This window comes from Arachis ipaensis, chromosome B4 (genome assembly GCF_059453495.1).
Source record: "Arachis ipaensis isolate K30076 ecotype BB chromosome B4, ASM5945349v1, whole genome shotgun sequence".
Classification (NCBI taxonomy): Eukaryota; Viridiplantae; Streptophyta; class Magnoliopsida; order Fabales; family Fabaceae; genus Arachis; species Arachis ipaensis.
The window spans coordinates 28,890,295-28,962,383 of NC_142439.1; the positions used below are offsets into that span (position 1 = coordinate 28,890,295).

Genomic DNA, 72,089 nt, shown 5'->3' on the forward strand with positions numbered 1-72,089 from the left:
CCTCATGCTAAGCTCAAGAGAAGCTATAAAGGAGGTGAAGAGGAATGTTGGAATTTATGAAATGCAACCTATCTATATGAATGCAACTACATGCAAAAGGCTTTTACCTACTTGGTTAAAAGTAAATAAATCTCTCAAGAACAAATATGAACTGGATCTCACTAATTCAAATCATAAAATGAAGTACAAATAGACTTGTAAGAAGAAAGCTCGTGAAAGCCAGGAACAAAGAATCGAGTATCGAACCCTCACTGGAAGTGTATACACTCTAATCACTCAAGTGTTTAAGGATCGATTATCTCAATTCTCTACTAACCTTGCTTTCTAAGGCTTGCTCTTCATCTACCAATCAACAAAAATTTAATGCACAACTACACATATCAAGAGGTCTTTTAAGGGTTGTAATGGGGTTAGGGTCAAGGTAGGATTGTATTTGGTCAAGTGGACTAAAATCTGAATCCTTGAGTAACCTAAACTTTCCACCTAATTTAAGACAATCTATGTAATCAACATATAAAATCTAACTACCCATTAACTATGTTTAACACATATTCATGCATCCGAATTTGAGAACTCATATGCATTACTATCACCATTTACTTTGGGCCATTTTGTCCCCTTTTATTATTTGCTCTTTTTCTTTTTTTTCTCTTTTTTTTTATTTTTCTTTTTTTTTTTTCTCAATGCATATGATTAAGGTATTGAATGCATGAACATGTCCTCAACATTCTCTTCACATTTTTACAAAAAGTATAACATACTCAATTCCCAAACCAAATATTTCCAAACCCAACTTCCCCACACTTAAATCATGAACACTTTCACTAGTCTAAGCTAACCAAGGATTCAAATTAAGGACATTATTATTTTTCGCTTATAGTTAATGATGTGCTAAAGTAAAGAATATATGGGGTTAAAAAGGCTCAAAATTGGTTTGCAAAGGGTAATGAAAGGGTAAGGCCATATGGGTATGTGAGCTATAGTGAAACAAAGGCTTCAATCACATAAGTGCATGCATACATCAAACAATGGAAATATAGAATCAAGCAAGACAAAGATCACAATCTTAAAGAGAACAACACACACCAAAATAAAACATTGGTTGATAAGATGCAACCAATCAAATAGGTTTAAAATCTCACTGGTTTTGTGTATTCGAGCTCTAAAATCATGTTCCAAAATAAATTTCTTGAAGCAAGTTCAACAAAAATTTTAAGTCAAATTAGTGAAATGCTCTAAAACAGTTTCTTGGAAGAGAATTCATCACTTCAACCAAGTAGTACATACATGCAAGCAACTAACTACACATGCAATCTATTATGCAATGCAACAACTAATATAACAAAAAAGATTAAGAATTGGTGTTGGAAAGGGAAGTAGTTACCCACGGAGATCGGTATCGACCTCCCCACGCTTAATGATTGCACCGTCCTCGGTGCATGCAAAGTTGTGAAAGTGGACGGGTTGCTACAACTAATGTGTTTTCTCAAAAAATTGGGCGATGGGACTTGTTTGCTCGCCCTATTTAGAAGTGTTCCGTTTCCCCTCTTGGTGGCCATCCTGAAAGAAGCGAAAAAGGAAGAAGAATAAACCACAAACAAAGATATGCAAACAAATACAGTCAAGGTAGGCTAATGCAAAAAAATAATGAGGTTCTCAACTACATGGTAGCTACAACATATAAGTGGGAAGACAATGTAAGCTGAGGGTATATCAACTAAATACCAAGCAAGTCAAGAAGCACCCAAAACAATGCAAGAAATATGCAACAGTTGAGTAAGAAAATTTAACACCAATGTTAAAACAACAAATATAGAAAAGAAAAGAAGAAGAAACAACAAATTAAAAATGCAATTAATGCGAGTATGCAAAGGTAATAAGTAGAAGAGAATAAAAGAGAATAAGGATGAGAAGTTAAAGAAATGAAGAAGAAGGAAGTAAGAAAGTGGGAAGAAAGAAGAAAGAAATGAGAAAGGAGAAGAGAAACGATGCGTAAGCGTCGTCCACGCGCATGTGTGGATTGCAGAATGAGGAGGCGACGCATATGTGTCGGTCACGCTCATGCGTGAGAAGCATAAATTAGAAGGTGACGTGTACGTGTAAGTCACGCGTACGCGTGGAGGTGAATTGTGCTCCTCGCACAACCCTCGCACAGTTCCCGCACAACTCTCAGGTTTTTATAGTGGAGGTGGCATCATTAACATACGATGCATGCGCGTCGGCCACGCTCATGCGTGGGAAGCCAAAATTGCAAATGACGTATACGCGTCGGCGACACGCACGCTTGGGTTGGGTTGTGCGCCTAGCCCCTCACCAGCGCGGTCCTGGCACAACTCTTTGTCCAGGCCGCGCTGTCGCGCCGTTCCAACACGGTTTGGGCACGGACCAAATTTGGGCATTGACGCGTACACGTTGGTCATGCGCACGCGTGACAGCCTCTCTTTTTTTTAAAATTAACAGGCTACCAAAGTAATGTCAAACATTAATAAGCAAGCGAAATCACAATGTAAACTAAATAAACCTAACTAAAAATAAAAATTTAACTTATTACCAATATAAATAAAAGAGGGAAAATGGAAGAATTTACCATGGTGGGGTGTCTCCCACCTAGCATTTTTAGTTAAAGTCCTTAAGTTGGACATTTGGTGACCTCCTTGTCATGGTGGCTTGCGCTTGAACTCATCTCAAAACTTCCACCAACGCTTGGACTTCCAATAAGCTCCAACATTTTCAAGTGAATTCACCAAGCCTTGATGAAGTTCTTCACAAGCTTTGAGCTCCCAAAGTTGATCATCTTGTATGCCAGGATCCCAAATCTTGTTTCTACACCCATCTTTAAGTGGATCATCAATGTTCCAACCGGGTGGCAAGCAATCCGAATTCTCAATGAAGTACCAAACTCTTCTCTTAGATCCAACCAATTGATCACTAGTCCAACCTTGCATCTTGCTCTTGTAATCTCAATCTTGATGAGTCTTGATTTGCAACTCCAACCACTAAACATCATTCTCTTATGCTTCATTCCACAAAGGCTCCTAAGTTGGCCATCTGTTTCAAGAATACCATACTCAAGTGGGACAGTAAAGCTAATAGAGATAAGTTTTACCCATTCAAATAAAGGAGTAGATGGCAACCTAGGTAGAGAAGTCTCCAACGATCTTGACAAAGTATATTCAACTCCCGTCCATCCTTGCCGAAGGACTTCCACCTTTTGAAAAGATTCTTCACTTTCAAGCTGTTCCTCACCAAGTTCATTCAACTCTTCTCCATCACTCAAATCATAAATATGAGGTTGAGAGGAATCTACCTTAATGTTGCTTCCAATTTCATCGGGAGAAGGTTCTTCAAACTCAAGGGGTTCACTTGTGGATGCAAATTTATTACTAGGATGGCTTGATTCATGATCATCATCACCAAGGAAACTTGTCTCTTGATATATTCCGTCCAATTCTTCATAGGGAATATGCATTGGAGGTTGTGCACTAGCCTCCTCAACATCAATTTCAAGCTTCTTGGAGGAATACTCTACAACTCTAGATTCCCATGGAGGTTCAGCATCTCCTAAGTCTTCAACCACTTCTTCCTTTTCAACAATTACGGCTTTCTCCAATTATTCCAATACAAAGTCACATTCCTCACTTTCCACTGGACTTCCTAGTTTCTCCTTCATGCTACGTTCCTTACTAGATTCTCCACATGCAGCCATGGAAGTTCCTTGAGTGTCCAGCCATTGGAAAGAAAATCGACTTACTAACTCGGTCAAGGCAGCCGCGAATTCTAGTGTCGCCCTTTTCATCTCGCTTTACCCTTGAAGTTGTGAAGTGAGAGAATCATCTATTGGGACTTGGGGTAGATAGGAGGGTTCATTATATGGGAGAAAGGGTTCATGATAGGAAGGTGGTTCATCTTGATAAGGGTATGGAGATGGTGTATATTGAGGTGGTATATGTGAGAATGGTGGTTCTTGGGAGTAATTGTGTTGGAATGTCGGTGGTTCTATGTATGGTTCATATGGTAGTTGGTGTGGTGGGTAAGGATTAGGATCATATGACGATGTTTGGTAAAACGGGACTTGTGAGTATGGTTGAAGGCTATGTTGTGGGGTATAAGAGTCATAGGTGTATGGTGGTGATTGTTGCTAGTCACAGGAAAGTCCACTATATCCATTGTCTTGGTATGCATAATGGAATGGCTCTTGCTCGTAGTACATTGGAGAGGGTTATTGCCATGGAGGTTGTCCATAAGCTTGAGGCTCCTCCCACCTTTGATTGTCTCATCCTTGATGCATGTTCTCATTGTAGCTTCCATTCCCTACAACATAATTTGAACCAAACTCATAGCCAAAGGGGTGAGAATTCATAAACAAGAGAAGATAAAAATAAAAACTAATAAAAAATAATGAAAATAAACTCCTAAAACTAGAAGCACTAACAAAGAAACGAAAAAGCAAACATATTCACAATAACCAGTAATAAGGCACACGTTTGCAATTCCCCAGCAACGGCGCCAAAAACTTGACGGAGGAAAAATGTCGGTAAAGATTTTCACAAAAATTATCGCTTTGCAAGTATAGTTCTAAACCGACAATTAAACCTCAATCAATGTTTCAATTGTTTGTCACTTAAGCAAACCCAATAAAATTAACTGAAGTATTTAAACCTCGGGTCGTCTCTCAAGAAATTGCAGGGAAGTATGTTTATTATTGGTTATGAGATTGTACCTTTTTGGATTTTGAGTTTAATAAGCAAGGAATGTAAATGACAAGAAAATAACGAACAACTAAGAAAAGTCCTAGCAAGGGTTGAGAGTCAGAATTCCTATCCTCATTATCAATGTCAATTGTCATGGTAATTGCAAATTGCTCTCACTTAGTTAACCTCTAACAATTGAAGGAAAGTCAAGTGAGTAATTCAACTTGAGTTCACAAGTCCTAATCAAAGACTAGAATTATGAAGCTCAAGCCAACTAGCAACTTTCAATCACCAACCAACAAGAGACTTTGACAACTCAAGAGTCTCCAAATTACTCAATCCAAGCTAAGAATACAAAAATCTAATTTAAAATCCAATCAAGTATTTTATCAAACACTTGGTAGGCGCAACATAAAAGCATAGATAAGTAATAAGAGAATGTAAAATCTAAGACCAACATTTGCAAGGAATCAATAATAACAAATGAAGAAAAAAGCAATCATAAACATGAAGACATAACTTGCATTAATATGGATTAAAGGAAATAAGAAGAATTCATAAACTAAATTGGCAACATAAAGGAATCAATGATAGAAGTAGATAACTAAAGTACTAGAACAAATAAAAGTAGAAGAAAACTAAATTAAAGTAAGATGAAAATCTGAATTGGAGAAGAAATAAACCTAAAAACCCCAAAACCTAGAGAGAGGAGAGAGCCTCTCTCTAGAAACCTACATCGAAAACCTAAAATTGTGTATGAATGAACGAGTGAATGATTCCCCCCTTCCAGCTTCACTCTGCAGCCTCTAATCTATATTTTCGGGTCTGAAACTAGGTCAAAAGCAGCCCAAAAATTTCCCCCAATGTTTTCTGTTTAATGAAGCACGTTACTCTCATCACGCGTATGCGTCAGCCACGCATACGCATAGCTGAACAAATTCCTAGTCACATGTACACGTCGCTTGCCTGCTGCACCGGTCACGCGTACGCGTTGCCCATGCGTGCGCATCGCTACCAGCTTTTGAAATTCTCAATTTCTTGTGTTCCTTCCATTTTTGCATGCTTCCTTTCCATCTTCTAAGCCATTCCTGCCCTATAAAATCTGAAAACACTTAACACACATATCACGACGCCGAATGGTAATAAGAGAGGATTAAAATTAGCAAATTTAATGCCAAAGAAGCATGTTTTCAATCATAACACAAAATTAAGAAGAAAAATATAAAACATGCGAATTATATGAATAAGTGCAAGAATAATGGATAAAATCCACTCAATTCAGCCTAAAATGTACCATGAAATAATGGTACATCACCGACACTTATCGACACTTATAAGTTAGAATTATTTCAAATAAATCGGCAATTATAAGTCGAAATCACTCCAAAAACATTGGCATTTATAAGTCAGAATCAGTCAAAGTAAGCCAACACCTATTAGTTGGGGTCAATCCAACAAACAATCAACTAATGAGCTCCTCCAAAAATACACTGATATATACAACACTTTTTCAAATGACAAACTTGACCAATTAACTTTATTTTCAAGATTATCAAATTGATCTTGGGGGCTAATCCTCATATCTTCGAATTATAACACAAACTGCATCTCTTTCATATCCTATAGAATTATAACTCGATTTTCATAAAAGCTTAACCTGCTTCTCTTAAAAATAAACTGGTCAAGCTTAGGGGTCATCATATTATCATTATTCATAATAACTCTTAGCTTTATTTTTATTTAATATATACTCTGCTCTCTAACATGACTAGTATTTTTCAAGTTGAGCTTGGGGCTACCACTTATTATTACAATGTCGATTTGTAGGTCAAAAATTTATCTAAAGCTCGATCTATCTTATTGCAAAATATCACAAGTCAAGTTTAGGGGCTATGATCTGTTACTAATATCTAGACCTACACTACCTATAAATCAGAACTATATAAATAAAATATGCTAAATCAAATGTACATGCTTTTCCTTTTTAACGGATTTTTTGGTATAAGCTCAAATAACATTCAAGAGTGGTTACCACAAAATCAAGCTTAACATCCCAACACCTCCGCAATAATAGGTCAACTTAGTAATTGCAATATAGCATGTTAGAATTCAAACACTCTATAAAAAAGAAAAACCAAAATAAGAAAGGTATGTTATTTATTCTGAATACACATTATACTCGTCTCACATTCTTTTTCATTTGAGCGTCGGAGTGCCTTTGCAGGTGCCTACCACTGCTAGTTCTTTAAGAGCCAACACATACCTCTTCCATTTTAGGAGAAGGAGAACTTAACCTCTGAATAGGATGAGTTATACCTACCACTAGGCTTACCACACAGGAATATAATTGAATTTAATCTTTAATTTAAATTATATTCATCTAAATTTTAAATTAAAAATTTTGTAATTTTAAAATTTAAATTATTTGAATAAAATTAGATGAAATAAAAAAATTAAAATCAAACCAACACTACACTATCTAGAACATTATATCGACGAATCAAATCCTGAATTAGTTTTGCACATATCTTGGACGCATTTAAAATTTTAAATGGTTAATTTTTTAATTTAAAAACTTTATTAGGGGTGTACACGGATTGGATCGGGTTGGATATGGCCAAAAATTCGATCCGATCTGCACAATCCCCATCGGATCGATACGATATCCGCGTTTTTTGTGTTGGATCGGTGATAAACCACTATTTTATGGTTTATATTGTGTTTAATTATGTGGTTTTATCATGATCCTTACCCACTTATTCATTAAATTAGCATGCATTCAGATTTCCTTCCTAAATTTATTACATGTTTGAAAACTGTTTCCTAGAGACTTTAATTATTTATTTTTAACTCTCCTTTATTCCATTCGGTGCCGTGATCTGTGTGTTGAGTGTTTCAGACTTTACAGGGCATAAATGAGTTGGAGATTGGGAAGAAAGCTAGCAAAAATGGAAGGAACACAAGAATTTGAGGAGATAACCAGCGAGAAGTGACGCGGTCGCATGACTCACGCGACCGCGCGAAGGAGAGCAAATCGCAGTGACGCGGCCGCATGACTCACGCGGCCGCGCGGATTGGAAAAGCTCAGGCGACGCGGTAGCGTGGACGACGCGAACGCGTGGCAAGGAAAAACAAGACTGACGTGTCTGCATGGATGACGCGATCGCGTGACATGTGCGATCTGCATAATCTGCAGAATTCGTTGGGGGCGATTTTGGACCTTAATTCGACCCAATTTTCGGCCCGGAACAGCAGACTAGAGTCAGAGAACATGCAGAAACAAATAACACATTCATTCAGAGATAGGGGATATCTAGTTTTACTCTCTTAGGTTTTTCTCTCTAGGTTTTTAGAATTTTAATTTTCAATTGGTCTTAGCATTGGAACATTGAGAAGAGTTATTTCCTTATCAAGACTTCATCATTCTAGTTTGTTTTCTTAACTTGGTTTCATTCTTCCATGTTCTTTGCTTTGTTCAATTTTGTCATTCAGATACTTTTATGATTATTTAATGCAAGGATTATTTCTTTTTAATTCAATTTCGATTCCAATAATCATGTCTTCTTTTAATTCCCTTTCATGTGCTATGGATTCTTTATTTACAATGCGTGAGTAGTTTCCTTACTTGATGGGGAGTTGATTAAAAGGAACTCTTGAGTTGGAAGGATTGAAAGAAAATTTGTAATTGGGTTAAATGTTGGATTGCTATCCTGTCACCGACGCCAATCCCTTTGAACTAAGTGGGTTGCAACTTGTGAACAGATCTGGCATTCCAACTTATTTGACTTTCCCTTACCTAGTAAAGGATAACCAAACAGAACAACCATTAATTATAAATTAATCTTACAATCACTCCATCAATAGTAGAAATTCCAACCAATCAACTCCCAGTCAAGGCTTTTATTCATATTATTTAATTTTTCTCAATTTACATTCCAATTTACTTAGCTCAACTTCTTGGAACATCTGATTAATAAGATAGCACACTTTTCTACAACTCGTTGAGAGACGACCTGGGACTTAAAACTCCCAGTAATTTTTAATTCAAACTCTCTGTGACATACTTTTAAATTGATAGGCAGATTTTCGGTGAGTTAAGAACTATACTTGCAACGTAACCATTCTAATAATTTTTAACTCACCAGCTTCTGCGTCTCATCAATTTTTGGCGCCGTTGCCGGGGAGTTGCAATAGAGTGCTAATTTTATTAATTGGAATTTATTTATTTGCATTTTATTTTATTTTGCTACTATGAGCTGCATGTTTCTTCCGTCAAATGATGCGCTCACTTCCTGATCCGCGCTTGCTAATATTCGATCCTGAAATTGAAAGGACAATTTCACGAATAAGGCGAGAACAGCGTCGGTTAGCCCGCTCTGAGGGTGGATCTGAAAGTGAATCTGAGGAAGAAACCAGCCCCCGTTCTACTGATTCGGTTGTTTCACGTGCAGAAAACATGGCAGCCAGGGGAGTTACCATCCAGGAGGAAGGAGCCCCTGATTTTACAATGCAACCGTTTCAAGCGCATCATCCGGCGGTAGCTACAGATTTTGAAATAGAGCCCGCACTGCTAAATTTGATGCCCAAGTTTCATGGCCTACCTGCTCAAGAGCCTATCAAGCACTTGAGAGATTTCCAGGCAGCCTGTTCTACTGTCAGGCGTGATGGCACTGATGAAACTTCAATTCTGCTGAAAGCTTTTCCGTTTTCTCTTGAGGAAAAAGCAAGAGAGTGGTACTACACTCAACCTCTAGCAAATGTATCCAACTGGGATACACTCAGAAAGGAGTTTCTGGAGAAATTCTTTCCATCTGAAGTTACTGATAAGCTAAGGAAGGATATCTCCACAATTGTTCAGGATGACAATGAGACTCTCTTTGAATACTGGGAGCGTTTCAATAATCTTCTGGAAGTATACCCCCACCACATGATTGACAAGATCGTGCTACTCAGCTATATTACACAGGGTATGAGGCCCCAAGATAAGACCATACTGGAAAGTGCCAGCAATGGGTCTATGAAGAAGTACAAGACTACTGATGAAGCTTGGCAATTGATCAGTGATTTAGCTGAATCCACTAGGAACCACAGACAAAAGCAAGGCCGTTCAAAAGCTGTTGCAGAAGTATCTTCTAGCAGAGAGACTGCTGCTCTAACTCAAAGCATCTATGAAATGACCAACTTGCTGAAATAAATGTAGTGGAATCAACAAGCTCAGCAAGCTCAACCTCCTCCACCACAGCAAAGCCAACAACTAGTCCCACAAAGAATTTGCGGAATCTGTGCTGATTATAGCCATTACACTGATGAATGCCCGCAGCTCTAACAAGAAGACAACATGGTGGCATCCACTCACAACTTCTATGACCGCCCAACCAAGGGTACAATCAAAGTGGAAATAATAACCATGGATGGCAGGACAATTCAAACCAGAATTGGAGGGACAACAATAACAGAGGAGGCAGAGATAATCAGGGAAATCAGAGGTGGAATAATAACAACAACAGGCAGCAAAATCAACCTTACAGAGCACTTCACCTGAGGCAGAACCAAGGACCACAGAACAATCAGCAGCAGACCTCTCAATTTACTCATTCTTCGTTATCTTCTAATGAAGATCTACTACAATCTTTTGAGAAAAGACAACAGACCATGGAAACCAACATCATGAATAGTATTAATGCTAGTCTGAATGGTCTCACCTTTACTATGCAAGCTTTTATGACACAGTTTGTACCAGCACAAAATTCCAGTAACCAACCTTCAAGCACCACTGGAATCCCCTCTCAACCATTACCCAACCCAAAGGGAGGCATTAATGCCATCACTCTGAGGTCCAGAACCACACTGCAGAAGAGGAATCAGGAGGAACCAAGCTCACCAGAATACGCCTCAGCTGAAGAGGTGGTAGAAATCGAAGATGTTGAAGAGGAAGAGGATATACAGGACATAGCTCAAGAAAAAATAGCTCAACCACAGGAGGAAGCACCAAAAGACGCAGACACCACAGACAACACTACTCCTATTCCATTTCCACAACTTGCAAGGAAGCCCAGGAAGCAGCTGGAACCCGATCCTAAAATGGTAGAAATATTCAAAAAGGTTGAGGTAACTGTTCCCCTTTTTTATGTTATTCAGCAGGTACCTAAATATGCAAAGTTTCTAAAAGACTTATGTATCCATAAAGACAAAATTAATGAATTAGAAACTATTCCTTTAGGTAGTTCTATATCTGCTTTAATGGGAGGATTACCTGAAAAATGTAGTGATCCAGGTCCTTGCATAGTTAGTTGTACTATTGGCGGTGTAGTAATTTATGATTGCATGTGTGATTTAGGAGCATGTGTCAGTATAATGTCTTTGTCTATATATAATGTTTTGAGGCTCCCTCCCTTAAAAAGGTCGGCAGCTCGTTTTGTGTTAGCAGATAAAAGCATTATTACAGTGGCTGGAGTTGCTGAAGATGTTTTGGTGAACATTAAAGGGCTCACATTTCCCACTGATTTTTATATCTTGGAGATGCCCCACAATGATTCAGATAAGCCATCATCAATCCTACTTGGAAGACCATTCCTGAAGACATCAAAATTCAAATTGGATGCTTTTTCAGGAACATACTCCTTTGAAATAGATGGCCGCATAGTAATCTTCAATCTGAATGGAGTCATTGACAACCCCCCAGAAAATCGTTCCATCTTCCAGTGTGATGTTATAGACGAAAGTGTGGCTGAAGTTCAAAAGGAAGAGTTTAAAGAGAGGCACACTGGACAAGGTCCAAGTGTGGGGACCCTCTTAACTGACAATGAGGGCACTTCGCCATTTTTACAAGCCCCAGATAATCCAGAGCCCGCCCATGATCAAAAGTTAGAATTGAAACCTCTCTCTCCACATCTCAAATATGCTTATCTTGAGGATGAGCAGAAGCTTCCGGTTATTATTGCAAGGGAACTGACTTCTCAACAAGAAGAGCAGTTGCTTGATGTACTGAGGAAGCATAAGAAGGCAATTGGGTGGAGTTTGGCAGACATAGTGGGAATCAACCCTCAAGTATGCGAGCACAGAATATTTTTAGAAGAGGGAGCAAGACCTGTCCGTCAACCCCAAAGAAGATTGAATCCCACCATCTTGGAAGTTGTCAAAAAGGAAGTGACCAGACTATTAGAAGCAGGTATCATATATCCCATTTCAGACAGTGAATGGGTAAGCCCAGTACAAGTGGTGCCCAAGAAATCTGGAGTCACTACAGTGAAGAGTGAGCATGGAGAGCTCATAGCAACTAGAGTTCAGAATGCTTGGAGAGTCTGCATTGATTACAAGCGTCTCAACCAAGCTACCCGTAAGGATCACTACCCACTTCCATTCATTGATCAAATGCTGGATCGCCTGTCAGGTAAATCACATTATTGCTTTTTAGATGGTTACACAGGTTATTTCCAGATTCATATAGCTCCTGAGGATCAGGAAAAGACTACTTTTACATGTCCTTTTGGGACCTATGCTTATAAGAGAATGCCCTTTGGCTTGTGCAATGCACCAGCTACCTTCCAAAGGTGCATGATGAGTCTTTTCTATGATCTTATTGAGGACTGTATGGAAGTTTTTATGGACGATTTTAGCATTTATGGTGATTCTTTTAGCCTTTGCTTAGATGGATTATCTAGAGTATTAGATAGATGTGTTAATACAAACCTTGTATTGAATTTCGAAAAATGCCACTTTATGGTAAAACAAGGGATTGTATTAGGACATGTGGTATCTAATAATGGCATTTCTGTAGACCCAGCAAAGGTGAATGTTATTTCTAGTTTACCTTACCCCTCTTCTGTGAGGGAAGTCCGTTTTTTCCTTGGCCATGCAGGTTTTGACAGGAGATTTATTAAGGACTTCAGTAAGGTAGCACTTCCCTTATCCAGATTACTGCAGAAGGATATTGAGTTCGAGTTCAGTGAGGATTGCAAACAAGCGTTTGATAAGCTGAAGACTGCTCTAACTCAAGCCCCAATTGTGAGAGGACCAGATTGGAGCCAACCGTTTGAAATCATGTGCGATGCTTCCAACCATGCAGTAGGAGCAGCGCTGGCTCAGCGTGAAGGTAAGGACCCTTTTGTTATTGCCTATGCGTCTAAGACTTTAGACACTGCCCAGTCTAATTATACTACTACTGAGAAAGAGCTTCTTGCTATTGTTTTTGCTCTGGATAAATTCCAGGCTTATTTACTTGGTACTAAAGTAGTAGTGTATTCGGACCATGCAGCTTTAAAGTATCTATTAGCTAAAAAGGAATCCAAACCAAGACTTATACGTTGGATACTGCTGTTACAAGAATTTGATTTAGAAATAAAGGATAGGAGTGGTAATCATAATTTAGTAGCAGACCACTTGAGTCGCCTTGAGCATATTAAGGATTTTTCTACTCCTATAGATGATAATTTTCCTTTTGACAACCTGCAAGCAGTATCTGAGATAGTCCCTTGATATGCACCTGTCGCTAATTATTTAGTTAGCCGCACATTCCCTCCACATTTTTCTAAACATCAAAGAGACAAGCTGAAAAGCGAGTCTAAATATTATATATGGGATGACACATATTTATGGAGATGTGGCGCTGACTAGATCATTAGACGTTGTGTGCCTCAATCAGAATTCCAGTCCATTTTAGAGGCCTGTCACTCATCTGAGAGTGGAGGACATTTTGGCCCTCAAAGAACAGCTAGAAAGATCTTAGACTGCGGATTCTGGTGGCCTACTCTTTTTAGAGACGCTGCTGAGTTTTGTAAATCTTGCCCCCCATGCCAGAAATTTGGTAATATATCCAGGAGGGATAAGATGCCTCAACAATATATGCTTTTCTGTGAAATTTTTGATGTTTGGGGCATTGACTTCATGGGTCCATTTCCAAATTCTAATGGATATTTTTATATATTGTTAGCTGTGGATTATGTTTTCAAATGGGTGGAAGCAATTCCTACCTGCACTGATGATGCTAACACTGTTGTTTTCTTTGTGAGAAACCATATTATATGTCGCTTTGGATCACCACGAGCGATTGTGAGCGATCAAGGCACCCATTTTTGTAACAGGAAACTAACAGGATTGATGAAGAAGCATGGGATAATCCATAAAGTCGCAACAGCTTACCATCCCCAAACTAATGGGCAAGCCGAGGTGTCGAACAGAGAAATTAAGCGTATCTTGCAAAAGATAGTAAAGCCTCATAGAAAAGACTGGAGCACCAGGCTACAAGATGCACTGTGGGCATATAGAACAGCATACAAGACACCCATTGGGATGAGTCCCTTCCGCTTAGTTTACGGAAAAAGCTTGTCATCTCCTAGTTGAAATAGAACACAGAGCCTTCTGGGCAGTTAAGGAGTGCAACATGGGAATTGGGAATGCTGGAGCTGAAAGAAAGTTGCAACTGTAGGAACTGGAGAACCTTTGCCTAGAAGCTTATGAGAATTCCAGAATTTACAAGGAAAAGATGAAAGTTGTGCATGATCAAAACATCAAGAAGAAAGAGTTTCAACCTGGAGATTTTGTCCTCCTTTACAAATCTCGACTAAGGCTCATGCCCGGTAAGTTGAGATCAAAATGGGAAGGTCCATACAGAGTAGAGAAGGCTGAATCGTACGGAGTTTATCACCTAAGCCATCCTTCAAGCTCTGAACTTATTAAGGTTAATGGACAACGCCTGAAGCTATACCATGGTGAGAAGGTGCAGAAAAATAAGGAGCTTGAGATCTTCCGCTTGGAAGATCCCCACATAGCAGCAGATTGAGCTAGTGGAGCGTCCAACTTACGGACGTTAAAGCAAAGTGCTTGGTGGGAGACAACCCACCATAGTATGATCGTTCTTTTCTTTGTTTTTCCTATTCAATAACTCTTCTCTTTATTAGTACTTTCGTGCATTTGCATTTACATGTCTTTATATTTCTTTTAAAAAAAAATTCGCCACGCGACGCGATCGCATCAGCGACGCGTCCGCGTCGCAGAGGGGGTGGAGAAAAAAAATATAAATGAACAGAGAGTCCGGATGAATCGTGGCTGGAGGCGTGCCAATGGCACAATTCGACCCACGCGACCACATCCCTGACGCGTTCGCGTCGCATGAGCATCATGGCCTCCCACGCGACCGCGTGCCCTACACGGCCGCGTGCCCTGAGTTTTCGACATAAAAGGGTGCACATCAACATTTTGTGCGAGAGTGATGTTGGATTGGTGCTGGAAGCACCATCCTTGTCACGCGACCGCGTCGCCGACGTGGCCACGTCACCCATTTTATAACACACACTCATGCGATCGCGTGACCCACGCGATCGCGTCACCCAATTTTGGCAATTAAAATAAATCGAACAGAGAGTTGTGCTAGAGCGAGGCTGCACTCGCGCCAGCAGCGTAACACGGGTCACGCGACCGCGTGACCGACGCGATCGCGTCCCCTTACTTGACGCGCACCCACGCGAACGCGTGCCCCACGCGGCCGCGTCGCATACGCCGCACAGCTCAACCTAAATTGCCAAATTATCTTATCTTTCTCTCTTCCAAATCCTAATTTTCCTTCTCCCTCCTTCTTTCTTCCTTCCCCCTTCCCCTTTATATCTCACCTTTCACTCTCTATTTCTCTCACCACCATTAACAAGGTTTTACCTTCTTCTTCCTTCTTCTCTTTTCTATCATTCTTATTATATTATGTATATCTATTATTATTTTCTTTTTCTTTCTTTTTCTTTTCAATTCTTTTTTATTATTTTTTCTTCTTCTTCTTTTCTTTTCTTTACATGGTGTTAGAAACCTTTTGAGTCATCATCTCTCATTATATGTTTGTGGATTATTGCAAATTGTTTGACAATTATTTTTCTTCCATTTAAGGGATTGCTTGCATGTTCATCTTCATATTTTCTATTCCCTATTCACCATGCATGCTATGTGTTTGTGAAAAAGCTCATATGGCATTATGCACTTCTCTATGTTGTTATACTATTCAATGCTTGCTTTTCACAACTTTTCCTTATTATATTATTAATTGAATTTAATTGTCAATACAAACGTGATGGTTTGTTACGAAGTAATGCTTGGTCTATGCTACTCATGCCCTTTGCCAGCATACCAATAAACACCTTGCATTCACTTGTCTTTTTATGCACTAGCTATTTCCCATTGATGGCTTTTCATATGTACTCGAGAGCATGTGTTAATGTCATCTACATTTTACTGTGCATCATTCACCCTCTTTTTTGTTTCCTTACTTGCTGTATATCTCTTTAAATTTAATTTTCTTTCTCTTCCCTTCTTTCAGGATGGCCACCAAGAAAGGAAAGGAGAAAGCAACTTCCAAACCATCAGCAAGAAGAGGAACTAAAAGAGCATTAGTGGCAGAGCCTTCTTCAACCGCAGTCAAGCCCTCAACAAAAAGAGTTAAGAGGATAATAAAGGTTGACAAAAAGGAGAAAGCCTTTCCAGCAAAGGACGCTGCGCGATTTTCCAATCGCTACTGTGAGCAGATGTTCTCTATCCTGGCAGAAAGGAACTATAACAATGAATACCTTCTTATCCTCCCGTCCAATATTGCCAACTTTGTTGAGCCGCAAATTGAGCGAAGACAATGGGGTTTCCTACGGAGACAGCCAAGGCAGGTCAATCTTTCTTGGGTAGTTGAGTTCTACTCTAACTTCTACATGCCGACCCTGCAGTCTGTTTATGTCCGGCAGAAGCAAGTCCCCATCACAGAAGAGGCCATTCAACAAGCTCTGAGTCTTCCCCCTATTCCAGCAGGAATGGACGCTTTTCAAGAAGCCGCCCTTCAGCGCTAGAGATACCAATTTGACTGGAACTCCATTCTCGGAGTCATCGCATTATCTGGCAGCCGTTGGATCTACGGATACCACCGTACCCGCCCTAAGGGAATCTTGGCTTCAGCACTTACCTTGGAGGCTCGCGTATGAGCACAGATCATGTCCCATTACGTCTTTCCGAGCACTCATGAGTCCTCTTTCACTGCAGACATAGCTGTTCTACTATGGTGCATCCTTACAGACCAACCTCTGAATCTCTCAAGACATATCCGGAATGCTATGGAACACGTACAAATTGCGGGAAACTTACCTTTCCCTGCCTTGGTCTCAGATCTTGTCTTAGTAGCCAGAGTCTCCTACAGAGCTGGGGACACCAAAGCCATGCTTCCACGGGATGATCAATATGTCCCTAACGGAAAATACTTCAGACTCTCAGCAGCCACTACAAGCCTTCCTACTGCTCCAGTTGAAGATAATCCTTCTTCAACACCACAAGCATCTACAACTGAGAAATTGCTCCAGCAGATAATCGAACGGTTGGATCGGCAAGAACAGAAAGCAAAGATGAGATAGCGCTGTAACGAGCGCCGATTCAAACACCTCAAGGAGCTACTCAAGGGACACTTCAGAGACTCAGACACCCCGAACTCCACTTCCTTTACTAGCACAGGGAGCCATGACGGTCCCGATGATGGAGATACTGCTACCAGCCCACCCCTGTTTCTGACAGATGGCACCGAGGACGGTGCGAAGCCTTAAGTGTGGGGAGGTCGGTCAGTACCTGACTTCCGGAGGTAATTTCTCTTCTCTAGCACCAATAATTAGGATATTTTAATTAGATTTTCCTTCCTTTATAGAATAGAATAAATTGCATAGGTTAGGATAGTAGCATGCAAGTTCTACTTGATTGAAAAGACAATAAGTTTCTTTTAAAAAAAATCTATCTTTGGAACAAAATTTCACTAATTTTTCAAAAATTCTTATGATAAATTTGCTTGAGTTGTATTTGGAACATGATATTTGAGTTAAAGAACACACAACCTGTGAAAGATTTGAGCCTTTATGAATGGTTACATTATTTAACCATAATTATTTCATTTCTGTGTGTTTACTTCTCTATGATTATGATCTATATTTTGTTTTATCTTATATGTCCAATAGTTATTATATTTGCATGCTTGCACATGATTGAGGCCATTATTTGTTTAAACTCACTCATCCAAATTAAGGCTACCCTTTTCAATTACCTTTGTTAACCACTTTGAGCCTTTAATTCCCATTTGTTCGATATTTCACCACATTACTAACCTTAAGCCGAAAAATAATTGTATATCCCAAATTGAATCTTTGGTTAGCTTAAGATAGAATTGTGTGTGCTAGTTAAGTATGGAAAATTGTGGGAACAAAAGTTGTTAAGGGAATGTATAATGAAAAATTTTAAGGGAATTTGGATACCTACTCATGTGAAATTATAAGAATGAAAAATCTATGTGCATTGATAAGCTTTATTTATTTTAAGCAAAAAAAATTGATAAATAAATAAATAAGGGGACAAAATTACCCCAATGTTAAATTCAGAATTCAAAGATCAGTGCACATATGATAGAACCAAAATATAAGTTGATACATGAGTATGGATTGAAAAAGGGAATTCTGGGTAGCTAGGTATGAACTTTAAAGATGACATCAAGTGTATACAAGTTATGTTAGAGCTTGGGTTAATTAAAGATTCAATTTATTAGCTCACTTGACCAAATATACACCCCTACCTATACCTTAGCCCCATTACAACTTCAAAAAGACCTCATGATATTTGCATTGGTATATTAACTGTTGTTGATTGGTTAGGAGAAGAACAAAAGTTAGAAAGCATGATTAGAGGAGGATAGAGTGACCACCCTATACACTAGAGATTAGAGCGTACATACATTATCAGTGAGGGTTCAATGCTTGAATTTTCATGTTCCCTGCTTTCATGAGCTATCTTCTTGCACTTTTATCTGTTTTATTGTGTAATGATAAAATTAGTGGAATTTGATTTGTAATTGTTTTGAAGAGCTTATTTACTTTTGATCAAGTGGACAAGAATCATATAGTTGCATTTATTTATATATATATATATATATAGGCTTGCATTGCATTTCATGAGTTTCTACATGTTCATACTTATTTCCTTATCTCCTTCAATTAAGCATGAGGACATGCTAATGTTTAAGTGTGGGGAGGTTGATAAACCACTATTTTATGGTTTATATTGTGTTTAATTATGTGGTTTTATCATGATCCTTACCCACTTATTCATTAAATTAGCATGTATTCAGATTTCCTTCCTGAATTTATTACATGTTTGAAAACTGCTTCCTAGAGACTTTAATTATTTATTTTTAACTCTCCTTTATTCCATTCGGTGCCGTGATCTGTGTGTTGAGTGTTTCAGACTTTACAGAGCATAAATGAGTTGGAGATTGGGAAGGAAGCTAGCAAAAATAGAAGGAACACAAGAATTTGAGGAGATAACCAGCGAGAAGTGACGCGGTCGCATGGCTCACGCGACCGCGCAAAGGAGAGCAAATCGCAGTGACGCGGCCGCATGGCTCACGCGGCCGCACGGATTGGAAAAGCTCAGGCGACGCGGTAGCGTTGGCAAGGAAAAACGCGACTGACGCGTCCGCATGGATGACGCGATCGCGTGACATGTGCGATCTGCATAATCTGCAGAATTCGTTGGGGGCGATTTTGGACCTTAATTCGACCCAATTTTCGGCCCGGAACAGCAGACTAGAGTCAGAGAACATGCAGAAACAAATAACACATTCATTCAGAGACAATGGGAGATCTAGTTTTACTCTCTTAGGTTTTTCTCTCTAGGTTTTTAGAATTTTAATTTTCAATTGGTCTTAGCATTGGAACATTGAGAAGAGTTATTTCCTTATCAAGACTTCATCATTCTAGTTTGTTTTCTTAACTTGGTTTCATTCTTCCATGTTCTTTGCTTTGTTCAATTTTGTCATTCAGATACTTTTATGATTATTTAATGCAAGGATTATTTCTTTTTAATTCAATTTCGATTCCATTAATCATGTCTTCTTTTAATTCCCTTTCATGTGCTATGGATTCTTTATTTACAATGCTTTGAGTAGTTTCCTTACTTGATGGGGAGTTGATTAAAAGGAACTCTTGAGTTGGAAGGATTGAAAGAAAATTTGTAATTGGGTTAAATGTTGGATTGCTATCCTGTCACCGACGCCAATCCCTTTGAACTAAGTGGGTTGCAACTTGTGAACAGATCTGGCATTCCAACTTGTTTGACTTTCCCTTACCTAGTAAAGGATAACCAAACAGAACAACCATTAATTATAAATTAATCTTACAATCACTCCATCAATAGTAGAAATTCCAACCAATCAACTCCCAGTCAAGGCTTTTATTCATATTATTTAATTTTTCTCAATTTACATTCCAATTTACTTAGCTCAACTTCTTGGAACATCTGATTAATAAGACAGCACACTGTTCTGCAACTCGTTGGGAGACGACCTAGGACTTAAAACTCCCAGTAATTTTTAATTCAAACTCTCTGTGACATACTTTTAAATTGATAGGCAGATTTTCGGTGAGTTAAGAACTATACTTGCAATGTAACCATTCTAATAATTTTTAATTCACCAGCTTCTGCGTCTCATCAATCGGATATCGGGTATATCCGCATAATTGAACATTCTCTTTTTAATCATATTTCTATGTAAAAAATTCAATAAAAATATTTCTTTCACACTTTTAAACTTATTTATTCCTAAAATATTTTTAATCAAACTTTTCTTAAATAACAAAAATAAAATAATACAATATATGAATTATAACTACTAACTAAAACATACAAACAAGTAAATATAATACCAAACATATATATTTATTTATTTATTAATTATTATTGTGCGAATCTGTAGATCCGCGAATCGGATCCTATCCAATCCGATCATATCTGCAATTTTCGGATCGGATGTGGATATTTACCGTAGATCTACAGATAAAATCCAATCCATGAACACCCTGAAACTTTATATCATTTTTTTAAATTGAATATATAAACATAATTAATCATACAAATACAATAATACAAATACGTTTATTTGTATTAAATTAAATTAAGTTAATTTTAATTATATCCATCTAAATTTTAAATTCAAAATTTTATAATTTTAATATTTTAAATTATTTAAATAAATATGAACATATCCCAAATACGCTAACTAAAATTTCTATATAATTATATCTCAAATACTCATCACCTAATTTTTAATGGTAATGCTATGGTGCTGAAGGAAAAAATTTTCAGCAGGTGGCGCAGTAGAGGAGCTTACGCGTGTGTTTATTGTCTTCAAAGTTCCCGACAAGTCTTGCACTGTGTCCAGAGATTGATAGAAGAGGCCAATTAATTAGATTGATTTGATTTTGTTAATGATGATGATTAAGTTGTTGGACTTTTTTTGGGAGTCTAAGAATATTTTGTTTGTAATGTATTGCAGGTCCAAGAAAGAATGGGTGTTGTGATAAAAACATTGTACAGCCCGATAAAATAAATAATGATAAAAAATAGTCACACTGGTTATATATAATTTATTAGTCCAAAAAGAAATCAAGTCCCAAATGAATTGAATTCTTGTCTTTTATTTTATTTTTTTTTACTTTATTTTTGCTGTATACAAACTTTTTTTTATTATTGGTTTACCTCTATTAAAATTTGTAATTGTGATAGTTGTATATTATGTTTATCATTGTAATTTTTTTAAATATAAATTATTCATCCTACTAAAAAGGATAAAATAAATAAAAAATTAACTATAATTAACAATAGAGTTATATCAAAATAACATTTATAATTTAAAATAGTACTAAATAAAATAATTCTAAATAAATTATGAGTAATCTAATTTCATAAAGTATATTTTCATACATTATTCATACCTAAAACAAACAACTAACATATATGAGGTAGTCTAATGAGTCATAATTAAAAAAGTATAGTATTCTCATATTCATCTAAGAGGTCATACATTCGAGTGTCCCTATTTTTAGTAAGAAAAAAAAAATAACAACATACATGAGGTAACGATGTTTGTGAACCTAGGTATATATACATATCTTTTTATATCATTTATCAAAGTGGCATATTTAAGAAAAATTAGAAAAAAATCTATGCATAATTTACACACTTATTTTAATTAAAATAAATATTTTAGAAAATTAATTAAAAGGTCTAGCTATTTTTATATTTAAAATAAAATAAAAAATAATTTCGCATATTTTTTAAAATCCAAAGGCTACATACATAACCTAAAATATTTAATCTGTATAACATGCAATTAACCCTAAATATTGTATAAATAACGAAGATGCATTATTATTGTTATTTGTAGGGTGGTGGACTCTTACATTTTGAGATAGTTTCTAATCAAAGCCAATAATAAGAGTAAGCATAGGAATGTATATGCCACTAGGGCTGAAAATGAGCCGAGTCGAGCTAGACCAAGCTTAAGTCCGGCTCACAAAAATTGAGCTTGGCTCACGGCTCGACTCATTAACAATAAGCCTATTTCTTAAGCTCAAGCTCGGCTCACCGAAAGCTCACGAGCTGGCTCGAGCTCACGAGCTGTCTCAAATAATAGAAACATAAATACATAATCTATAATTCTATATTAATAAATTATAACTTATATATTTTAAAAAATATTTTAAAAAAATTAATTTTATATATTGTTATCTATCAATAAATTATAAATTTTTTATTTGTGTCCTACATCAAAATTATATGTAAAAAATAAATATAAAATTTTAAATAATTAAGATCATTAATATATATATATTATAATCGAGTCAGCTCACGAACTAATGAGCTGAGCTTATCCAAGCTCAAGCTCGGCTCATTTAATTTATGAGCTCAATTCCAAGCTCAAGCTTTGCTCACTAACTCACGAGCTTAGCTTATCGAACTATTAACGAGTCGAGCTCGAGCTAGCTCATGAGCTGGCTTGACTCACTTCCAGCCCTATATGCCGCCAACACAACACCTTCTACACTTCATTCGGGACTTGATTTTTTTTTTTTACCAATAAATTATTTATAATTATTGTACTATTATTATCATTATTCATTTTATCGGACTGTACAATTTTTTTCTATCACAACATCCAATCTTTTTTGAACTCGCAATATATTATATATCAAATATTTATTAGACTCCCAAAAAAAACCCAACAACCTAATCATCATCATTAACAAAATCGAATAACATTTAATCAACTGTCTTCTTCCATTAATTTCTAAACACACTACAGAATTTGTCAGGACTTTGAAGGCAATAAATACACGCGTAAACTTCTCTATAACGACACCTAGTTTCAGCGCTGAAAATTTTTTCCTTCAGACCATAGCATTACCCAATTTTTAATTTATGTACAACTACGCAATTATACATATCTTAAGTGCAACCATGTCCAAATTTAACGGTCACATTTCGGGCACAGTTTTCGGTTTGTGTACTTAATAATTTTTTTGTCTATGTAGCACAATGTTGTGGTGGATATTTAAAATAACAATTTATCTACATATTATATATTTTATTAATTTGAATAAAAAAATCCCGTTTACTCTGTTATTATCCACCACACAATAACATACAGGGAACATAAAAAAAATCAAGAAGCTAAGTCTAAGCTGGTCCATAGCAAGGATGCAGCCTCACTCCTCCAATAACAATTACCCACGAGTTATTCATGTCCAATCACTTCTGAAAAAGAGGCTATTTTTGTCTTTCCAAATATGCTAAAAGTTAAAAGCAACACAGGCCACTTGGACGTACATGGAACATCAGTGTTCCAAGATCGTACATGGGAACACCTGATGATTTTCGATTAATATTATATTAGGGTAGGTAACCGTTCTATTCCATTTATATTTCTTTTAGAATCTTTTTATTCTTTACTAGTTCTTTTAATTTGTGTATATCCTATTTTATTGTATAAATATTTTTGAATAATTATTTCATATATGTTTTTAAATAGTTTTTGAACATAGATTATATTTTTTGTATAAACATTTTTCAATAATTATTAAAAATATAAATATATAATTAAGAAAAAAGACCATGTTATTATAATATAGTATTATAATTATAAATAGACTAACTAAAATAGGAGTGTTATGCATTGAATAAAACAAATACTTTTATTGTTATTATGTCATAATTAGAATACATTAATGGAATAATAATAAGAGATAAATATTGAAGAAGCCATGTATATGCTCTTTTATCAACAACTATGTATGGCTATATTAATAAAAAAATATAAAGAAAATTTAACAAAAATTTAAAATATAAAAGAAACAAAGTAAGATAATAAGAGAACATAGTTAAAATATGAATTAAAAAACTGGAACTCCTGATTACATAGTATCATTTAAAAGAACAAAATAATAGTAGAATGATAAAAACAAATTAACATATATAAAGGAAAAATGAGCACCAAAAAAATAATTGAGTAATTTAAAATAAAATATAAAATATAATAATAATGAAATAATTTATAAAAAAATAATGCAATAGTTACCTTGCTATTAGCGGTGATAAATAAAGTAGTAGATTATAGATTTTAATTTTATTTTTACTTTTATATATATATATATAATCCATTTGGAAATTAAAAAAAAGTATTAACTTGACAGGTTAAAATAGAATTATGTTTTGTCAAATTAAAAAAAAAGGGATATAGTACTCCTTAATAAAAAGTATTTAAAATATGAGTTGTACTTTTACAATCTTGGTCTTAAATAATTGTCCATTTGCAGCCGAGGCCTTGTATCAATGGCAGCATCACCTGCCTCGCTGGGAGCTGTACCTGGGTTCAAATCCTCGTGAGGAATATAGAACCATGTTAGTAATACCCATGTAGTGTGTGTGAGTGTGTAATACATGGGACTAATATCTAAGATTAGGGGTTGTTCAATCCACTTGACCAAAAATAAAAATTAATTATCCATTTATGATTAAAATTGTTTTATTTAAAATAAATTTAAGTGCGCTTAAAATTTTGTTATTATTAATTTTTACCAAAAAGAATTTATTTTATTAACATTGAAAATCAACCCCAATATATTTGTATATATTTATATGTATATTACATATATTTTCAATAAAGTAATCAATCATGCACCAAAATAATCGAATTTTCATAACGCAAAAACATCAATCATTAATCAACTAAAGTATTTTTGTACCTTTATTTATATTTGATTATAAATGTGAGGGTAATAACAAATTAGTTGATCGGACAATAAACCTTCTATCCATATAAGATAATTAAATGTTCTATATTTTATAGGTTCTCAGTTAAAAAGGAAAAATAGTTAATATTGTCTAAATCTTTTAAATAGTCAATTATTTAAGACAACAATTAAATTTTATAAATGCAAAATATTTATAGCCTTTAGAAAGTGTAATTATTTACAATCTACCCCCCCCCCCCGGGGGGCGGGGGAAAAACAACAAAAAAAATGTCACCTTTTAATTTATTTGTCATATATCAACTGCTCTAAACAAATGTGTACATTTTGTTTCAGATACAATCACACTCAATGCATGTTCAACTTAAATCCACATTTATTTAGACTGCAATCATCAAATGTCAATTGAAGTCACTATATACAAACATTTCCCTTCTTAAAAATATCATCAAACCATAACACATGCTCCTTGTTCTCCAGAATTGTTTAGCAGAGGATGTATTAAACAAAATGTCACAGCATTCATGCATTTGCACAGCACTTTTGAAACCTCTCTTAGTTTACAAACCTGCCATCAATTTTCTTTTGTTCAAATCATACCTGCAATGCAACCATTTCAATTGATAATAGAGTAATGACTCAAGCTTATTATATGTCTATACATATACATATTAGACAAAATCCTTGCTTACTATATATATTGTTAACATGTCTTAGAAAGTTGTATCTACAACTTGCCAAAAGCCATTTCAATTAACTGAAGGTGGAATGGCACTTGTACATGAAACTTTGATTCTTTTGTTACTAACCTTCTCAACCTGGTGTTTCTCAACATCAATCAGCACCAATTCTTCAACAACCACATCCTTGGCTAAATTACCAAATGCTACAACTGCAAAGCCTAAAAGATTGGTCACCAAACTCATTCATCAAAGATCTGTTCACCATCCACACTACAACCAAAGTGAAACAGCCAAAGAAAGGATCGAACTCGACATCCAACATTCCATTGCACGTGTCACGTATTTGCATGCGAGGATTGAAGGAACTATGGCTGCCAACGACCATAGGACTCAACTTTCTCCCTCCTCGTCTGGTAGAACGATAATGGCAAATATCTCGGTAGGCCAACCTCCCACCCCACAGCTAGTTGTCATGGACACTGCCAGCGAAATCTTCTGGATTATGTGCAACCCTTGCTCGAATTGTGATCAGCATTTAGGTCAACTTTTTGACCCTTCAAAGTCTTCCACCTACACCCAATTATGCAGGACACCTTGCGGCTTTCGAGGCTGCAATTGCCACCCCTTGGATAGGTCGCCATTCAGTATCACTTACGCAGACAATTCCTCAGCATCGGGAACCCTTGCCTATGAAACGTTAGTCTTTGAGACATCTGACGAAGGTTCCATTCAAATACCAAATATAGAATTCGGGTGTGGCCGCGACATTGTGTACAATAATGATCCAGGGTATAATGGAATACTAGGACTAAACAATGCACCTATGTCTTTGGCATCACAAATAGGCCATAAATTCTCTTACTGCATAGGAAGCCTAGCTGACAAAAGTAGTAATTACAACCAACTGATCCTAGGCGAAGGAGCAGATCTTGAAGGCTATCCAACCCATTTTCAAGCTCTTCGTGGCATGTATTACATCACCATGGAAGGCATAAGTATAGGAGAAAGGAGGCTTGACATTGCTCCTGCAACTTTTGAGATAAAAGAGAATGGCGCGGGTGGTGTCATCATTGACACAGGATCTACGCTCACCTACCTACCTGATGATGTGCAAAATTTACTATACAAGGAAGTTAGGAATATCCTCGGCGGGTCCTTTAGGAAAGTTATAATCGAAACTTATCCCTGGCTATATTGCCATTTGGGGGTTGTGAGTAGAGATTTAGTTGGATTTCCAGTGGTTACATTCCATTTTGCTCAAGGTGCAGACTTGGCTTTGGACACAGGAAGCTTCTTTGAACAGCTCACAGACAGCGTATTTTGCATGGCTATAGGTCCAGTCAGTGCGACTGGCCTCGACAACCGATCTTCTGTTATCGGCTTATTGGCTCAGCAGAGTTACAACGTCGGATATGACCTTGTTAACCAGATTGTTTACTTTCAAAGAATTGATTGTCAACTGCTTAGTGGCTGATGGAAGTCAAGCGACCAAATTTCCTGCTAAGCATTGAATGAGAGCAGGCTCAGAACCAAATACTTCTACACTGATGTCAACAGCAACTGAGCAAGGCCATGCTATTTCTCAAAAGTGCAACATAAAATTAACTGTTGAAAAATACAATGGGAATTAGAACAATTGATTACTAAGCAACTATTGGCATCACAAAGAACAAAGTTACATGCTGTGCGTGTGCATGTGACCATGTGAAAAGTAACAAGAACTTATACTTACAGGCTTACAGCAACAAAAACACGGTTTTTTTCCAGATAAAAGTTATGGCCACAACCAAAAAAAAGAAAAAAGAAAAACCGCCATATCCTTAAAAGTATATTGCATACATTCTTTCTGAAATAAATTGAATAAAAGATAATATGGCAGTGAAGATTCAGAAAACTGAAGAACCAAATCACATACTTCTGATATCAACATGTTAACACACAAAATAAAAAGTGCAAACCATAATCTGTTTCACCAAAAGCTCAAACTTGACAACATATTATAACAACCTGAGTATACACTATTAACTGTGGCAACATAATGTGGAATGCTGTGCACCGGACTTCCTTTCCCTTAGATTTATGATTTGAGGCAACATACCTGTTTGACAAAGTAATAAAAGAAATTTCCCATGGCCTCACGAGCTTAAGGCAGAAAGCCAATGCTTCACACTGACCCAATCAGAAGCTAAATCTTGCATATAAAATAGAGGGTTTCAGCTTCGGAACAAGGGGAATTCCCTCCACTCAAAGAATGGGCTAAAAATGGAACCAAAATTAAGAAGGGTATAAAAGTCTTTTCAAACATTTAGATAGCAAATGATTTCCAATCAAATACATAGGAAAATGATAAGATCTGGGGAAAAAAATAAGGTAATACCCAATTTGATCTGATCTATAAATGAAATCACTTCATTCTTTTCTCTAAATACCCAAAAAAGAAAAAGAGATCTGATTTAAGAATGAAATCATTTCTGGTTCTTTGTCATTCAAAACTCCTCCATGAAGGGCAAAAGGCATTAGGATTAAGGTAGATTTCATTTGTTTGAAGTCAACCATTCTCTGGTTAAATAGGGAGTTCAGGCAGGGAGGGAAAAAGTGTAAGGAAATGAAAGAACAAACTGAAAATACAACTCAATCCACTTTAAAATAAAAAAAATTGTCTCCAGAAAAAGTACTTACATTTTATCTCCACAAATGCAGAGCATGACTTTTTTTAATTTCAAGCTTAAAGCAGCAATTAGCATGTAATCAAGTGCCTGCTGCCATTATCTGTTGTCATAAGAAAACATTAAGCATTCTTAAGTGCAAATCCTTTACTACAAAAACATATGGTGCCTGAGAAACAAGTTATCAAAAGACATGAATGGACCCATGTCATACTGATAATGACAACACTTCCTAATCCACAAAAATGCTACAAAAGAGCTGTGTCTCTATATGTTCATTTAGAACCCAAAAGAATTTGCCTCGTTTTTGTATAGAAGTACTATCTTAGCCAACCAATATGTATATGCATTGCCTAATATTAATTAAAAACAAATAGAATAAAAATTAAATTTCATCATCCTCCTGGCCTAAGTATCTAAAACTAAAAAAAGAAAAAGAAAAGTTCAATTGTATGTTCAAGATATACATTGACACAATCGTTGTAGTGAAGCTCTTAATTACATGCAAAGGTTTATAACTCAAGTTAAATCAAAGTTGAGCATGTATTTACCATTTATATATCTTACAGGTCAGATATGGATCCCTTGCACTCCAATTGGCACCTTGTTGTCCTTTTCAGACTGGTTCTGCGGTCAAAGAAACTGGAATGACAGAGGGCTAGGAAATCATTTTCTTGTTTATCTGGTTGATGCTACAATGAAAATTTGAGAACTTTATACTGTAGCGAGGACTATAAAGCTAATCCGAGATGATCAAATAAAAAAGGGGAATTGTGAACATAACAGTTGAGCAAGGCAAGCTGAAGTTGTCTAAGAAGTTATGAACTTGTAATAAGGTCAAATCAATCTATCAGGTGTATGCTAATGTTCTGTAATACTTTGACCTGAAACGAATGTGATTATAAATATATACTGAAAACTTAATTATGAGGAAAAATATATACCTGCAGATGTCAACTGTGTGATCTCTCCTGGCATTAAAAATAGAGAATTTGCCACATTGAAAGAATTCATTTTCTCTCTTCTTTCTTATGTTCAGCTCCTCGACTTAGGTGGGAAAGCATTCCCTTAGCTACTTGATTAGCTTTCTGTAGCTCCCCTTTGGCACAATGTGTGGCAATCATGGAATAATAGAAGTCGAAATTGAGTGGCCGGGACCTTGTCACATGACTATCATTATTTATTGTAAGATCACTTTCATCGCTAGCATCACAAGATCCAAAATCCAAACCAGTTCTACAAGAGGAGGATAGACGCCTTGAAGATTGTAAACCAGCGTTCAGCTCAGAAATGTTCCTCTGTGCGTGAGCTCCTTGATTATATGTAGATAACCTTAGAACAGGATAAAGCGTGCTTGCAATTTCATTGAGAACTGCAAGGGCTTCTTGAATACTTCCTTGCTCACACAAAATGGCAAGAAAGCCACCTATTGACTCATTATCAACCTCATTGTTAACTATGTTAATTATCTCTTCAATATTCTTCGATTTGAGCATTTCTCTCAAGACACTCCTAGCTTCTTCCATCCGTCCCTTTGAACATAAGCCTCTTATCAAGTACAAGAACCCAAAAAAATCAGGTGATACATCCTTCCTCTTGAACTTATAATAGAATTGAAGTGCTCCTTCCATGTTGCCCTTTTGGCAATGGCAATTTATGACAGCACTAACCGTCAAGCTGTCAGGCTCAATATATTTTGTCTCCAAATCGTTTAGAAGCTCGAGCGCATTCTCTAATTGACCAAACTTTGAAATACCCTCAAGTAGTGAATTATAAACTTGTGTTTTTGGTTGAAAGCCCTTCAGGACCATTTTACTGAAAACATGCTCAGCATCTACCAGATATCCCTCCCTACTTAGTGCATAAATTAATGTGGCATAAGTTATTTCAGATGGTATCAAATTAAGTTTCTCCAATGAATCAAATAGCCGAAATGCTTCAATAAGACGTCCCTCATGGCACAATCCATTTATTATAGAATTATATACAACTATGTCCAAAGTGATCCCTTTCTTTTCAACGAAGGCACAAAGATCCAATGCTTTATTGAGATATCCTCCCTTGCATAAGGCATCAATCAGAATGGCATAATCAGCATACATGACTTGTAAACTATCTTGAGTCTTTACCACAAGCTTATATGCATCTAAAGCTCTACCTTCCTTTATCAGAATCCTGAAGATGGCGACAGGAAGAGAGATTGTTTTTCCCATAAATTGAAGGGGATTATGGATATCTTTTAAGCATAGGTAGCATGCTAGTATCCTTCGCATCATTGGATCAACTAGGCCATATTCTTTTAGAAAGATATTCAATAGGGGTAGCATGTGCTCCCTATTCCTGTTACTAAGATAGCTTCTTAAAACAGAATAATAAGAATTTCTTGTAACGTATAAACCTGTCTTTCTCATCATCAAGCACAAGCGATATGCATCCTCAAGAAATCCTCTTCTGCATAATAAAAAGATTGCATCATTACATACTGACTCATATAAGTCTTGGCCCAATCCTTCCATTGTGTAAACTAAATCTAAAACCTCTTTTGCACCCTTTTCAGTGAGAAGTGTCCTCATTAACATCCTAAATGTATATCTACTTAACTCCAGTCCTTTATCATTGAGTTCGGCTAATGCCTCAATGGCCATTTCTACCATACCCTTCTTGCAGAGTCCATGAATAATACTAGTGTAGCATACAGGTGAAGAGAATGATGTTTTTCTGAAGTCATCAAATACCACAAGTGCCTCGTCAATTCTACCTACCTTGCAATACTGATCAATCATTGTGCAATAAGTAACAGAATTCGGAACCAGGCCCATTTCCGGCATTCCTTTGTAAAGAGCATAAACATCTTCAAAAGCCCCCATCATAAACAATGCTTTGATCAGCACATTGCACATTATGATATCCATGGCGATTCCAGCTTCTTCTAGTCGCCTCTTTGTCTGCAAAATCCCCAGAGTGTTCTCTTCTTCAGTATAACCATGCAACAACGTGCTGTACGTAATCACATCTGCAGCCACATCTTTCGATAACTCATCCGCCTCAGACGTCCTCCCGAACTTGCACAAACCATTTATTATGGTATTATACGTAACAACACTAGGACTAACCCCTCTTTTCTCCATTTCAACAAATAGCTTAAAGACACTACCAAAATCTCCAATCCGACAATATCCATCAATCAAAACTGCATACACAAACTCATCCAACTCAATTCCCAACTCACCTATCCTCTCAAAAACACCACGTGCTTCCTCAACTTTACCCTTCTTACAATAAGCAGATATTATTGCAGTGTAAGTGACCTTATTGGGTCTCTTCCCTTCCTTTATCATCTTAGCCAAGATCCCAAATGACTTCTCCACATCGCCTAACTTAGAAAACCCATCAATGAGTATAGTATAACTCACATGATCATGATCGATACCCTTCACCACCACCATTTCCCTCATCTTTCGAAAAACCTCCACCAAGTCGTTCCCTTTAACATACCCACAAACCCAAACACTATACAAAACAACATCCAAACCAATCCCATCCTCCTAACCAAACCACAAACCTCATCAAGCCTCCCCAACCTAACAAGTGCACCAACAATTGCAGTTAAAGTAACCAAGCCGGGCCTCAACAGTGCCCCAGAACCCACAGCATTGTCATAAAACCCTAACGCAAGTTCAGGCTTCCCAATCCTACAAAACCCAGAAATCACGGAGCTACAAACAAAATCATCAAAAGGGTACCTTACCCTATGATCTGTCATGATCTCCAGTGCCTCCATTGCCATGCCTAGGTCCCCCTGAGAAGAGAGCCTGTGAATAAGAGAAGAGAAAGTGAGAGGAGCGGGCAAAACGGCACCGTTTTGGAGGCAATAGCGTAGAAGAAAGAGTGCCCTATTAGGGTCATGGTGGGTACGGATGAGTGTGTCCCAGATGCGAGGATGGGAATGGGTGAAGTGAGTTAAGATGAGATTCTCGGCATCTTGGAAGCTTCTAGAATGGAGGAGTGCCCATGTGAGGATGGAGTGGGTGGTAGGGTTAGTGGGGATGAGTGTGGCAGTGGTGAAGAGGTGGATGATGAGGTTGAACTTGCGGTGGCGGAGGAGGGAGAGGAGGAATATGTTGATGGATTTCAGGGTTGGTGTGAATCCACGCTTCAGTAACGTTTGGAGTGAATGGTTCTTTGAGGAGCATGAAGAAGAAGAGGAGGAGAATGGTCTTCTAGCGTAGAACATGTTCATGGAAGGGAATAACAGTGTTCAGTCAGAATCGAAGATTGTGAAGTGGCAACTGAACTCAACATGAAACTCTCTCAGCCTAGCCAGTTTTGGACGGACTCTCCAAATAGGCAATGCCATAGTTGGACACAAATGATAGTTGCTTCCTGACCAAACAAGAAAAAAATAAATGATAGTTGCTTGAATTGTTATGTGTCATGTCGAGGGTGTAACTTTGACAAACAAACAAAAAAACACATAAGTTCTTTGGTATTTAGGGTAGAAACTCAGGCGCCGTTAATTTCATGTGAAGTTAATATAACTGAGAGTCGTTAAATGATTTGACAGGTTTGACTAAATTGTCATCTAACGGCTCTCAGTTATCAATTTCGCATGAAGTTAACTGCACCCATAGTTATCAGAACCAAACCGGTAATCAATTCGATCATATGACCCGGTCAGGTTACTGGTTCAACCGGTAGGTTACTGATTTACCCGGTTAACCCGATCATAATTTAAAAAAATATAAAATTATATAAATAAAATTAAAATCATGTGTTAAAACCAAGGTTCTAAAAACCAGACCGATCATCGAACTGCTCTGGTCACTAGTTCATTAGTTTATTGGTTCAAACGGTTCAACCGTGGTCTAACCAGAAAAACCGTTTTATAATAAAATAATAAATAAATTATAAATAAACACCCAAATACATACTCGTAGTCTAATACAAACTTAGTCATTCCATAAGAAAATCATCACCATCTAAAGCAAAATGCAATTCCAAACACGAAATACCATTCAATAAGTCAACACCGTGCAAACAAAACGCAATTCTAATCATTTAATAAGTTAATACTGTACTGAGTAGCAAGACCTCTTCTACAATTAAGCTCAACCTAATCACTGAACCAAACCTTCTCAAAACATAACAATTATCAAAATTTATCACAATCTAAACTTATATCTAACAAACAGCTCAAAACTCCATACCATCAACAAACTCAAAAGTCAAATAACAAAAGAAACAAAATTTATTCAGTCATTTACTCAATTATTAACAATTTCACACTCGTTAGTCTTTGTATCACTATTGAACTTATCAAAATAGTCTAAAGAAACAAGAAAAATTCATTCAGGCATCTACTCACACTCATTTGGTTAATTGACTTGATTCAATTCATCTATTTCTTCACTGAATTAAAAACAAAGCTGACCAATTTATTCCTTCCCTAACAAAAAGTTGATCATAATGAACAGAGTTTTAAGTTTGAACAAACTTGACCAATTCAGCAGACAGTAGTAACGTGCCAAATTTTTAAGTTTCAGCAAAGTTCTCACCACAATTTGAACAAATATTAACAAGATTTTCAGCATTCAGCAGGCAGATCACAATGTTAAATAAGGTTTCAGCACAATTTTAACAAAGATTAACAAACTTTTCTAAAATTAACAAGGATTATCAAAATTTCAGCACAATTTTTTCAGCACAGCACAAATAAAAGCAAAAAAACAGAGTACACTGCTGCTGAGCAGAGCTAATCATTTAACAATTAAATCTGGCAAAATCCTAAACCGAAAAACAAAGAATGAAGAACGAAAAATAAAAAATAAACCGAAGAAACCAATCTGAGTAGCAGAATCCTAAACCGAAGAACAAAGAATGAAAAATTAAAAAAACAAAAACGAAGAAACCAATATGAGTAGCAGAATCCTAAACCTTCGTTCTGACTTCTAAGCAGTCTGAGCAGAGGGGCAAAAGTGCGACGGAGACGGAGCCCAGACGACGAGAATGACGACGGACGGCGGCAGTCCTGCAGCTGAGCAAACGAAGAGCACACTCGAAGACGCCGAGCTCGATGAAGAAGCTGCGATTGGTGGGTTGGGAACTTCGAGCACCACGACCAGACAAAGACGGTGCCTGAGTGCGACAGACGGCAGCAGGGGAGCGACGGACGATGGCAGGAGAGCGACGGACGACGGCAGGAGTGCGACGGAGCAGATGAACACCAGGGACTGACACCGAGCTCGAGGAAGAAGCTGCGACGGACAAACGGTGGCAATCCTTGCAGCAGTCCATGCGACGGTGGTGCCTGGGCACGATGGACAGCAGCAACCCTTGCGGCGGTGGTGGGGAAGCTAGGGTTTCTCACCCTTAGGCTTCAGCTTTCTTTTTGTTTTGTGTAGAAGTGGAGAAGGGGCGAATGCGTTTTCAGCAAGGTTCTGAGAACCTGACCGGTCATCGAACCGCTCTAATCACTGATTTACTGATCTAATCGGTCCAACTGTGGTTTAACCGAAAAAATTATTTTAAAATAAAATAATAAATAAATTATAAATAAACATCTTAAAATATAATTATAGTCTGATATAAAACTTAAAATATCTTTAAATTTAAAATTAAAATATACTAATAAAACCATATGATCTTATCAAAATATACTAATAAAACTAAAATTAAGGGTAAAAAACCCTAATAAGCCAAGCCAAAAATAGTGTAACGTAAATACGCCAAACTGAAAATCGTTTCAACAATAAGCCAGAAGCTATTTTTATGTAATTCGAACCAGGGTGGTTCGAACTACGAACCTTAGTAATTCGAACCAGGGTGGTTCGAATTAGGTGGAGAGGAGCTTTGAATGTAATTCGAACCAATGTGGTTCGAACTACTAACCCAAGTAATTCGAACTGACCTAGTTCGAACTATAGCCAATTGTGCAACGTATGTAATTCGAACCAGGCTGGTTCGAATTACCCTTGGCGTGCTCCTTCATAAATCGAACCATGCTGGTTCGAATTAGGGGTGATTCGGCTATATAAGGAGTTCGAATCACCCTCATTCGAACTATTATTCCTTCCCCCTATCCCACCAAATCTCAGAGAAAACGACCCAGATTCTCTCCGAGGAAGACCTGAACGGAATACTCTGCTGGTGGGGGACGATCCGGCACGGTTATATCGCTTGGACAGAGTCACTCATATAGCCGGAGTCATCAACGACGAGGTTAGTACGGAAATATTTTTTATTCTAGCGGTATTTGTGACTTAATGGTTTTGCATGTGGGTTAGATGGTGGTTTATGTTAGTGGTTTATGTAGGTGGTTTATGTGAGGGGATTATGTTGGTGGTTTATGTTAGTGGTTTAAGTTAGCGGTTTAAGTTAGTGGTTTATGTTAGTGGTTTAGGTTGGTGGTTTAGGGTAGTGGTTTATGTTAGTGGTTTATGTTGGTGGTTTATGTTACCGGTTTTTGTGAGTGGTTTATGCAAGCGGTTTATGTGAGTGGTTTAGGGTAGGTGGTTTTCGTTAGTGGTTTTATGTTGGTGATTTGTTTGACTTGTTTGATTGTAGTTGTTTTACGCTAGATGTTTTATGTAAACCGGTTTAGTTAAGGTTTTTCTTGTTAGTGGATCTCGTTAAGCCGGTTTATGTTAACGGTTTAGTTGTGCGGTATATGGGTTTGTTTTCCAGTTGCTTATCTTTCATGTAATGTTATGCGGTTTTATTTAGCAGAATGGTTTGTTGATGATTTATCGTGTTGCTTACGGTTGTGGTTGGTTTTTAAGCTGGTTTTAACTATGCGGTTCATTTCATGCGCAGCCCCAGCGATGCATTAGGAGCATGCGGCGGCAGCAGGGCATGCGACTTGATGACAGATACGTTCCGTACTTGCAGATGCCAGGTCTATACCATCTTACAAGGTTGAACGACCGATGGTTCCGGCTAGACGAGGCCCTTGTCAGTGCATTCGTGGAGCGATGGCGTCCCGAGACGCACACGTTTCATATGCCGTTCGGAGAGTGCACTATCACACTCCAGGACGTGGCATACCAGCTGGGTTTGCCAGTGGACGGCCGTTACGTGAGCGGGTGCCTGTCAGAGTTCCATATATACATCGAGGGTGGCCGTCCAGCCTAGGTCTGGTTCCAGGAGTTGCTCGGAGTTATACCTCCTCCTAGTCAGGTTCAGAAGTACGCCGTGAACTGCAGCTGGTTTCAGGAGACTTTTGGCGAGTGCCCTGAGGATGCAGATGAGGAGACTGTGCGCCGATATGCCCGTGCGTACATCATGATGTTGTTGGGCACGCAGCTGTTTGCGGACAAGTCCGGGAACCGGATTCACATCAGATGGCTTCCGTACGTAACGAGGCTGGAGGAGCTGGGTACCTACAGCTGGGGTTCTGCAGCACTGGCTTGGTTGTACCGGTGCATGTGCCGAGTGGCGAACAGACATGTCGTCAAGTTAGCGGGCCCGCTTCAGCTACTTCAGTCTTGGATCTTTTGGCGCTTTCCTCGGTTTAGGCCTGCAGGATATGAGACGTTCAGCTGGCCGTTGGCCTCGAGGTACTAGAAACGGCCTTCTCTATTTCAATTTTACACACATCACTGCATTTCATTAATAGTCTATTGCATACTCTAAACACATATTTCAGTCGATGTAACACATGTGTATGTAGCAGATGGTCAGGTTACAACCCTTCCGGGAGTGAGAAGGGTCCTAGAGTGGCGATGTGGAGGCTCAGGATAGACCGGTTACAGGACAGGGAGGTGAGTATGCAAGTTAACAAGTGTCCTTTTATAAGCAAGCTTTTCGATTTGGTTCCAACAGTTGCCCTGACAAGAATGGCTTCCTTGTGTTGTGCAGTTTATATGGATGCCGTACAGTAGCCCCGACGTACTTTAGGTTTTGCATCCGGAGGTTTTGGAGCCTCGGCATATGGCGTTGTGGCGCTCTGTGACCGCGCTTATCTACTTTGCTGTCATAGAGTGGCATCAGATAGATCGTGTTCTTCCGCAGTTTGGAGGGGTACAGCCCCCTCCGCTTCCCGCCCTAAACATCGACTTTCTGATGTCCAAGGACGGGAGAGGTGGCGATCGGTGGTTCCCGTCTTATTTGCAGAAGTGGCATCTCTACTGGGACTCTCGTCAAGAGAGTGTGCTGAGGTTCGACGTTGTTGCTGACCCCGGACTGTCGCATGAGTTCCTTGAGTGGTGGAGTCAGCATGGGAAGAGGTTCTTGTCTCCGGACACGCAGCTGGGGGATCCGAAAGCAGTTCCGGTTCCAGTTGAGGCGTCACAACGAGGTCCGGGGCGAGTTCCTGACATGGATCGTCCTGAGGACGTGCCGGACAGGCGTAGGGTTGAGAGGAGGATGGGTGTGGGGACACGGCGGAGCCAGCGTGAGTTTAGGTGGCCTGATCATGGTATGGACGATGATCACGACGCCGGTCCCGTTAGAGGCGGACGACGAGCCCAGGGAGGTAGGGCGAGGGGGCGTGCTGACCGTGGGGACGACGACGATGATCAGCATGGGCACGTTGGCGGGGGTGGTTCAAGGGCTGTTGTAGCTGCGGGTACTAGTACACACGATGGCGGTCATGGGGGTGAGTGGTATGGTACAGGGATGGGTGACGGGGCTGACACGGGTGACGCTGGACTTGGATCGGGCCCTCTTGGACATTACTTCGTTGGTGTGCCAGCCGATGACCAGCCTGAGCAGGGGGGTACACCTTGGGTTATCCCGGGATCACAGTGGTCAGACTTTATTGGGTCAGACACGCTTGTTGGGGACTTCGGGAGTCCACGCTTCCTAGAGGAGATCACCGCCATCATGCAGGGGGACGTCACTCCCCGCAGTGGTGGTCAGACCTCAGGCACACAGGCCCCGTTAGATGTTGATCTGAACGAGCCTCCATCGTCATCCGGTGGTCAGCAGTTCTGTCTCGGAGGTACCCCTCCATCCGCCTTCACCGCTGCATCACAGTCTGTCGCAGGGGTGGCTGCGGCACCCCTGCATGTTGCGCCACCTGCACAGCCTACCCCGCAGGAGGATGGGGATGACATCGAGGATGAGGAGCCGTTTATCCGCCGAGGTCAGAGGGCACGGGTAGCCCGTCGCTGTGGTACTGGATCGCATCTGTTTAGATGATGCACGTTTCATGTATTTTGTTCCCTATGGTTCAATCATGTATGATAATGATATGTACTTTTCTTGTTATGTTGTAGTCTATTTACCTATGTTATTTGTTATTTGTGTTGTGGGACATTGACAATTTATAATCATCGAATCATGAAACAGTTTAGTGTTTACCTTTGCATATTAAAATTTGCATCGACGGAACTTGTAGCAGTATTCATAATGAAAGACAACATATTCATTACTACTCGCAACAATCAAAGTACAATGTATAAAGATCAAACAGTTACATACGTGCTCAAACATTGCATCTAACAGGAAAACTAAAATGTAAATAATACTAACACTAACAACATGCCCACTAATGGCGTCCTGCCTGAGACGATCCTCCAACCTGTGGGCAACAACGTCGTGTGTGTCCGGGTTGGCGACATAGGCCGCACCTCTTTGGCGGATTCGGATCTGCCTCGTCCATATTCGTCCGTATCCTTGTGGATCTAGGACGACCCTCTCTCGCACGCCTCCTGTCAGGGTCCGGAATCACCGTGGGCCCGTCGTAAGGTGGCCAGAAGCCCTCCGGGATCGGCGGTGTGAATCCCATCCGATACACACTGAACACCAAGCTAATCTGATAGACGCTGTGAACGTAAGAGGTCCAGGTGACCCGTGAGTAGGCACAGCATGCAAGTGCGTGCTGACACGGGAAATGAAGCGCCTGGAAGTACCCGCAGTCACATGTCCGCGATGCAAGCGATACTCTGTAGGTACCCAAGGAAAAAGAACCAGTCGAAGTGGTCTCTGCTACGGTGAACTCGGAGTTATCCCGGTCATACAACGTCACCGTGAAGCACCTGGCCGTCTTCAAGTTGGCCTCAATACACTTCACCAAATGCTGACTGAATTGTTGTCCGGTTCCCATCTGGGCCTCAGCCTCTCTCCCCTTGCGAACAAAGAGTTCCGCAAGCCTACAATATGTTGCCTTCACCAGGGATGCTACAGGGAGATTTCTGACCCCCTTGAGGATTGAGTTCACACATTCGGAGATGTTCGTCGTCATGTGACCGAATCTCCAACCCTCATCACGATGCTGAGTCCACAAGGAGTAATCAATCCGGTTCGCCCACTCGCAGATCGCCGGGTCTTCAGACTGCAGAATATCAAACCAATAATCGAATTCAACATCGGTCTTCGCATACGCCGCATTCACTAGAAGCCTCCTAGCATCTTTGCCCTTGAAGGTAAGGGCAAAATTAGCCGCTACGTGTCGTATGCAGAATGCACGGTACGCAGAGGGCGGTAACCAACCTCCGTCAGGGGCCTCAAGCGCAGCCTTGATGCCGTTGTGCCTGTCCGATATAACCAGCAGACCGGGCTGCGGGGTCACGTGCTGTCGAAGGTGCGAGAGAAAGAATGTCCAGGACTCTTCATTCTCACCCTCTACTAGTGCGAATGCGACAGGTAGAATGTTGGAGTTCCCGTCCTGTGCAATCGCGATGAGCAACGTTTCCCCATACTTCCCATACAGATGTGTGCCGTCAATGCTGACTAGCGGCTTGCAATGACGGAATGCCTCGATGCACGGAGGGAAAGTCCAGAAAAGTCTGTGGAAATACGCTTGAGACTCGTCCACCTGTCCGCCAACTCGAACCGGGCTCGTCCTGAGGACCGCAACACTTCCAGGCATCGTCAGCTGGACACCCAACACCCACCTAGGTATGTCGTTGTATGACTCATCCCAGTCACCGTAGATGAGGGCAATAGCCTTCTGCTTTGCCATCCATACCCTCCTGTAAGTCGGCCTAAAACCAAAGTGCGCTGCCGTGGCGTTAAGGAGCACCTATATGCTCACGGATGCGTCAGCCCTAACCATTGGCATAATGAACGCTGAAATCACATGATAATCCAAACTCCTGTGGTCACTCGAGATGCATGTGGCCAGGCAAGTGTGAGGTCTGTTGTACCGTTTGACCTCCCAAACCCCCTTGCGCTTCCGGAGACTCAGTCGAATCAACCATGTGCACCCATTCCCAAACTCGGAACACTTGCCCACATACAGGCGGTGATCGGACTCCAGCACCTTGTACTGTACCCCTCGCCGGATGCTGTAACTCTTCACACTTAACAGGGCCTCGTCTTTATCCTGGAATTGCTGACCAACCTGGAACTCTGTCAAACCAGCACTCCCTTCCGCATCTCTAGCTCCGAATCCAACAGCGTGCCCTAAAACCCCCTCATGCCTCATGGCGTCCAGGTCCAACGAGGAAAAATGTGGTGGATACTGCTGTGTGCTAGAGCTAGAACCACCGCCCGCCAATGCAGGACCAGTCGCTCCAACCTCGTCGCCGCTGTCATCCTCAATCGTATCCGGCTCGACGTCGTCCTCATCTGCATCACCCAAGACTCCGTCTCCGACGCCAACCGGTGGAACGCCCTCTAAAGCGTTCGGCAGAATATAAAAGGATCCTACCTCGTCGCCTACGCCGTCATTCAGATCAACAGCAAAAGACGGGGAGGCGACAAGTTGGACCGCTGGCTCGTACACTGGGACGGAGGAAGAAGCCACGGCAGCCCTGGAACTGGAACCAGCTGCCGTAGCTACATTGGTGGTATTCCGGTTGGAACCCCTTGAGCTGGATACCACATCAATCAGCTTTGCGAGCAATTCTGGTGTCCTCACCTCCGGAAACTGCCTCCGACAAAGAAACATGACTTGCAGGTCCTCATCACTACCAATCGTGAGACAATCATACTTCACCGTATCGTGCAGTATCGTGACTGGAATGCGATAGAAAAACTTCTTAACCCGCTTCGCACCTTCCAGGCCAAGTTTCATCAGCACAGATCTAACAAGGTCATCATAGCTTGTCGTTGGATTCACGACAATACAGAGAGGATCCTTATCTGTGAACTTCACTCCGAAACGAGTTTTCCTCTTAATGGATCCTCTGTGGTGAACCAGAACAACAAAACTCTCCTCACTAGCCATCTTACTCCATCTAATGAGACCAACTCACGCTTAGAACGGTTAGAGGTCTCTCTCCCACTAACCGGTTCGAATTATGGTTAGTGTAATTCAAACCAGCCCGGTTCGATTTACTCAGGCCGGACTCTCTCTATAATTCGAACCTCCCATGTTCGAACTATGTGCAGTCAAGGTTCGAACCAACCTGGTTCGATTTATGAAGAAAATTTAGGTAGAAGTTCGAACCACATAGGTTCGAATTACATTCAAAGATCCTCTCCACCTAATTCGAACCACCCTGGTTCGAATTACTAAGGTTCGTAGTTCGAACCACCCTGGTTCGAATTACATAAAAATAGCTTCCGGCTTATTGCTGAAACGATTTTCAGTTTGGCGTATTTACGTTAAACATTTCTTGCCTTGGCTTAAATACGTTTTTTACCCTAAAATTAAACATAGAATTACAAGTCATCGTCTAGATTTTCAATGATACAAAAAATTAAAAAATTCTGATTTCAATGAATCAGAATAGAAATTGAAACTCTATATTGCAATTCCAGTTCTACTATCCAAATGGCAAGTTAAGCTTATGAAAAATATACAGAAACTTTTTATTGACTATTTGACTTTACATTAAAAAAAAAGGCTTACCTATGGATTGATGAATCAATATGCTCAATCATGAAATCCACAATACAACATGAGATAATCAAGGTTCACAGAGACGGTTAAGGAGAAATCTTAATAACACCCAAAAATGAAAATTATAAGTTTGACATGGTGCAAAACTTCTATCCCGTGTTCGATCAGATTCTCAACAATTGTCGCTTCCCTTTCTGCACTCTTCAACACCCTCGGTCATAATCCTTAATCAACATTTTATGACAAACCCCATCAACAATAAGGCAACACCACAGTAAAGAAGAGCAGCTCTCATAAACACAATCAAAAACACCATTACCAACGGCACAATAGACTGAACAGAGCCAGAAAACAAGAACAATCAGCAACAGAAATTAAAAAACAGCAACAAATAATCACCCAATCAAAAATCTATCAACAAAAATTCAAAATCGATAAACAAAAGCTCTCAAACGACAAACCCAATAAAAAATCTATCAACAAAAATTCAAAAATCGATAAACAACAGCTCTCAAACGATAAACCCAATCAAAAATCTATCAACAAAATTTCAAAAACGATAAACAGAAGCTCTCAAACGATAAACAGCAGCTGCCACTAACCTTCAAAAATGATAAAAATCGTATCAGACATTCAAAACAGACTCAACACTCGAGAGCATAAAAGGGAAAAAAAGTGAAAACCCTGTAAGCAGTGCTACTTACCTTCGACGGCGAGCGGGACGACGAAGAGACAACAGCGAGACGACGGCGACACAACGGCGAGGAGCTCGAAGCCTCAAACAGAGAAGCCACCGCAGCATGGACGATGTGCCGAGCTACAAGAGAGGGTCTGGGTTTGAACAGGGGGAAGGAGGAGGCCGCGGAGGCGTCGACAACCACGGCCGGCAGCGGCGGAACCGTTGAAGGAGCTAGGGATTTGGTTTGGGTTTTGATTTTTGAAGAAGCTAAGGCTTTGTTTGCTTCTGATGCTGAGTCTCATTCACTGATTCACGAAGGAGGGGGTGTTGGGGCAAGGGGGTGGGTGACTGACTCGCGCCGCGTGGGTTTACTCTAAAGCAACGAAAAGTAGTTTATCAAGAACCGGCCGGTTCTTGGTCCGGTCCAACCGACCGGTTCAACAATTTCTGAGCGATTTTACATTTGGCGGTTTTTGACAGTGGACCGGACAGTTTTCTTTACCGGTTCGATCCAATTTTCAAAACCATGATTTTTAGCTCACCGTTTTCCTTTTTTTTTTTCTTTCAAAATCAGTGTCACTTTATGCAAACCGGCCAGGGGTCCCGGTTTGAACTGACCGGCTAATTCCTAGTCAATTTAGCGGTCCAATAACGGTTTTATTATTGCAGTTTTCTATTTCAACCGAACCGTAAAGGCACCAGATTCCTGATCAGACTGGTTCGACCAGCTGGTTCGATCTGGTTTTCAGAACCATGGTTAAAACTTAAAATACAAGTCTTTACAATAATAATAATAATAATAATAATAATAATAATAATAATAATAATAATAATCAAATATCAATTCTTAGACATAACTGATTATACAAAAGAGATAATAAACTAGTCTCTAGTACAAAATACTTTCTCAATTTAAATAAACAAGAGCAAACAAAAGATAACACAATCGGTAAATCAAATCCAAATAATCTCAAAATTGACATCTATATCTTCAGAGGACAAATTTAAAACTTGATCAATATTTTTCTCATTTTGATTTGTATCTATATCTTCCATAAGAAACACTGTATTATCCAGAATAACAGAAACAGAGAAAGAAGAGTTTAAAGAGAGAGCTTCAAGAAATTACTGAACTGAATTAACTTCATCTTATTCTTCCATCAATGAATCAATCCTATACACCTCTTAACGGATGCAAGAGCTTTATTTTTAACAGAGTTGGAAAAGAGAGAAAGATCAAAGATCAGAATAACAAACCCAAACTAACTATACTAAACTGATTTTGTTACAAACCAACTCTCTTATCCCTTATCCCTTAACATACAACAACAAAAGATTTAGCATTTTTTAAGCAACACAGCAACAAGGTTCAGCAACAAATTCAATTCAACTCAGTTATCCAACAACAAAAATGTACAACAACAATAGCAACCAGTCCACCACCATAAAAATCTAATTTCACTATGAAACTCTAAGATACACAGAAATTGACACTGAAAGTCTGAAAGAACAGGGTCGAATACTCAAAGGGAGCTCACCTGGGAAGCTAACCAATTGAACAAACGGCTGAAAAAGAAGACGACAACCACCACCACCCAAGAAACCAGAATCCAAATGCTGGTTATGTCTGTTTCTACCTCCGACGAAGCGAGCGTAGGGAAGGCAGCGATTGGTGTGAGACCGCGATGACAAGTTTGAGTTTGACATGAGTGCGAGACCGAGAGAGAAGTGAGAGGCCGGAGACGAAAGGTGAGACCGTGAGAGTGACTATCAAGGTGAGGGGAGAGACTGATGAGGTGAGGCCGTGAGGTAGCGTTTGTTTTGAGGTACTGAGACAGAGACTGAGAGACTGAGACTCAGTATCATGTTTATTGGTTCAGAGACTAGTACTAAAATTTCTATCTCTGTCCCCAAAATTTTAGTATTTCAGTACTTCCAAAAAGTGGAGACTGAAACTTTAATAACATTTTATACCAAAAATATCTTTATTTTAATTAATTAATTCCAATTTTACCCTTTGTACAAATTAAATTAGAATTTTATTTTTGTTTCAATTTCTATCTCCCATTTTGCACCAAACAGAATACTGAGATTTATTTACATCTCTGTCTCTTAGTCTCTGTCTCTCAGTCTCAATCTTTCTGTCTCTGTCTCTGTCTCTCCACCAAATGCTACCTGAGGGACTGACGAGGTAAGGCCGTGAGGGACTAACGAGGCAGAAGAGGGACAAGGGCTAGCGGAGTGTGATGGGGGGTGAGATTAGGGTATCATCAGAAAATGGGGGAAACCTGAACGGCGCCGTTTTGGGTGTAAAAAATAAAAAATAAATAAATGTGATCCGGTCCGGATTATATAAACCAGCCGAATCACCAATTTTGTTGAAAACTGGCTGGGTCGGACCAGTTTTCATCGGGTACAATACATGTCCAGCACCACGATTGGCTCGATCTGGCAAGGTGTCCGGGTGACCAGGTTTCCTAACTGGCCGGGTCAAGTCGGGTTTGATAACTATAGTTTCCTCTAAATATTCGATGGAAACTCAGGTGCAGTTAACTTCATGTGAAGTTGATAACTGAGAGCTGTTAAATGACAATTTAGTCAAACCTGTCAAATTATTTAACGACTCTCAACTATCAACTTCATATGAAGTTAACTGCGCCTAAGTTTCTACACTAAGTGCATGTTTGGGTGCCATTATTTTGTTAAAAAAAGATCTTTTTTCAATGAAAAAAGATCTTTTTTTATTTTTTAACATGTTTGGCAAATTTCTAGTAGTAAAAGTAAAAGCACTAGTAAAATAAAAAAAAAGATCTTTTTTGAGAAGCTGTAATTTACATCTTTTTTTAAAAGATATTTTTTCCTTAAAAAAAAGATGTTTTTCATGTAATAAATAAACAAAAAAGTACTTTTATATTGTTATACCCAAACATAATTGATTGATAAAAAGACCTTTTTACATGAGATATCCAAACATAAAATTACTTTTACTTTTCTATAAGATCTTTTAAAAAAAGATAACTCGAAAAAAGATCTTTTTTTAAAAGCTCACCCAAACAAGCCCTAAATACTCTCTACCAAAGAATTTATGTGTTTTTTTTTTGTTTGTCAAAGTTACACCCTCGACATGACACATAACAATTCAAGCAACTATCGTTTTTGTCAGGAAGCAACTATCATTTGTGTCCAACGATGGCATTGCCTATTGATGCGTGAGCATCTTTTTTATCTTTTCTTAGTGAATTTGCATTTGAATTTGTAAGTTGAATCAAGATTTAAGTACTTTTGAGTCACTATAAATGCTACTTTGAGTTGTGTGCAATTTTTTTTATTTCAGGTAACATTCGGATGGATTTGACAAGCTTTTGTAGTAGAAAAGGGAGAAAATGAATGGTGTTGTCAACCCTGACCTCTTTACACTCCAACAGAAATAACTCAAGTTACAGAAGTCCAATTGACGTGATTTTAGTGGCATTGGAAAGCTAACTTCCAGAGCTTTCCAACAATATATAATAGTATATACTTCTCTCCTTTTTTGTACGGCCAAGGTGGCGCCTAACTTGGAATTTCCCAAGTTAGGTGCCATGATCACAAAGTTCTCCAATTGCGTGCAACCAGGGTAGTGCCTAACTTGGAATTTCCCAAGTTAGGTGCCATAAGAAGAAGTCAGCCTCTAGTCCATTTGGCCACATCCACATTTCCAAGTTAGGCGCCAATCCCAGCTAAGGAATGGTCCCCACGTCCAAATTGATGATGGCTACGAATATATTATTTATTTTTTTATTAAAATTTTATTTTATTTACAAATAGAAAAAGATATTATTTAGTTTTAGAAAATATATTTTACATTAATCAGGATTAGATATAAAAGAGAGAAGATTTAGCCATTCGGGCACTTTTCTCTTTTACGCACCTCATTCTACAGTTTACCATTTTTTTGAATCCTAGTTTTCTCTCTGAGCCATGAGCAACTAAACCTCCACTGTTAAGGTTAGGAGCTCTGTTTATTCTATGAATTAATACTATTATTATTCTATTTTAATTCATCTATTGATTTCAATTTTAAGAATTTGTTTTCGTTCTTCATCTTACGGATTTGGGTAGATCAGAATAATAATCTTTATTCTATTTGAGTTCTTATGAACCTTGGAAAAGCAATTTACTTGAACAACAGCTTGAAAATAATTTCTTCTAAATTACTAATTATTTGGACTTAACGGGATCGTGACATATAATCCTCTTATATTTGGATAATTAGGATTTTTGTGGCTAATAAACTAGAATTAGACTTAAACCTCTAATTGAAATTAAGTGACCAAGGAATTGGCAGTTAACTAGGTTGGAGGAGACTAAATTACTAAGGAATTAGGGTTTAGTCAAATATAGTTTGCCATGAATTGAATCTTGCATGATTAAAATAGTTAGTAAGAAATAGAAATCCGGAAGATAAACAACTCTGAAACCTTAACTGTTCTCTCATATAATCTTCACAATGTGTTTACTGCTTGCTTTCTAATTCTCTGATTTTACTGTTTTTATGCAATTAAACTCTCGACATTATTTTCTGCTTGTCTGACTAAGCCAATCACTCAATCATTGTTGCTTGATCCATCAATCCACGTGGGATCGATCCTCACTCACCTGAGGTATTACTTGGTACGACCCGGTGCACTTGCCGGTTAGTTTGTGGACTTTAAATTCCGCACCAAGTTTTTAGCGCCGTTGTCGGGATTGACTGTGATTGACAACTACCAATTGTTTGATTGCTTAGATTAGACGTTTTTGCTTTAGTTTTGCTTGATTTATTTCTTTAAATTTTTGAATTTAACCTAGTTTATTTTTTCTTAATTTTTGAAATTAAGTTTGGTGTTGCCTCAATTATTTGATTACTTAAATTAGATACTTTTTTTTTCAATTAGTTTTCTTTTATTAATAAATTCTATTTTTATTTTCTTTTTCTTTTCCCTTCCGTTTCGTCCCTCCTCCCCTGTTTTCCTTTTTTTTCTTTTTATTTTATTATTTACTTTTAATTTTAATTTTTATTTAAAAAAAATTAAAACTTTCGTTCTTCTTTTTTATTTTTTTCAATAATTCAATTTATTCTCTTTATTTTATTTTTATTTTATTTTTGTTGTCTTTTATATTTTATTTTATTTTCGCTTTTTTATTTTTAGTTTTCTTTATTTTATTTATTTTGAAAATATATATATATTTAAAAAAATGAAAATAAAATTCTTTCTGTTCTTTCCTCTTTGTTTTTCTGTTTATCACATGGTGCGTTTAATTCTGTTTGGTGTTTTGTGCTAAGGAAAAATAATAGAGAAAGATCACATGGGTTACTATTCACACCCAATGAGTGATTCATATTATTGTGGATGGAGGAACTACCCGAATTTTGGTTGGAAAAGTCAAGACCAAAGAAACTTCAATGCTCCATGTTTCATCTATCAAGAACCACCATCTCCATATTCATACCAAGAACCACCATCTCCATATTCATACCAAGATCCATCATCTCCTTTTTATTCATATCAAGAGCCACCATCTCCTTATTCATACGAAGAATCATCTTCTTTTTAATCATATCAAGAGCCACCATCTCCTTATTCATATCAAGAACCATCAGCTCTTGAGCTTGTCATAAAAGAATGCGTACATGATATGAGGATAAGTGTAAAAAATATAGAGAAACATGTAGAGTTGATTGTCAAGCACGTGGATGAGAATCAAGCAAATTCCTTCCCAAGAGATACAATGCAAGATCCTATGGAAGAAAGTGAGAAAATCAATCAAAGGAGTTCATACTCCAGTAAATTAGAGAACTCTCCACCCTCACACACGGAAGAAGAGGAAGATGCAAAAACAAAGGAGGAAGATGTACAAACAAAGGAGGAAGATACACAAACAAAGGAGGAAGTCATGCACACTCTATGCTTGCACATTCCAATAATTCCAGAGGAAGCCATACAAGTCCCTTTAATTCTATGCATGCAAGCTTCTGAGAAGAAAAATCTGAATGCACTGCCCACATTTGAATTGAAGTCTTCTCCCCAACACTTGAATATGCTTTCCTTGGTCCTAATGAATCAGAGAGTTGTATGGGAGTTACTTTTTGGTGGGTATCATTTTTCTCCTAATGTCTACTAAAGTTATTTCTCTTAACTAACTGAAGAAGAGGAAAAAAAAATTCAAGAACCAACCGTCAAGCTAGTGACGTAAAGAAGCACTTATTGGGAGGCAACCCAATTTTTAGTATTTGGGTTAGGGAAAGTGTTTATAACAGGAACATGTGCAATCAGAAGGGAGTTTAGCACACCCAGGAGGCATGTTTTTCAAGTCTTCTTTTGCTTAGGGACAAGCAAACTTTTAAGTTTGGTGTTGTGGGTCGAGCAAGCTCTTTGTTCTCTCTGTGTACCTTATCATCAGTGGCACCATGGGGAGGTGAATGTTCTTCATGTAGGAGCATAGCCTGAGGAAAGGGATGACCACTAGGATAACTGAGGTGGTTGAGTTCCTTTCATTCTATTTTCTCTTCCGTTCTTATTTTGTTGTCTCCTATTTTCTGTTGCTTTCCATGATCTTTAGTATTTTCAGTTCTTAGGTTTAGTTTCATTCTATTATTTGCTTTTAGTTTTAAAAAATTGTCTCATGTACCACTCACTGAGCTTGAATCTAGAAAAAAAAAAAGAAGAAAAGAAGTGATGTATTGCATGAGAAATTGAGTCTATGTTTAAAAATAGTCTTATTTACTTAAATATGGTGGTGTTATCTGTGATTTTGAATGCATGATATGAATAGTACATATTTGAATTTGAATCAAAAGATGTTGATGCATGAAGAATAGGAATTTAGAGAACTATTATAAATTCTCTAAATTAAACAAAAGCTTAATCTTTGAAGCAAAAGAAACAGCAAAAAGAAAATAAAGAAAAGCAAGGTCCAAGGCTCTGAGCATCATTGGCTAGGAAGGTCAAATATGATTAAAAGCTCAAAGAGTTGTTTTCCTAGCCATATGCTTGTGGTGTGAATGTGTCAAGTAACCCTTGAGACAGAGCACTAAGAGTCGAAATCAAGTGCATTTAACATAGTATGCCAAAGGCTTTGAGCACCACTGTCTGGAAGTAACTGAAAAAAAAAAATCAGAACTAAAAGAGAGTTCCCTAGTCAAGTGCTTGTAGTGTTTTTGTGTCAAGTAAAGTTTGAGACAAAACATTTAAAGTCACGGCTAATCTCAAGGTGCAAAGCACCAAAGAAAAATAATAAGATAATATTTACTGTGTTCAAGGATTAATCCGAAGTAAAAAGGCCAGAGAATTCATAATATTATCCAGATTTTAGTTCCAAATGACAATGACTTTCCTCAGATTCCAAGGATAGTGAGATGCCAAAACTATTCAGAGCTTCAGTGTATAAACTCCACTTTAAGAAAAGATTAGAGCTTAATCGAGTACTCAATTCTCATGTAAATTCACATCCTAAGTTAATATTAGTTTTGGTTGCTTGAGGACAAGCAACAATTCAAGTTTGGTATTGTGATGTGTGAGCATCTTTTCTATCTTTTCCTAGTGAATTTGCATTTGAATTTGTAAGTTTAATCAAGATTTAAGTACTTTTGAGCCACTAAAATGCTACTTTGAGTTGTGTGAAATTTTGTTTGTTTCAAGTAGCATTCGGATGGATTTGACAAGTTTGTGTAGCAGAAAAGGGAGAAAGTGAATGGTTCTATCAACCGTGACCTCCTTACACTCCAATAGAAATAACTCAAGCTATAGAGGTTCAATTGACGCGATTTCAGTGGTATTGGAAAGCTAACTTTCAAAGCTTTCTAACGATATATAATAATATACACTTCTCTCTCATTTTGTACGGCCAAAGTGGTGCCTAACTTGGAATTTCCCAAGTTAGGTGCCATGATCACAAAATTCTCCAATTGCGTGTAGCCAGCCTCTAGTCCATTTGGCCACATCCATGCCTAACTTGGAAGTTGCCAAGTTAGATGCCAATCCCAGCTAAGGAATGGTCCCCACGTCCACATTGATGATGGTACGAAGATATTATTTATTTTTTATTAAAACTTTATTTTATTTGTAAATAGGAAAAGATATTATTTAATTTTAGAAAATATATTTTACATTAATTAGGATTAGATATAAAAGGGAAAAGATTTAGCCCTTCAGGCACTCTTCTCTTTTACACACCTCATCTACAGTTTAACATTTTTCTGAATCCTAGTTTTCTCTCTGAGCCATGAGAAACTAAACCTCCACTGTTAAGGTTAGGAGCTTTGCTTATTCTATGAATTAATACTATTATTCTTCTATTTTAATTCATCTATTGATTTCAATTTTAAGAATTTGTTTTCGTTCTTCATCTTACGGATTTGGGTAGATCAGAATAATAATCCTTATTCTATTTGAGTTCTTATGAACCTTGGAAAAGCAATTTACTTGAACAACAGCTTGAAAATAATTTCTCCTAAATTACTAATTATTTGGACTTAACGGGATCCATGACATATAATCCTCTTATATTTGGATAATTAGGGTTTTTGTGGCTAATAAACTAGAATTGGACTTAAACCTCTAATTGAAATTAAGTGACCAAGGAATTGGCGGTTAAATAGGTTAGAGGAGACTAAATTACTAAGAAATTATGGTTTAGTCAAATATAGTTTGCCATGAATTGAATCTTGCATGATTAAAATAGTTGGTAGGAAATAGAAATTCGGAAGATAAACAACTCTGAAACCTTAACTGTTCTCTCATATAATCTTCACAATCCGTTTACTGCTTGCTTTCTAATTCTCTGATTTTACTATTTCTATGCAATTGAACTCTCGACATCATTTTCTGCTTGTCTGACTAAGCCAATCACTCAATCATTATTGCTTGATCCATCAATCCTCGTGGGATCAACCCTCACTCACCTGAGGTATTACTTGGTACGACCCGGTGCACTTGCCGGTTAGTTTGTGGACTTTAAATTTCGCACCACCTATTTGGAGAGTCCAACCAAAACTGGCTAGGCTGAGAGAGCTTCATGTTAAGTTTAGTTGCCACTTCACCATCTTTGATTCTGATTGAACACTATTATTCCCTCCCAAAAACATGTTCTACACAAGAAGACCAATCTTCTTCTTCTTCTTCTTCTTCTTCTTCTTCTTCTTCATGCTCCTCAAAAGAACCATTCACTCCAAACATTACTGAAGCATGGATTCACCCCAATCCTAAAATCTATCAGCATATTCCTCCTCTCCTTCCTCTGGTACAGCAAGTTCAACCTCATCATCCACCTTTTTACCACTGCCACGCTCATCCTTACTAACCCTACCACTCACTCCATCCTTACATGGGCACTCCTCCATTATAGAAGCTTCTATGATGCCAAAAATCTCATATTAACTCACTTCGCCCATTCCCATCCTTGCATTTGGGACACACTCATCTGTACCCACCATAACCCTCATTGGGCACTCTTTCTTATAAGCTATTCCCTCCAAAACAGTCCCTTTTTGCCATCTCCTCCTGCTTTCTCTTCTCTTATTCATAGGTTCTCTTCTCATGGGGACCTAGGCATGGCAATGGAGGCACTGGAAATCAAGAAAAATCATAGGATAAGGCACCATTTTGCTTATTTTGTTTGTAGCTCTGTGATTTCTGGGTTTTGTAGGATTGGGAAGCTTGGACTTGCATTAGGGTTTTATGATAATGTTGTGGATTTTGGGGCACTACTGAGGCCTGACTTGGTTACTTTAACAAGTGCACCAACGATTGCAGTTAAAGTAACCAACCAGAGCCTCAATAGTACCATAGAACCCACAGCATTGTCATAAAACCCTAACACAAGTTCAGGCCTCTCAATCCTATAAAACCCAGAAATCACAGAGCTACAAACAAAATCTCCGTAAAGGTACCATACCCTATGATCTGTCATGATCTCCGATGCCTCCATTGCCATGCCTAGGTCCCCCTGAGAAGAGAGCCTGTGAATAAGAGAAGAGAAAGTGAGATGAGAGGGCAAAATAGTACCGTTTTGGAGGCAAAAGCGTAGAAGAAAGAGTGCCTTATGAAGGTCATGGTGGGTACAAATGAGTGTGTCCCAGATGTGAGGATAGGAATGGGTAAAGTGAGTTAACATGAGATTATCGGCATCTTGGAAGCTTCTAGGATGGAGGAGTGCCCATGTAAAGATGGAGTGGGTGATAGGGTTAGTGGGGATGAGTGTGGCAGTAGTGAAGAGGTGGATGATGAGGTTGAACTTGTGATGGCGGAGGAGGGAGAGGAGGAATATGTTGATGGATTTCAAGGTTGGGGTGAATCCACGCTTTAGTAATGTTTGGAGTGAATGGTTCTTTGAAGAGCATGAAGAAGAGGAGGAGTAGGAGAATGGTCTTCTTGCGTAGAACATGTTCATGGGAGGGAATAACGGTGTTCAATCAGAATCAAAGATCGTGAAGTGGCAACTGAACTCAACATGAGACTCTCTCGGCCTAGATCAGTTTTGGTTGGACTATCTAAATAGGCAATGCCATAGCTGGACACAAATGATAGTTGCTTCCTAACCAAAAAAGAAAAAAAATAAATGATAGTTGCTTGAAATATTATGTGTCATGTCGAGGGTGTAACTTTGACAAACAAAAAAAAACACAATTTCTTTGGTACATAGTATTTAAGGTAGAAACTCAGGCGCAATTAATTTCATGTGAAGTTGATAGCTTAGAGTCATTAAATAATTTGACAGGTTTGACTAAATTGTCATCTAACAGCTCTCAGTTTTCAACTTCACATGAAGTTTACTGCACTTGAGTTTTCACCGAGTATTTAGAGGAAACTATAGTTATCAAACCTGGCTCGACCAGACCAATTCGATAGGAAATCAGGTCACCCAGACACCTGGCCGGATCAAGCCACTCGTTGAACCGGACATGTATTGGACCCGATGAAAATCGGTTTGACTCACCCAGTTTTCAACAAAATTGGTGACTCGGCCAGTTTATATAACCTGGACCGGATCACATTTATTTTTTTTATTTTTTTACACCCGAAACGGCGTCGTTCAAGTCCCCCCCCCCCTTCTGATGATACCCTAATTTCACCCCCCAACACACTCCGCTAGCCCTTGTCCCTCTTCTGTCTTGTTAGTCCCTCACGACCTCACCTTGTTAGTCTCTCCCCTCACCTCAACAGTCACTCTCATGGTCTCACCTCTCGTGTCCAGCTTCTCACTTCTCTCTTAGTCTTGTCTTGCACTCATCTCAAATTTATTTGATATTTACCAATGTGGAATCTCTCTGGTTTTCACTTGTTCAGCTTGTGTAGCTGCATCTTTATATGCTATAATGTCAATATTTTGCAATCAAAATTATTACAATATTAACTATATTTTGATAACTTTTCTTGTGTTCATTTGTATTTTATAGATTTATACAAAACTATTCACTATGATGCCTGTATCAGCAAATGCTTCAAGATTATTATTCGTGGGTTCAAAAGCAATTGGAAAATACTACTTAAAATTTGGATTCTAGCTAATAAATTATTTGTACTTTGTTTTATCATGGTAACAAAAGGTTCATTTTATTCAAGCTTGTAAAGAATGACAACCACATGCAATCAAATACATGGAATCTTCTCACGAGAAATATTAAATAGTTAGAAGAGTATATATAGAAATATTAAATTGTTGGAGGAATATATATATATATATATATATATTAAATAAAGTAACTTAACTTTCTTAGAGAAAAGATAACAAGAAAATTTTCATGGTTGAGGAAATTAATATCGAATTAGGGCAATTAGTAACAAATTTAACCAGTAAAGATTAAGGGAAAAAATGCAGGATCAAGGTATGTTAATTGATTGATGGTTAACGATGATGCTCAGAGAGAATTGAGGAAAAAAATCATGTTTCCTAAGGATCAAACTGAATACAGGATTAAAAACTTGATCAAAATAAAATTAAATTGATATTATAAAATTTAGATATCAATGAAAGTAGAAAATTCAATACTAGTTGGTCAATACGAAACCATACACTGCAAAGATAGTTGAAGCCAAAAATAACCACCAACCAAAGCTGGTCATTAATGGGGTGTTACAGCCAACTATCTACTTACTAGAGAACTATGCAGCAGCCGCCAATGGCTGCCTGGAGACACTACAAATTGTTGTTTGTTTGTGAAAGTTTTTTAGTGGGAGTTATTAAAACCTCCATACTATATTTTATTTGTGATAAATATAACAAAACCTCCCACTATTATAATACTCTTAACCTAATTAATTATGAAAATCCCAACCCAAACAAATACTAACTGACCATACAAAAAAACATATCAGCAGAGTTCTTCCAGAGAGAGAGAGAGAGAGAGAACAAGGGAGAGTCTAAACCCTAAAATCTCGATTCCATCGCCACTGCCATTCATCTCTTTGCCACCGTTGCTGCCAAGTCTCCTCCGTCAATGCGTCGCTGGTGGGGTTATGAATGGAGGACGAGGTGATCGTGGAGCCCCTTAATTTGTGGAGCTCTTACCTCTTGGGATAGTAATGTTGTAGATCTTGGAGAGTTTATATGTTCTGCGTCGTCTTCCACGGCAGGTTCTGCTTTTGCTCCAGCGGCTTAGCGCGGTTTAGGCACAGACTCGGTGTTGCTGGCTGAGTAGATCTGGAAGGCGAGCGAGCGGGAGACTCTGGAAGCTTCGATTGAAGCTGCGTTCGAAGCTATATATCAAATCTCGTTGAACTGATTCTCATGTCATTCTAAGTCATTGAGGTGAGGATTTGTTCCTACTTTGTTTTTGTTTAGTTCGGGACTTAAATTTTGTAGTTTCAATGATGTAAATTATATATGACATATTCTGTATTTTAATTTATGTGATAATTATATATTTCAAATAAGCACATCTAAACAGAAAGACATTGGTCACTCGATCATGATATTTAAAGATAATATTTATTTAAAGAGAATTCTTGTAGTACATTGTATAATTTCTTACCACAGAACAAGAACGCTGATACTAGCAAGGACTGATTGCATTTATATGATGGATTTGATATACTTCTTTAGTTGAGAATACCTGCAAGCAACTAGTTTTGTCGTATTGAAAATTTATGTAAAGGTTTCCATGAACTGAACTAGGATATTTATTTGTATGAGCTTTTTGAGAATTGAGCTTTCATTCTTATTGAGAAATCAAATTTTGCTGAGGTTTCATGCTCCAAAGAATGTAACAAGAAAAAGGAAATTTATGCTCAAGCTAACAAGCCTGCATCTGCTGATGATGAAGATATGAACCCCACTGTAAGTTCCATTGCAGCACTGCAATGCTTTTCAATAGTGATTTGATTTTCTAAAATATTCCATATCTTTTTGGGTGCAACAATACCTTGAGAATAGGCTCAAGTACCTTGCGGATCAAAAGGCTGAAGGGATTAACCCATACCCGCTCAAGTTCTCTGTGACAATGTCAATTAGTCAATACATTGACAAATATGAATCATTGAAAAAGGGGGAGCTCCTTGAAGATGTCTCTGTCTCTTTGTCTGGTACTACCCCACCTTCTAATTCTTGGCATTGTGTTTTCTGTGGTTTGTTTTTGTTAATTTATAACTTCTTAGTTTGTATGTTTGAATTTTAGGCCGGGTCATGGTTAAATGCCCTTCGGGTTCCAAGCTTGTCTTCTATGACTTGCATGGTGGCAGCTTTAAGATCTAGGTTATTGCTGATGCAAGGTACAAAATGTAATTGCTATTTTTACCATTAGGGCCATTAGTTTCAAATTTAGAAAATAAATGTGAATCGAGAGCTAACATATGCTGTATTCTGTTCTATTGCTTAGTATTTTGGTGCTTGACCAACTTGAAAGCAGTTTGATTTTTGTGGTGACCAAGTTATTTGTTTATTTTTTGTGGTGAATTCTAGCTTAAATTTTGCTAGATTCGCTTGATATTGAAAAGTTAAAATGATTTATGCTCCATTTAGCATGACTTGCAAATTTGTGGTTCTAGATTACATTGTTAACATTTTCTCATGTCATGGTTAATGCACTGTCTACTAACCTTGTTGCAGTTTCTGAGGATGATGGTGATTCATGGTGTAGTTTGCTTTAAGTTTAGTAGCAGGTTTGCTTTATTTATCTTCGGGCTTACTTGAGCATGAATGGGAGGTTGGTTAGTCTTTGACATCATATAATGAACCTCAACTATCAAAAGATTTCATTCTAACTCAGGTTGACCACAATCATAACTTAGGCCCTGGCTTATCATGCTTCTTCCATATCTCTATTTTTATTCTTTCTTTATTTTCTTCCTTAACGTGCTTGATAAATTATTTGGATTTTATATTACTTTTTAGTATAGATGATGACTAATGGAACTTCCTAATTTCAAGCCTAACCTGTGATTTTAAACTTCTCTAACCAATTTTCCTGTTTTGTTAACCAATGATTATCTCTTATAATTCCCTCTGCTTTGTTGTAGGGAGCAGCGTTGGTGGTCCTTTCTGGACTTGTCGCGGTCCTAAAATTGGTCGAGAGAAACTTAGCTTATCACAAGTTCCTCTTCCTTATGGCTAGAGAGGTAAAAGTTTAATTATGAGATTGCCTCTTTATGTTTAGAAATTTATGATTACAACAACAGGATCTTAAGTGAGTTACTTTCAAAATCCTCTAATGATTTTCTTAATCCTGTGAATCGCACGAAATATGAATGAGATTAAGGCATGTAATGAAATGTGTGCTATTGTATCAGGCAGAACCACATGTTGCCTTGAATCTTGCATCATATAGAAGTAGTCATGCTTTCAAACTAACTAAGGAAGATATTGTTTTGTATTCGGCCACTGTATGATAAAAGTAAAGTTGTTTAAAGTATTTGCATTTTGCTTTGTCTAAAGGCTAAAACACATCTAATATATATAACTAACTAAATCAATTGGAATGAAATCATATATAGTGATGTTTGTATTTGTGAGCAGAGCACCATTCTTTATTCATATGTTGATTTTTTTATGCATTAATTAATGATATGTCCACATGTACAATATATGGTAGTATTACTTAAGAATGATAAGAGTTTTTTTTCTTTTCCTTTATTTTTACATTTTATGACTGATTCATTGGGCACTGTGTTCGTAACTTCGTATAGTGCAAGTAGGCACAGGCGGTGCTGGATGCGGCTGAAGTTGCTACTACAATTGTGGGATTTCTAGACATACATCACATAAGTATGTCTCCCAGGCTTCTTAGTTAATTTGATCATCATTCTCTTGACATTTAATTTTATTTTTTTTCATTTATCTTTTACTTAGGATTAAGTCTAAGATTGAAGAATGTTCAAAAAAGGTATGTTTATATTGGGGTGTGTTTGATCTATTTAGTTTCATTCAATATTAATAGATAGTGTAAATGTGTATTGTGTTGTGGATTTTTGGACCTTTTAAATTTTTTTTCTTCTTCAGACTTTTCTATTGGGATATTTGGAACAGTGTCTTCTGCATATAAGTTTTACTTCTTCATTCTTTTATTTTTTTTTCATTTTTTTAAAAATTATTTTCATATATGTTTGGCAAATTTGCCTCATTAATTTAGAAAATTTATATGTTAGGAAAAACTCATGCATTTAAAGAATGTTTTTCAATTTTTTTTTAGCAATGAGAGCATGCATTAAGTTAAATGAAATAGAAGTGTTGAGCTCTTACATGCCCCTATAAGTGGAACATGGTTAGTTAATATGATTTTATTTCCCTTATTGAGTGTAATAGTTATATGAAGTTAGGGTCACAAAAATTTAAAATGCTTGCATAATTGTGCAGGTATGAGTTCCAAGGTTCACCAGATGCGTTCTCTGCTTCAGTTCATGAATATAAAATACCTCCCTAAAGGTCTTTTGGGATTGCATTCATATTTTTATTTTGAGACTTTTATGTAATTGGATGATATTGAAATATTAAAGTTGTTGTTTTATTTTACTTTTTAAAGAAAAATAGTAATAGTTATGTAGAACAATAACATGCAATTATGTTTGGAACTATTAACATTGAAAATTTTTTTATCTATAGAGTTATATCTTATATCGAGGAATTGTGTTATAAAAGATTTAGTTTTCAAATTTTGATATAAAAAACTAAATTTCTAATTTGAGAATATGTATATGAAATGAGATTAATGAATGATTTGAAATTAAAATAAATAAATAATTACAGAATTTGTGGAGGTTTGAAAATCTCACAAAATAGTTAATTTTTGTTAAATTAAAAAATTAATTTGTGGGGGGTTTTAAACTGCCACAAAAGTGATTTAAAACTGCCGCAAAGGTCTAATATAAAACCCCCACAAAAGACCTCGTGGCACCTCAAATTTTGGAAGTTTTAGAAACCCCCACAAACGATTTGGTGGGGGTTATAAACCTTCACAAATAAGAAAAAAAATTGCCACAAATAAATAAAAACCTTATAGTGAGAGAACATGAACAACTTATGCTTAAGGCAAATTCTGCATCATGTATACACTAATTTATGTCAAAATTTTGCACAAATATAAAATTAGATTTATGCTCTAACTAAACCAATTTCTGATCCCAAATTTTGCCTTAACATAAAATTAGATTTCTGCATTAATAAACTAATCTCTGCATCAAAATTCTGCACTATAATCTCAATGCAAATTAAAATTGAATCAAAATCCCAAACTCTGCACTAACATGAACTCAAATTCTGCATAAAAAATCTGCACTAACAAAAATTCAATGCAAAATTCAAATTAGAACCACATAACTAAATGTATCACATGTCACATCCTAACTCACAAATTACACATAAAACATAATACTGATTTCAGTAATTTGTTTTTTTAAAAGAGATTAACTCTAACTATGCAATATAGCTCTGGCAAATCCAGCTTTCTGATTATGTCCTAGTGACCAAAAGATTTTCTCCAATTGAGATTTTGTGGAGAACTTGAGTGCAATAGAAACAATTGTCATCTGTGATGCCAGTTTCGCTAAGCATGTCACCAACCATTTTTTCTTCATGAGTGTTTATCATAGGCTGAGCAAATGCATCCAAATGATTTTTCTGTTGATCAAACACGTGTTTTAGGGTCTCAGTTAGCTCTTTCATCATGTTGGTGTCCTTTGTCGCCTTAGATGAGTATGGTTTCTTTCCTTGTTTTCTCTCAGAAGATGAAGCCACAAAATTAGATTGTTGGAAAAGAGATTCACTAAAATCATGATTTGAGTTAAACATAAAAAGTTCTTCGTCATCCATTTCTTCATCTCCATCTTTTTGTACTTCTTCTTCAGCGTCATTGCCACTTACAACATCCACTCCACTTGCTCTTTCTTTACGAAATATTTTCTCCAAACGTGGATATAGGGGAAAGGGCTTTCCTGGAGTGTACAACCTTTGTCCTTATTTCTAGGAAAAGGAATTACAAAAATATCATAGAAGGGCAGAAATAGATGTTGAGCAGAATATAAATAATTTAGTAAATTCAAACTAGTAAACTAACTTTCAAATATGCAGCTAGGATCTCTTTGTTATCCACAATCACATATTGCTTCACATCATCCCATCCAAAACTGCTACAGGCTGCCATGTCAGCTGCAAATTGATACTTCTCTTTTAGCTTTTTAACCTTATTCTTGCAATGACTTATTTGAAAGCTATAACCTGAAAATTTTTCGTTTATTTTGTAGCAAGATTCTCAAAAGATCCAGGTCTAAACTAACCCGCATCAGCTCTTCTTCCTTCAATGACAAGCTTCTCCATAAAACCAACAAATGCCTCTGTCTCTTTGTCAGTCTAGACATGTCTATTTATTTGTCCCTATAATCTAAATTAACTCAATCAAAATTCAAATAAACATTACATATAAATGATGTCATCATTGTAATAACTTATAAAATATAATGCATTTAATAAAGTGCTACATGTAGTTCACATAATTTAAGTTTTACAATTAGCTCTTACAACAAATGTCCAACCAAACAAATTGAAAGATTTGAATAAAACACACATACAACAAATAAATTAACTAATTGATTCGGAAATTCATCCACTCGTTGTACATTTTGTTTCCTAAATTGTCTCGCCAAGCAGTCCAATCATTGCTGCCCTCTACACTTAATTATGACATCATTGCCATCTTCATTACCACCATGCTTCTCTCCAATAAGCACTTGCTCCTCTTTAAGTAGTGTGTCCTGTTCAGGGTTGAATTCTATATTAACCCGAATAAAGTTTTGCAATAGATAACAAGCAATAATTATTCTATTTTGTGTCTTAATTTTGTAGAAACAAGGACTCTTCAAAATTACACGTCTCTTCTTCAGTAAACCAAAACAACACTCAATAATATTTCTAGCCGAAGAGTGCTTCTTGTTAAAATATTCTTAAAAATTTCTAGGAGCATTTCTACCATGAGCCCATTCTTGTACGTGGTATCGAATATGCCTATATGATGCTAGAAATCCCTTGCAATTAGTATAATCCGCATCCACTAAATAATAATTTTCTATAAATTGAAAAAGATACATTATGAGGACTATGAAATTTGAATGAACTAAAAATATTGAAATGTTTTTGTTACCTAAAAATTAAGAATTGCATACCAATTGGTATCTTGAGGTTATTACGACGTAAAATGACATCTTTAAGGATTCTTGAATTCGAAGCAGATCCTTCTCATCCACTAAGTACGTACACAAAATTCATATCTCGATTGCATACGCCTAGGACATTAGTTGATATCTTACCTTTTCTTCTTTGGTATGTTGATTTATCTTTTTCAGGGACAGTCACATCTATATATGTTCCATCTAATGCTCCTAGACAATTCTAAACCAAAGAAATTGAAGTATCAAGACTAATTCTATATAAAATTATAGATTATACAAAACCACTACCTCAATTACTTACTACATTTAACTTGAACCATTTCCATCTGGTATCTATGCAGTCATCTGGAATAGGAACAACTTTTGCAAATAATAGACTTTGGACATGTATGACCAAGGATAACACCTTGTTGAAATACCTACTTATTGTTTCTCCTGACCTATAAAATCTAACTTGAAGCATGAAATTCTTTTTATGATGAGCTAGTATTATTAAAAACATAATCACTTGCTCAGGTATACTTACACGACATTCATCTCTTAACACTACTACATAAATGATTTTTATTAACATTTAAAAAATTTTACTAAATTATATTAAAGTGTTACCTATGTATATTAGTAAAATTTTAACAAATGTTAAATATACCCTATGTTACTAAAGAGTTTTACTAACATTTTTCTAAAGATTTAATAACATTTAGTAAAAATGTTACAAAAGATATTCTATAGTAATATTTTGAGAAATCTTACAATAAATATTTCTTGGTAACACTTAGAGAAATGTTACAATAGATAGTTTTTGTAACACTTAAAAATTTTTTACCATAGATATTTTTTGTAACACTTAAAAAATATTACAATAGATATTTTATGTAACATTTGGAAAAATGTTACCATAGATATTTTTTGTAACACTTAAAAAAATGTTACCGTTGATATTTTTTGTAACACTTAAAAAATGTTACAAAAGATCTTTAGTAATATTTTTTTAGTTATATTATACTATTTTTTATTTTATATTATACACAATATAAATATACTAAAATTAATTACTACAACATAAAATATTTCATTAAATTCACAATTTCACAAAATAAAATTTTTATAGACTCTTTTATTAATTAATAATCATTGTATAAGTTTGCTTTGTGATGCAAATAAAATAAGAAAAAATACTTATAGCACTTAAACTCTATTTCCATTGCGAACATCGCATTTGACAACAACTGATAAGTCTCCTGCGCGCTCTTCATGCAGAATTGAACTTGGAGAATTTGATTCATTCTTTATATTGGATTCCATGACATGCTGTATTGCCTTGATGGCTATGAATATCGAGGTATCAACAAATCGACTGTGCAGCAGGAAAGCTTTTCTATCTCTGACCACTCTCTCCTTTTCAACATTCCCCCATGTAACTTCTATCTCTATATCTGACTGAATCCTCAAAACAGGCACTCCAAGTTAGCTCTAGATAAACCAAACATCTTATGTCTTTAACCAAAATACAGTAACAACAGCAGCAGTGCACAAAATTCACAATTCACCTGCTCACCGGATTATCCTCGCCTACAAGTTTGTGTCATCATAACGATCTTCCTATGTAGCAATTCTTGAAACAAAGTTTTAAGTTTGTCAGCTTGGCATGCAAGGCAACTTATTTCATATCACCAACAAATAATTGAATAATCATGGAGATTACCCTTAAATCAAAACATGAAGTTAAGTTTATATTCATGAATGAAGTATGCAAGTTACTTCTAAGTTTTAAGTACATATGTGACTTCCTCAGCTTTCGCAGCCACAACTAGATTATTTCATACAAGATCAGATAGAAAGGTCACATAAATGTGAGGAAAACCATTCACTGTAATGTACTTGGAATTCTAGGACCTGAATTGAATGATATCTCTCTTATATGCACTCTTACTAAAGAATGCCAACTTGTTTTCATTTAGCTAAATGGTTTTAGATTTTTCTAAAGGAAACAATGAAATAAGAAAATCTTGTAAGTTGTATCACTTCTAAAATCATAAAATGGGGAATACAATAAAAATAATCTGACATCTTTATAATTAATCTTAAAAATAAATGAAAACTATTTGGTTATTCTTATTAAAGGCTTGTAAGTGGGGTTAATGAATTTTGAGCAAAAGTATATAAAACTTCGGCAAGAAATTGTACAATGATGAGATAATAAAACTTTTCAAAATATGCCTGGATAACTTCACCTAAGGACTCAAATATTTACTTAAGACCTTATCCAATGAAATCTTCTTAGCAAACAATTAAAAAGAATAGAGAGCTGAGCACATGACTAGAACCAGTGACAAGTATTCGTAACAAACATTCATCTATTCATTGCATAAAAGTCCCAACAAAAATTGTGACAATCAAACTTCATTTCAACTCATTTTTAAGGTTTGTAATTATACTTATCCAGCTCTCATCACTTAACTCACACTATTTTAGTAAGCAGGGAGCAGAATAGACTAACTGAAATTGAGGGAGAAGTTTGAAGGTGACTCAGCAACAGATGGAGGGACAAGCCAGGTATTTGCTTGGAATCCATATGGAAGATTGCCAAACTGAACGAGATAAATTGTTAGGAAAAAAAAGGAACACACTTTTTTATTTAAAAGAAAAAATAAAATCAGTTGATATAAATATTACCTTGTTATGTTCAGACTTCAGAGAAAGCTTTCATTAAAGATTCATATGCCTGCACCAATCAGAAAATTATTTAAAAGGATTTCAATAAAAAACTTGAATTTCAAAATTGTGCTTATTTAAAATTTGCAGAACAACCAACACAGAATATAGAAAATGTTAAAACTTAAAACATGAATATGTTCCATTACAGCAACAAGTTCATGATTAGTAACCAGAAAACTACATACATTAGCGAAACCTCGACTTAGCTGTTGCAGAAGATCAACCAAAGTGTTACTTTGCAGAGATTGTTTTCCAACAGTATAAAACCCTTTCTCTGAAGCCGCCACTTCTATTACCTTCCCATTGCAGATTTTAACCTGCATGCCCCAGCACCATTTTAGGGTGGCACAACAGCACAGATTCACTATTCCATAATCTACTGGAACAACAGCACCAGTTTCACTATCCAAAGGCACAGATTCATCTTGAGGCTTGCGATCTTGATCCGAAGCATATGAAAGATTCCTACTAGGCAACCTCATTGCCCACTGGACCACAGAGATCTGGCGTGCCGATAGTCTATCAGGAAACTGAGTTTCTGATAAGATTCTCTAGTGAAGTAGTGGCCAGCCTGGTTTCAATTCAGGTGGTGCGGCATCTATGGCCGGAACGGGCACTATAGCCAAGGAATTATCATAACCACGATCATTGCAAGATTCTTCTTCTGCAGATTGGTGGCAAGAGTCTGGAGGCGGCAATGCCAAGGTTGGATCACAAACCGAGCAGCTATCTTTTCTATCAAACTCAGTAGTATCCATTAAAATCTTCGCCAAACTGTGATCCGAAAATTGGCCAGTACTCTTACCAGCATCACTCTTTGCACTCTCATCACTTAGCACTTTTGTACTCTTACTGATTTTCCAGTGATTTGAACCAAGCAAACCATTTCTGTGACCTGAAAAAACTTCCATGGTTGAGAATTCAACATAAATTCCATGAAATTCACCTCAATCAAAACTTAAAACCAGAAAAAATTGTGAAACCTTGTGAGTCGAGGGCAGCCGTATCTGGCAAGCCATCACTCTTGAAGACAACCTTCCCATTATTAACAGCACAAACAGAACAGTCCTTAGACAACTTTTTGGCACAGTACTTAGCCACAGAGGTAGATGACCGGATTTTATGGTGGCCATGGCATGTTCCCAGCACAAGATGAGTTGCAGAATAAGCAATGGCTTCCCTGACCAAAATCTTCTTCACTGATGAACCACGGCAAATTTTGAGCTTGAGATCCACCTGAACCATCCCCACCAAAAGAATCTCAAAATTTCCTCACAATTTAGGTCTAAAACAAATTCAAATTACGAAAATTGAAAATTTAAACTCTTTGTTTATTTCCAGTAAGGAATCAAAAATCAAGAGCACAAAAAGGGGGTAGAATTTAGAACTAGTCTTTGCAAAGTTTCAAATTTTGCATGTCATTGCATTCTTTTTTAACAAAGAAACTGAAGAAACAGAGAAAACGTACCTGTTTCAAATTGCAGAAACCTTCATAAACAGCTAGAACAGGATCAAAGGCCTTCACAAGCGAAAGCAGCGACGATTTCCCATCTTTATTCATAATTTCTACAACCAAAACCACCCCATTTCAGACTTTTGGTGACTTCAAGAAAATTTTTATTTTGTATATTCTCAAATCATACTCTCTTAAATTGTACTATGTTCAAATTTCTCTAAGATATAAGATATATAGTAATATAAAATTCTGTGAGGCATTTCTTCAAACACCTTAAATGCACTTCCAAAAGAATAAAGAACTTTTATTAAAAAAACTCGGACTCAAAAAATTTGGATTTATTATCATTCATCAAATACAACATATGCATTCATTGGCATAACAATGAAAATTCATTAACTATAATTTTTTAGTTATAATTGATAAGCCAAATGAATAAACAAATTAAGCGAAAACTAAGAGAAGTTACTTGTGCTGTTGAAGTTTCTCTTTTTCGATCTGCAATAAGAAACTCCATTGCATGATGTTGATGAATCGCTTAAGGCACAATCAGGTAAGAGAACTAGCATGAAAGACTTGTGAACGGTGAACCTATCAAATCAACCTTTTCATTTCCAAAATGATTGAAATGAGTAGTGAAGCATGAGATTAACAAAAGGCACAATTTTCAGAAGACATGGATTCAATTCAACGAGATTAACTTTAAACACAAGAACACAAGCATAAAACAATAGATTATGTGCTACGTACCTTAAGAGTTTCCAATTCAGATCCTAGAGTAGAGAACTCACATTGACGGTGACGATGGCGCGACGAAGGCTTCGATGACAGTGGCGGAAGAGAAATCGAAGAGTCAGAGCAAGAGATTGAAGAGGATTAAAAGGTGGATTCAAAACTTCATAGCAGAACAAGCGATTGTGGTTTCCATCTTGAGGAGAGATCGAAGAGGCAGAGTAAGAAATTGAGGAGGATGGAGACAAGATTTCACGTTTCAAAGCACTGTACTGAGAGTGAGAGTGAGATGTGGTTTTGATTTTGAAAACTAACTGAGAATAGAATAGGTAACACTTTTTGTAACTTTTTAAAAAAAATAAATATATTTACTAACATTTGAGTAAAAATGTTACTTAAAATTTAATTTGTTGATAATTACTAACATTTTAATAAATATTAACATATAAATGTTACTGAAAGTCTAAAATGTAGTAGTGTAATCCACTTTGATCTTTTAGTAAGTCACACAATCTTTCTAATATACCTACACTCATCCTTAATTCCCAAATATAATTTTATCGCTCCCTCCTATTATGCAGTTTAATACATTCCATCTTAAGGGATTAGTATTAATTTCTCTATTCCTAATCAACAAATGTCCTCTTATCCTATTTCTCAAATACAAAAATGCAAACATCAAAACTAATATCATAACTGTTTCAAGCTTAGCCTGAATCATAAAATGAAATAAAAAAATCGTCTAAATTGCTCAGAGCGGTCCAATGGTTCCATTCTTCCCTAATCAACACATAAAAAACAACTTATATAATTAACACATACTAAAAATTATCAATAACAATAAGAATAGCAGCCATAAGAGCAACAACAACATAACTCACTAATTATTTTAATTTTTAGTTCAAACTAATGACAAGAGATAAATTCAATACAATTTTTCATTCATTTTTTCATTATGAACAAAATACATCAACATATTAAAATTCAAAATAATTTTTTCATTCATTCATTTACACTATCATTGTAAACATTTAAGACTCTGTCAAAGAAAAGAATGTAGCTCTTCTTCTTATATGATTTTTAGATTGAAAAATTATAAAACAAAAATTAAAACAAAAAAAATAAAGACAAAGCAGAACGAAATTCTTTTGAATAGAAAAATAAAAACAAAAATAAGAATCAATAAGGGGAGAGGCAAAGCAACACCTGGTTATGCTATGTGACTGATAAAGAGAAGAACAGGCTTCTAAAAATTATAATAAGAACAAGCAGTAATTGGCTGTTAGAAATATTGTTATTGGATTAACTGCACACAAAAAACCAATGAAAAATAAATAAAGAGAAGAAGATACAAAATCAGAAGAGAGAAAAAAATAAAAAAAAAAACAAGAAAAGAATCAGAAAGAGAAAATAAGATACAGAATCAGAAAAAGAAGAAGAAGAAAGAGAGACAGAAATAGAGAGCAAGAAGAAGATATTACTGCAAAAAAGGTGAAAGAAGAGGAAGAACAAAATGAAGTAGAAGACAATGATAGAAAGAGCAAGAAGAAGACGAAGAATAGAAAGAGAGAGCAAAAAGAAGAAAGAGTACCTGGAAATGACGATGCATAAAAGCTTAGGTTAGGGTTTTTCACAAGATAATAAAAATGGGTAATAATAGAATAATGAAAAATATTTATGGACAAAAAGAGAAAAAATTTTCATTAAAAATCTCATGTCCACCTTTCTATTTCCGTGTCTATTAGTGTCTTTCGTTTAGAAGTTGACACAAAAATGAAAAAAAAAAGACTTACAAATGCACTCTGTCCAATGTTCATGTCTCTCTGTCCAAATACTTTTACATATGTACTACTGTCCATGTCTCTATATCCTGTCTACAGAAACAAACGTAGCCTGATAAATGTATGTTCAACATATATAAAATTAAGTTGTCAAAATATATATATATATATATATATAATTGCAATTTGTAAGGTTTAGTTAAGTTACTCAAATTCATGAATGATCGATTCAATTAGACTAATCAGAATTAATAGCCACACTGATTTAGTTTAAAATAAAAATTAGTAAAAAAATTGATATACAAATCGCATTGACTTGAGTTTTAGCGATTAGTAGATTTAAAATAATAAAATAAAAAATGTCTTTAAAAAAATATTATATATAAATATATTATTTTATTATATCCAGTGTAATCACAGTTAAATTTTAATCAAACATTTGAATTTTTGAACATTTAATTTTTTCTGATTGATTTTCATAGATTTACTCAAATCATTAAAAAAAGTTAGACTTTGTTTTACATTGTCATAAATAAGATTTAAGGCATTGTAAAATATTTATTTTTTTCTTCATAAGAAATTTAAAAATTTTGATATTTTTGTTTTTTAATTGAATGTTTGCATTTCTCATATCAGAATTGATCACATTATCATTTAATTAGAAATATTAATTTTAAGAACTACAGAAGATAAAATAAAAAAAATTCAGAGCCAAAATTAAATTTAAAAAATTTTCAAAACAAAACAAAAAGATATATGGCTAATTTTTTTCTATATGAAGAAATACTGGTGTATATAAAGTATTTACACTACTATAATGTCAGTGTAAAATATATCCTGTGATTTGATTTTATCTCTTCTGTTATCTTAAACCTGTAAAACGCAGGTTGTAATTAGAATTTTATTATTTTTTAACATGCTGCAAAACAAAGGTTGCATTTTACTCTTTTTCTTTTTTTTGTAATATTAATCTTTTTATTATAAAACCTACAAAACACATATTGTACTTTGTAAAGCGCATATTGTATTTGATTAAAATAAAATATTTTAATCTGAGAACCTTGTCTATAAATACCATTATCATTTATCTCTTTTCGTATTTGTGATTTTTTTTGTGACAATTAGTAGAGTAAGTGAGGTGAAGTTGAGGATATGGAAGGTATTACAAATTTACAAGTGTATTATAACGGTGAGATCATAGCAAACACACACGAGGGAGTAACTTTTATGTGTGAATATTCATTGTCTTTTATTATTCCATGCACCATGAGTTTTGTAGAGTTGCAAAATGGTCTTTGTGTGAATATACAAAGTCACATTTCAAAGAGAGTTAGCAACATTTTATACAGGAACCTATGCAAATATTTTGGTGGGCTAATACAGTTTTAAATAATGTCATCATTGATGACACATGTATCCAGCAGATGTTATATATTCATCAACAAATCCGATTTTCACGTGCTCATGATAGAGTTGTACGTTGAGTTTGAACAGCATTTAGGGCTGGATGCGATTGACGAGGAGGGAATATAGATGAACTTGATGATATAGATTGAGAAGAAGATAACAATGATAGTGAACAAAAACTCGAAGCCAACTATGAAGTTGATGACGAAAACGAGGTAGGCAACCCGACAATGCAAAATAAAGCAGATGCAGTTGTCAACCAGCACCCCTTTGATGTTCTGTCTTTTATGCAAACTCTACATCTCGCAGTCATGCATGTTCCAAAATTTTTTGGATGTGAGAATTTGGGTATGTTATTAATTAAAGTTACCATTACCATTTCTTTATTTAGCCTTAACTAACTAACGGTGATTCACATTTCATAGGTAAAGGTAATGTTGTGGTAGAAGATTAATAATAATATCAAATAGTGCTAACAATGTAACACCCTACCACATGGAGCTTTACGCTTAAGTCATAAATCAACGATGGTGAGACACATTATGACCTCTAAAAGAAGAATATACATATAGATATAGAAGGATAATGTTATAACTAAGAGCACGTGAAGAAAAGATAGACCTTAAAAGACGATTAATCACACATGAACATGTCAACACGAGCAGTATACCGAATATAAGTTTAGAATGAAATACATAATAAGTACAAATCTTGACCAGTGAAAACAAGGTCGGCTAGAAATATATATTACAAAACCAAAGTGTTTAAGATACATCCTATTTCTCCATAAATAAAACCTCTAAGAGGGATATACAAATACATATTCAAAAGTGGAGAAAAATACTATGCAAGATAAATTTCAAAAGTAAAGTCTTTGCTTTCGCCAAAAGGAGTCTAACATACTCAGCGAGGTGCGTCACGTCTTGTATCTGTAAAATTAATAATTTTCAAAACGGGTGAGAACATCATCCTTTCAGGTTCTCAGTAGGGTAATAATTCTGAATAGAGACTATGTAAAACTACATGAACCCGCTAGACAATCCTAATCTCCAATCACACAAGGTTCAAGCCTATGATTCTTTCTAATTCGAACAAGGTACATAACTAAATCTCAACTACTTTAGTGATATCTAAATCTCAGTTCTCCTCTATACAAGTCATCATCTCTCTCAATGACATAGTTTTCCAATTTCAGTAATTCGATATCAGAACTTAGTTTTAATTGTATCAATTCATTCTCAGTTTTTTGCAAAACCTCAATCACCACATTAGAAACAACCCTCAATGTCACCACTGCCAGCATAAGAAATTGCTCAGTTGTTCAAACATAGACAAAATAATACAAAAAATACACAAATAGAGAGAATAATTAAATTAATTAGGTCAATTAGCATATAGATACAATTATTCAAGAAGGCAAGTCAAATACAGGATACACACCAAATCAATACACACATATACAAATGATGTATGTCTGTCCTACTAGTCATGAGTTCACGTGTCGGTTAAACTGCCAGAACCCGATACATCCGGTAGCTAACTCGGACATTGTCTTTCTGTTGCGCATCTCCAGGAGACCTATAATCGAAAGAGAGTACCTTTCCACATATGAAGGAGTGTGCCTTTCCACCTTCTCCTAGAGGAATTACGAAGGAGAATGCCTTTCCACATACGAAGGAGTATGCCTTTCCACCTTGCAACCAAAGAGAGATGTGAGAGAAATTATACGAGGGAGAGTGTCTTTTCACCTTTCATTAATGTAAGGGTTTAATACGAAAGATAGTACCTTTCCACATTCTCTACATCCACACTGCAACAAGAGAGAATCTTGTATCCTCAACTTGCCTAAACTGTGAGCGGGATGAAACCACCGTCTTCACCGCGAGCGAGATAAAACCACCATCCCCTCTAAGCGACTAACGCACTTAGCAAGCAGGATGACACCACCGTCCTTGCCAGTCCAGACATCCAGGCCACACTCAGTCAACATTAATATCTTTTAGCAATTTTAGAGTTCTTAAACTCGCTAACCCCAATTCATTATGAATTCCTCACATTTAGATTCATAAATCTCCAATTCCTTATCAATTTATCCTTTCCATTATCACGTGAGTGGGATAACATCACCGTTCTCACAACATCAAGCATAATCACAACACAAGAGAGAGAATTGTTCATCCTCAACTTGTCTATCACCGCAAGAGAGGGAATCCTTCATCCTCTACTCGTCTCTCTGCGAGTTCAAATACCAACTGAAAACAAGCGGGACAAAATCACAATTCTTGCATCTACCCCAGAAGCTCAAATATCAATCAAACTCATTCTCTTCATCCAATCATATCAACTCATTCTTATCATCCAATCATATCAACTCATTCTTATCATTCAATCATATCAACCCATTCCTTCAATCACTTTCAACTCACTTCAACTCAATAGGTTCCTTTCCAACACTTTTTACCCTCTAATCCACCATCTCTATACTTGTTACAGGGTTTACGGAAGTTTGAAAAATTAAGAAAATAATTTAAAGGCATAAGATCCATTCTAACTCCTCAAAATTAGTTATCAGATCTCAAATAAAGTTACAGAAGTGAAAAAGTAGAGTGGAGTAGGCAAAACAGTTAAAATAAATATTTTCAGCAAAACAAGATATTCGTACGTATGCATGCCTCGTGCATACGCACGAGTTCCCTTTTGTGTGTGTGCATGGTACGCGCACGAAACCATTTTACTTCTCTAAACTCCCTTCATGCGTACGCATGGGTCGTGCGTACCCATGACCTTAGTTTTCTGCAACTTCTGCAGAATTCAATTTTTAACCCCCAAATTCAAACTTTCATAATTTTTTCTACAAAATT

General features: G+C 36.9%; 3 protein-coding genes and 1 pseudogene across 8 annotated transcripts; 2 read left to right on the forward strand and 2 right to left on the reverse strand.

Moving 5' to 3' along the window:
- Nucleotides 1-25,036: 25,036 nt before the first annotated feature.
- Nucleotides 25,037-42,847, reverse strand: LOC107639181 (uncharacterized). 6 transcript variants are annotated; one of them, XM_088483992.1, is made up of 7 exons: nt 42,549-42,847; nt 34,047-34,611; nt 29,057-32,495; nt 28,664-28,804; nt 28,126-28,215; nt 27,545-27,637; nt 25,342-26,943 (listed from the first exon to the last, which is right to left on the reverse strand). In XM_088483992.1, exon 3 carries the CDS (start codon nt 31,565-31,567, stop codon nt 29,123-29,125), a length of 2,445 nt encoding a protein of 814 aa, XP_088340118.1. In that variant the 5' UTR covers nt 31,568-32,495; nt 34,047-34,611; nt 42,549-42,847; the 3' UTR covers nt 25,342-26,943; nt 27,545-27,637; nt 28,126-28,215; nt 28,664-28,804; nt 29,057-29,122. The 6 variants fall into 6 exon arrangements, with proteins under 6 accessions (XP_088340115.1, XP_088340116.1, XP_088340118.1 ...); XM_088483991.1 differs by having other exon boundaries at nt 25,342-27,051; XM_088483989.1 differs by lacking the exons at nt 34,047-34,611; nt 42,549-42,847 and having other exon boundaries at nt 25,037-25,363; nt 25,573-26,943; nt 28,664-28,754; nt 29,057-32,489.
- LOC107639183 (aspartic proteinase CDR1) lies at nt 25,532-26,920 on the forward strand. The gene has a single exon (XM_016342629.3). The coding sequence runs from the start codon at nt 25,532-25,534 to the stop codon at nt 26,918-26,920; it is 1,389 nt and encodes a 462-aa protein (XP_016198115.1).
- LOC148567037 (uncharacterized) lies at nt 36,978-37,917 on the forward strand (annotated as a pseudogene).
- Nucleotides 42,848-64,403: 21,556 nt separating the features above from the next.
- On the reverse strand, nt 64,404-65,877 carry LOC107639179 (uncharacterized). Its single transcript, XM_016342626.3, has 4 exons — nt 65,778-65,877; nt 65,321-65,418; nt 64,836-65,088; nt 64,404-64,747 (listed from the first exon to the last, which is right to left on the reverse strand). The coding sequence occupies exons 1-4, from the start codon at nt 65,875-65,877 to the stop codon at nt 64,404-64,406; spliced, it is 795 nt and encodes a 264-aa protein (XP_016198112.1).
- Nucleotides 65,878-72,089: the final 6,212 nt, after the last annotated feature.

Coding starts and splice junctions, on each gene's coding strand:
- LOC107639183 (XM_016342629.3), top strand. CDS start 25,532: ATGGCACTTGTACATGAAACTTTGATTCTTTTGTTACTAACCTTCTCA.
- LOC107639179 (XM_016342626.3), bottom strand. CDS start 65,877: ATGCTAGTTCTCTTACCTGATTGTGCCTTAAGCGATTCATCAACATCA. Junction 65,419..65,777: donor GAGAAACTTCAACAGCACAA/GTAACTTCTCTT, acceptor TTTTGGTTGTAG/AAATTATGAATAAAGATGGG. Junction 65,089..65,320: donor GTTTCTGCAATTTGAAACAG/GTACGTTTTCTC, acceptor GGGATGGTTCAG/GTGGATCTCAAGCTCAAAAT.
- LOC107639181 (XM_088483989.1), bottom strand. CDS start 31,567: ATGAGGGAAATGGTGGTGGTGAAGGGTATCGATCATGATCATGTGAGT.